This window comes from Oreochromis aureus, linkage group 3 (assembly GCF_013358895.1).
Source record: "Oreochromis aureus strain Israel breed Guangdong linkage group 3, ZZ_aureus, whole genome shotgun sequence".
NCBI classification, from domain to species: domain Eukaryota; kingdom Metazoa; phylum Chordata; class Actinopteri; order Cichliformes; family Cichlidae; genus Oreochromis; species Oreochromis aureus.
Window position 1 is genome coordinate 107485210 of NC_052944.1, and position 71144 is coordinate 107556353.

Below are 71144 nucleotides of genomic sequence, written 5' to 3' on the forward strand. Positions count from 1 at the left end.
CTGTGTTTTGCCAGAAACGCCAGATTAAAGCTCGCCAAACTATTTCAACAACCACCAAACAGTAAATGAGCGCAGGTACACAGATTCCACACAAAGATGTAAACACAAACCCAACGCATCAGAATCAGCTTTCTCTTTCTCGGCTTTCTCACCCAACAGCACGTAGACGGACACACCGTCGGAGCTCACTGATTCTGATGCGTCGGGTCCGCGCTGTCTTTGTGCGCTGATTCTGAGCTGCAGGTTTTGTCTCTCCAACCAAAATTCGCCGAGCCAGCAGCAAAAGAAGCAGCAAACTGCGCTTCACATTTGATCAATGTCGTCATGAATTCCCGCTGACTTTTGCTGTTTTGCTTCCACCACGATAAAAATCACACTTCATGCACAGCTCTCGCTCTCTCTCTCTCTCTGTACTTCAAGAACAGTTTCCCGTCTCAAATCTCTGTTTTCTGCATTATTCATTGGCTTATTACCCACCAGTCTACCATTGTTTACAGGGTTCATACGGGTGCTTGAAATCCGGGAAAGTGCTTGAATTCTAATGTCCTCTTTTCAAGGTTTGGAAAGTGCTTGAATTTCAGATGTGGTGCTTAAAAGTACTTGAAAATGTAACTGTATTTCATTCACAATAAATAGCTATCTGATTGAATTGTTTTCTTATCAGATAGAGAAATAAAATGAGTTGCAAAAAGCAAAAGCAAAATTTCCCCGCCTGGACTGCCTTGCGTTTGTTTCAATATGTGACCCCGCCCCTCCCTCGGACAGTCGGGGATGAGTGCGCTAACATACCTGTAGGTTGCTGTTTTAATGCTTTTAATGTTTTTAATGATGGAAAACAACAATGGCTGAGTTTGCGCTCTCCGGTCGCATGATAGGTAAGTCCTAGTAAATAATTTTCCAGTACGCGTACGTTACACATGCTATTTTTTAAAAAAAAAATATGATTATTATTTTGCTAGCTGTCAAACTCGCTGGAGAAATGACTGAAATGCACTGAGTGTGATGCAGTATGGCAGCGCTATTACGGAATATGCTGTGAACTTAGCTAACATTACTTAGGAGTAATATGAGTTAATTTACTCAAGTGAAAGCTTTAAACATTTGCCCGATACATAACTAGCTAACTTAAGGCTTTCTGATTAACCCTCTGGGGTCGACGGACCCAGAGTCTCCATTTCAACTTGGGTCGAACGTGCGGACTTCAAACTATAGACCAGTTTTTAAATTGTGTTGATGGGTCACGTAAAACCGATGTTTTTGGGGGTATATTCTGAATAAAACAGTGGCGTTTACGTAAGAAATGGTAAAAACTGCGTTTTGGAGAGCGCTAGCAAACACGCTTTGCTTGTGAGTGAAAAAAGAAAAAAACACTCCTTGCCTATTGGTGGAAAAATGTACCATGTCGACCAATCAAAAAATGATACGGCAACATGTGATATTTGGTTGTTTGGGAAGAGAGGGAAGAGAGAGCGATAAAGAGAGAGAGAGTTTTGATACGTGAGAGATTTGTGACGTTTACCGTGTTTGGAGTCTCAAGTTAGTGTGTTGCCTTGTGTAGTTAGTGTGTAGTGTAGTCGTCGTTGTGGTTTGTGTGTCAGTTCTACTAGTGAACGTTACAGTTGCTGCAAAAAAGCCACCAAAGGCAGATTGCAGTGTAAACGCTGAGTGACACACCTGCTGTCAGACCTGCAGGTTTATCCCTGTGCTGTTCTCATCTGTGTTATAGTGGACACAAGCTATTTTTTGGAGTTGCATAAATAATTTGTGTGCCTTCTTATTTGATGCAGCACAGCTGATTGTTCTGTAAATAGTTTTGAATGGTTATATAAAAAACGTCTGAGCCTTGGCTGCATTTTTAGGTACTACCGTATTTTCACGACCATAAGGCGCACTTAAAAGTCTTAGATTGTCTTCAAAAAGTACGGCGCGCCCTATAGTACAGTGCGCCCTGTGTGTTGTAATGAGGACGTAGTAGAGAACACCATGAGAACGCTAAAGGGTGAAGTGTGGACGTTGACTGTAGCGGTATATACGTATATACAACGATGTCCTGCATAACGCACATACCTGTACTTTTATACAGGTATGTGCGTTATGCAGGACATCGTTGTTTTAACAACCCTGAAAATGGCAAAGAGACACGCTTATGAAGCACAGTTTAAACTGAAGACCATCAGCTACGCGGAGGAACATGGAAATCGAGCAGCGGCGAGAGAATTTAAGATTAACGAATCGATGGTTCGCAAATGGAGGAAGCTAGAAAACAAGCTCCGGCAGGTCAAGAAAACGCAGCTGAGTTTCCGCGGACATAAGGCGAGGTGGCCCGAGTTGAAGGAAAGACTCGAGCGGTGGATCATCGAGCAAAGAACGAGCGGGAGAAGCCATTCGGCTAAAAGCAGTTTCACTAGCTGAAGAGATGAACATTGAACATTTCCAAGGAGGCCCTTCTTGGTGCTTTCGTTTTATGAAACGGTGCCATTTTTCCATCCGGACCAGGACTACGGTAGCGCAGCAACTTCCAGGGGATTATAATGAAAAACCGGCATCATTTCAGAGGAGCCGCACGGCACGGAAAGTGACTCTGACAGTGAAGAAAGTTAACCTGGCATGTTTGATGGAGATTTAGCGCAGCTGTTCAAATCAGACACAGAGGATGAGGACTTCGATGGGTTTGATTGATGATAAAAATGTGAGTACCAAACTCAGTTTTGCTCCTGCTTTATTTTTAAATACGCATACTTGTATGCTTGTGTGTTGTTGATGATGACGATTACTGGTAATAGAAATGTGAGTACGGTACCAAACTCAGGTTTGCTCCCGCTTTATTTTTAAATACGCATATGGTACTTGTATGCGCCCTATAATCCAGTGCGCCTTATGTGTGTGTTAAATACAGTAATGGCACACATAACTGAGACTGCGCCTTTTAGTACAGTGCGTCTTATGGTCGTGAAAATACGGTATATAACTTTGTTGTTTGCAAAACTTGTTCATATTTTTTAAAAATGTCCGATTTCTATTTGCATTTCAAGTTATGAAAATGATTCCTTAAACATGCTTGTGGTTTTTACAGTCAAAAATATCACTTTCTACTTGTATTTTAAATTTTGTCTGAATTTAGATAAATTGTGCTGACACATTATGTCAAAATGAGATAATAACAGATTGGCAAGATAAACAGTTTTTAATGGTGAAATATAGAGGCCAAATCAAAAGTAGGCAAAAACGGCCAATTATACCCTGGACACCAGAGGGTTAGAGGCTAGAAGCACAGTTGTCACCAAGTACTGTTTATATTTGTGTGAATGGCTGCAGCTTTTTTGAGTGTTAACTTGGTGCCTTTGGGTGAAATAATGGTAATATGAGTGATCCATATGGTCACAAAGAATAGCCACTTGTTTCTGTGCTACCAGGGTTCCCCGGCTTTCATTCAAAATGTGTTTATCGCCACCTACACATTAAACTACTTAAACAGTCAGTGCTGTTCTCCATGCCTGTCTGACTTGATGTTATTAGCACAAACACTTTAAAGGTGATCATTTAGGACTTCAGGAATAATACAGACAGCAATGTAGTTAGCAATAAAACAGTTTTATTGGGAAATAACTTAAAAAAACAAACATCTGTCTCCTATTTTTTTGTCACACAGGAAAGAAGCATCAATATCTAGACTTATTTCTTTATTTTTCGTTTTTCTTTTTTCAACAGGAGAAGAATATCTCTAACAAGTTGATTTGTTCACATTTGCACATCTTAATTTTTAAGTGAAATGTGCATTTTGAGTTTATACACTAAGTATATAAGGTGACCGTTCCTTTTGCAGTATTTTTGTGTGGTGCGTTTTTCTATGTCCTAACAAAAGGGGAGCTAAGGTGTCTTTTCACATGGTCTTACTGAGGTGATGCAAATTGAAACATGCATTCTCTTTTTTTTTTGGGCGGGGCGGTGCGGCGGGGGGGTACTGGAAAAGCTTAAAAACGGATCTTGAAAGTGCTTAAAAAGTGCTTGAATTTGACCCTGAAAAAAGCGTATGAACTCTGTGTTTACAGCGCTGTCGGCCGCTGTCTTTTTCTTTTCTTTTTTGTTCACTTAAATGTCTTTGGACAAGAAAGCCTAATTTCTGCTGTTCAATACTGAAGAAATTTAAACTTTTTAAAATTACGCAAAATTACAGAATATTCCAGAATATTTTTAAGGTTATCTGCTATAAAAAGCCAGACCAGGAAAATCTCCTTCATGTTTTTCTGTGTTTTATTCTCAGTTACTTTCACACAAAGGCATCTGCTGTGATGTTCACAATTCTGATGAAGTCTCACATGTATCAGTACTGATAAATGATCAGAATTATAATATTTCTGACTGTCTGAGGCTAAATTGAATCGAATCAGGACTTTGAGAACTGGAATCGAATGGATTATAGAAATCAGTGATGATGCCCAGCACCGGTGCAACCATGGCTAAAAGTCTAGAGTCCTGTTCTACATAAATGGACGAGTTAGAAAGACTCCTTAGTCCCAGCAGTGTCTGATTAAACTGATTCTCTGTTGAGGAGACGACGCTGTTTTTTCATCGTGGTCACATCTGGAGGTCAAAGGTCAAAGCAGCGCTGCTGAAGGTCAAAGGTTAAATGAACCCTGAGTCTCCTGATGAGATCATGTTCTGTAGATGATGAGATGTTCACAGTGAGGAACATGACTCTACAGTCTGCCTCTCTAATCTGCTCTTTCTATGCCAGCCAATTAAAAAGGAGCTCATTTTATCAACAATTCCTCAGTTTAAACATTTGACATGTTTTCTCTCTTCTGTTATGAGTTAAATATGTTCAGTTGTTATTTACATATTTATGCGTCCAGAGTTTTTGTACATTTGGGTGGATTCAGTCCTGTTGGTCTCTCTGGCTCAGGTCCTGGAGCCGTCGTTGTCTCTGGACAAACCTGGATCTGAGTGAATCATCTGACCTGTGAACTCTGACCCTCGTATGAAGAAGCAGCAAGCACAGCAGCTGGATGCACAGCAGCTGGATCCACAGGTTTGATCTGGTAGCTTTCCTGACCCGGCCCACCCAGGAGCTGTGACTCCTCCCAGTCTCAGCGGTCAGGTGGATGCTGTGTAAACAGCACTGCACACTGACATGAACAGGGGAAATGTTTGTGTCTGTATCTGCTGAATACACTCAGTGATGGAGCCTCAGAGGTCACACAGGTCAGATCTACAGTCAACCTTTAGGGATCTCCTTACCTGGATCACTGAGCGTGCATCAGGACATTTTTACATGGAAACGTATGATTTTGGTTCAACACACAGCTGTGTTTATTTAGCAGTGACCATGCTATTGGGTAAGAGAATATCCTGAAGTATCAGTGGGAGAGTTTACAGGTTTATCTTCATCGTCCAGACCTCAGTAACAAATTTAAAGACGATGAAGTTAGTTTTTCACCTCGTACGCTGAGGTAAACTTACTGACTGATAAAAACACTTTAAAAACACATCAGAGCTCCACAGTGTCACGATCTGCAACGACAGATCATGTGGAGAGAAGAGGAGGAGCCAAATGTAGACAACTGAGCCGAGAATGAGGTTGAACAGAAAGAGTCATTTATTGAGGCTGGAAATGTTGACATACATAAAATTAGAAACCAAGACTAGACTCACTGACTAAACTGGGAAAACTAAAGCAAAAAACAAGGAAAACTGGAACATGACATGAGAGACACAGAGGAAAACAGACACAATATAAGCACACATGGGTAATTAGGGAGAGTGGACCTGACGACACACAGGAAGCAAAGCTACATACACTGAACACAGGACGTGACACTGTCAAAGTAAAACAGGAAACACTAATTCACACAACATGACACAGGAGAGAAGAACTAGACGAACTTGGAAGACAACAGGAGGAGACGCACGTGATGGACTGGAGAGAATGTACAGGAGGCACAGCGATAAACTCAAACCTAACTAATCCACACTGACAGTAAACACTAGAACTTTTCTCCAATACAGCAAAAGAAGAATCAAGATACAGAAATACTGCAGATGCTGGTACCCTGACACACAGTCTGCAGCTCAGAAGGCATGCTCAGTGGTGACATCAGCAGTGACATCATCACCATCTTCAGCCAGTCCCTGACCTCCTCCATCACGCTGGCTCATCTCCATGGAGACAGCCGGTTTGTTCGGTGTGTTCCTGCTGCAGCAGATGGACAGCAGCAGACCAGTGGAGATGCAGTACGGACAGAAGACCACTAGATGGCAGAAGAGTCTGAGCACAGACTCACAGGGAGGAGGAGAAGCTGCAAAAGGAGGACACAGAGGAGGAGTTAGGAGGATACAGAGGAGGAGGATATGGAGGAGGCCTCCAAAAGTTGATTCTTTTCATCTGGACGTAGCGTTTTGTGGGAGAAACGTTTCGTCACTCATCCAAGTGACTTCTTCAGTCTCAGCTGACTGCAGGTTTCCCCAAATCTTATAAACAGTACATTTGCATAGTGACTGAAACCAGCCCACTGAAGGAACAATGGGCTGGGAGGCCATAGACGAGAAGTCAGAAGGTCTTTATTACTCAAATTACATCATGAAGTACTTTGAATCCTGCATACTGTAGACATAGAGCTGCCTGTTATAACCTCACAGAGCCTTGGGCATCTTGCTGTAAGTAAATTTGCACTGAAGGCCAGCCTAGTATCTGCAGCTCTGACCTTTGACCCTCAGGTGTACATGTTTGTGGGTCAGATCTGACCCAAACCTGTGGGTGTTGCAGGCCAAGGTTACATTGTTAGAACTGTGGTTTTATGGTGTTTTGTAGTTCCTCGTGTGGAAGCCAGGTTTATTCTTAGTGTTCGAGGACCTTTGAGTGAGTGTGGACACACCAAGAGACTGAATTCCCCTCAGAGTTTCATAAACTTTGAAAAATGTGTTACAATAAAAAAAGAATTAAAAAACTCCTACAGTCAGAAATAAATGTTAAAAAGCTGTTCAAAGATAAAACAGCAGCTCAAGCAGGAAAAACTAAACAGAAGCTGAAACTTTATTTATCAGCTGTAAACAGTCAGTCAGATAAAGGAGAGAAGAAGAAGAAGAGGCTGACCGAGGATTGTTAGACATGATGATGGAGCAGCGACCACAGAGCACCTACATCACCTCAGAGTTCCTGTTACCTTCAACTCACCTGCAGAAACGGTCAGAGCAGACAGCAGCAGCACACACACACCTGTAACAGGACAGAGGTCACTAAAGGTCACCAAAGGTCAGAGGTCATGATGAGGACAGACAGGTGTAGGAACATCAGCTCACCTGCAGCAGTCAGCAGAAACAGGCCTGAAACTGAAGAACACACTGATCAGAGATCAAATGGTCACATGACCAAAGAGAAGCATTCAGACTGCAGTGATTGGTTACTGTTCCCACACATCAATAACCCACAGCGCCCTCCAGTGGTGGAAACACAGATAATACATGTGGAGAAACATGAAGGAGACTCACAGCAGAGGCAGACGCTCCGTCTCAGACAGCCGTCACCTCCACAGCTCCACAGGTCTGCTCCCCGACCTCCTACATCACACAGACAAACATCAGCACAGGAGGAAACAACTCACTGAACATCATTAAACATTAGGAAACATCATCACTTGGACAGGATCGTCAGTATTTCTGAGCTCAGACAGAAAAGTTTCATGAAATCCTTAATTTGAATCTGCTGCTCTGTGACTGGACAGATGAAGATGTGACTCCAGCTGAACCATCATCTATGTGAAACCAGATAAATGTCAACTAAAGCTGACCACGACCACTAGAAACACCTTCACCTCCAGGAGTGAAGTCTGACTGTCACTCTCAGAGAGCCTCAGGTTAAAGGGGTTACCTGGTTAGTCCAGGTGAGACATACCTCTCTGTTTCCTCCACAGAACCACACCTCCAACCAGGACCAGGACCAGGACTACAGGGAGGACCAGGAGATAAAGCAGAAGGGAGGAGGAAGAGTGTGGAGAGGAAGAGGAGGGAGGGAAAGTAGTGAGAAGAAGAGGAGAGGTTGTGGTGGGAGGAGAATCTACAGGAGAGAGATCTGCAGGAGAGATGATGAAAGATGATGAAGATGGTTCAGTCAGTTCAGTATCAGGTCAGCAGGCTGGTTTGTATCTATAAACAGGAAGTGATGTCAGTGTCCTGACCTCTGACCCTCAGTCTGCTCTGAGGAGAACGTGGATGAATATCAGTATGACACGAGTAGAGACCTTCATCAGACCGCTGGACTTTAGAGAGATTCCACTTTCCTTCAGGTCCAGATCCAAGTGTAACATTATCTCTGATGAAGTAAGATTTTCGTCTTTCTCCCTCTTTGGGTGTACAGTACAAAGTGACATCACTTCCTGTCATGACAGGAAGTGCAGGAATCTCCAGGATCACACCTCCTTCTGTCCAGCAGAGACACAAACAGAGTGACACAGAGACAGACAGAAACAGAGACACAGCTGGAACATCTGTCTGTACCTGAGACACTGATGGAGACTTCATCACTCTGCTGTCCAGATGAGCTTACACACAGGAAATTTCCACCAGTGGAGAGACCGAGAGCACAGAAGGAACTGTTAATCCTCATAAACTCTGAACCAGCTGCTCCACAGTCCTCAGTGCGTCCTCCTCTGGTCCTCTTCACTGTCCATCCATCAGCTGTCTGTCCATCATCAACACAACTCAGATACACTGAAGAAGATCCTCTGAAGAACTGCTGAAGGTTTGGACTGACAGACAGAGACACTGGAGGACACACACACACACACACACACACACACAGACACAGACACACACACACACACACAGAGTAAATGTGTTTGTGTTCTTGTTGGAGTCTCACTGATTGTTTTCACATCATCAACTCACCTGCAGAAACAGTCGGTGCAGACAGCAGCAGCACACACACACCTGCAACAGGAGGTCAGAGGTCACTAGAGGTCAGAGGTCACAAACAGGCAGACCACAGTCCGGACCCAGACCCTGTCAGATCCAAACCGATATCATGACCAGCAGCTTTTACAGCTGATACTAGAAATGAACATTAAAAATAATTCTAACAACAGCTGATCAAACGTGCTGGTGTTGTTTATTGCGACATCAGCTGGTTTCCTCTTTCTTGCGCGAAGTGGGCGATAAACAAACAAGGGAGAAAAGCTGATCATTGATCAGTTTCATGATTGAAGTAGAAACAGGAGAGGAGAGAATGAGAGAAGAGGCAGCTGTGTGCAGCGTACAGTGTTGGGAAGGTTACTTTTTAAATGTATTCCACTGCAGATTACAGAATACATGCCCCAAAATGTATTCTGTAACGTATTCCGTTACGTTACTCAATGAGAGTAACGTATTCTGAATACTTTGGATTACTTAATACAGTGGTTCCCAAACTTTTTTTGCCAGGCCCCCTTTTTACAAGAAAAATGTTCGCGCCCCCACCACCACCTAACACCCCGCACAAACACATCCTCCAAACACACACACCCATATTTTGCTCCATTGCGGTTTATTTCACACCTCAAACATTTAGTAAACAATTAAGCAAATACAAGTAAACGGCAATAAATTACAGGTAGTAATAAAATATACTACTAACTCTTTTACGCTACGTCCACACCTACACGGGTATTTTTGAAAACGCAGCTGTTTCTATGCGTTTGGGCTTTTCGTCAACACGTAAACGGCGTTGCGATTCACCGAAAACAGAGATTATTTAAAACTCCTTTTTTTGCGTTTACGTGTGGACGAGGATTACAGAGTTCGTCATGCAACGTCAAAGGTATGTGCCTCTTTTCACGTCACATTATTGTTTACATGAGATGAATTGCAGAATGGCAGATAGAGACTAAATACTGTTACTGTTAATCTGACTATCTTCAGGTTTTACACGCAGTTACTGTCCCTCCATTTAGAAAGGCAGAGGCGTCACGGTGTAATTATTTTACGTGTAGTTGTTTTTTTCCTGTGTAATAATATTCAACATTGCTATCAATACATTTTTCAAAAAATGTCTCTCTGTGCAAAATGGGTTCAAAAACAAAAACAGCTGTGGGATACTGTTTGTCCGTGATTTGAACAGGGGGAACAAATCGTGGCAGGATCAGCCTGATATTATTTGTATCCCACTGTAACTTTACTGCATAAAGAGCTAACATCTCCAAAATGTCAGGAGTAGTTAGTTATTACAACAAGTGTTTGTGAACTAAAAATCAAGAATGTGGGATACTGTTTGTCCGTGATTTGGAGAGCCCAGCGCTGCTCCCGACGCAGGGAAACTAATTTTGCAGGGGAGACCTACCTTGGTACTTGTGCAGGTGAAGCCAAAGGGAAGATATGCTTCACCATATTTTCTAGTCTTTGGCTTAGAATGAAGTTGGTTTGGAAACATATTTGGCGATGCTTCATCTCCTGCTTTGCGTTTGTGTGGGAGCCCCGTCAAAAACCTGTCCACAGTGTCCAAGCGCTCTTTTTTTTTCTTTTCATACCGCGCCCCCCCTAGGGGGCGGGCCCCACACTTTGGGAACCTCTGACTTAATATATTATCATGCTGTTTACAGCTACGTGAATGTACTATTGCTGTGATTTATTACTGTTACTGAAGGTCCGCGGCTCCGAACAGTAGTAAAGGGACCTCTGGCTAATACGGTGGGTTCCGTGTCGGGCTGGTAGCCGAAAAATAGCTTTACTTTGTTGTCTGGGTCCACTTTGCTTGCCAGAGACAGAGAGAGGCGTTGAAAGGCTGCTCCAACGGAACTTATTTTTTCCGGAGGAAAACACGAACACAGTGTACAGTTGAGTCTTAATAGCTTACTTACAGCTGGGCTCCTCAGGCACTCTTCTTGGCTGCAGTGGTTATTATTATATTTACATGCTTCCATCTCCCGTTTTTGCTCCGTGACAGCTCGGACTTTTCCTTTCTCTCCCTCCCTCGCTCACAGACACATAACGTGTATGGCAGTCCATTCTCCCTGCAGCATGGACTACACTGCCCATCAGGCTACATTCTTTAGAGCCATGCCTGTAGCATTCTGCCTATTAGCTTAGCACAACAACAACAACAAAAAAGCGCTCTCTCACCCAGGAAACACGCAGAGAGAGAGAGCGTCACCCTGTAACCATGGCAACCGTAACGCTGCCGCCTGGAACAACAGAACATAGCTGTCAAACAAACCCAAACAGTCCTGACCCGCCACAATATGAAACAGGAAAGTACCGCCGTGTAATCCATTTATTTCAACAAAGTAACTGTATTCTGAATACCACCTTTTTAAACGGTAACTGTAACGGAATACAGTTACTCATATTTTGTATTCTGAATACGTAACGGCGGTACATGTATTCCGTTACTCCCCAACACTGGCAGCGTAAAGACAGAATAAATGCAGCTTTGTGTCTTTTTCATTGTAGCTGAAGCTGTGTTCCTTTTCACCTCAGTACAAAACGCGTAATATTTTCTCTGAATATCAGACGATTCTGTTTTTTAGGGGACGGTTGGCAACTCTAATAATTAACCGTATGAACAAAATAAAGTTCAACATCAGTAACATAGCACCCACCCAGCTGTCTAGAAACTCCGTCATGCTAGCTAGCACGCAGTACGAAAAAGTCAGCATAACGAAAATAAACTCCACCTAAACTTGGTTTATATCTGACCCAGATAGACTGCAGGTCATTAACTTCTTACCTGAAGTTCAGTTCACCTGACACGCGGATGGGTGGCCGCTTCGGGTCTCTGCTCTTGCCTCCACTTTCCCTCATCCACCTGCTGGCCTCCACCACTTGATAATGTTACTGAATCTGTGGAAGCTCCGCGATAGCCACCACACGAAGTAACGAATAACGAGCCTATCTAAATCCCAGTAACGAGTAACGCGTTCCTGGTTTTGGCATAATAACTAGTTACCGTGCTCGTTACCACAATAATAACGTAGTTACTGTAACGCGTTACTTAATAACGCGTTAGTCCCAACACTGTTGTTTTCTCACTGGTTTCCAGTCGAGTGGAAGTCAGCAGGAAGTCACATGTAGTTAGTAGGATTAGCATAGGTTAGGTTTCATGTATGTGTTGTAGGTTGGCATTTAAAAAGCTAGAATGCTTCTGTTTGCTCTCTATGTAACCCACGCATATGAGTACGTGCAGCATGTCGATAAGGGGAACAAGCAGCCTTGAGAAGAACAGATTCTACCGACAACATCCTGGGAGGGCTGCACTCCCATCATATAACCACACATTACATAACCATGCTTGCACAATTACACTTTGTAACCATATATAGTAATTTCTCTTAGGTAATACAGCAACAAGCTTTATGAATATTCATGTGTGTAAACAATAAAAATGACCAGCAGGGGGAAAGCAAGTTCAAGTGGGTTGGAGACAACTGCTTCCCTCTCGCGAGTGAAAACCTGACCTCTGTGTGAGCTCGTTCCTGAGTGAGTTTCTGTTTATCCAGCAGTATCAGGGGTAAAACTCTGACAGCATCATATTCAGAACAGGGTGCTCTCTATGGCCTGTGCTGAGATGCTATTTCCTGAGGAGTTTGTACTTTTTCACATATTTACCTGAATATTCCTATTTTCCCTTAAAGGAAATCACCTCCAGGAAGGCTGTAGTCTTGTCTGTGAAACGGTGACGTTTGTTCTAAAGGCCAATCACATACATAACAGTGGCATAGTCAGGCTACCACACTGAATTTAGTCAAAGGGATGTTTTTCAATGAAACTAGTTTATGGTTTAATCACCAGGCGTTGTGTTTTACACCTTTTCATGTACACAGTGTCCTAGACCACTGAAATCAGTATTTTAAAATGCTTTTCCTGCTTGTTTAACCATAATTATTAGCGTGTAGTCACTCTGGTGTACTGGAGAATTATTAATGTGTATAAAAGTCCTATGTTTTTATTTAAATTCATGACCTGATGGCATTGTTTTTGTAAACTGTTATTAAACGACGGTAAACATTAAGTAGCCTGAACTCAATTTTCATCAGTTTGTTATTAGAGCTCAGGTTAGGTAAGTTACCTGTACTTTTTATTCAAAGAGCTGATCAACTCAGTTTCTTTGAGTTGTCTTAAATTAGAAAAACTAAGTAAGCTGGAAATTTAGACTGTATGGTTTGAAAATGCCACGTCACTACCGTCCTCCTGCTCTCACAGATCAGTCCGCGTGTTCATGGTGCCGCCATTTTTTTCTGGAATATGTTGAGCAAACCTGGAGAAGCTTCAGCTCAAGAGATTATTGTTGTCACTGCTGTGGATCTTTACCTGATACACTGACTCAGTGAGTAAATGTTTACTCTTATTCAAACTGTTTTTGTGCCTTCTCTCAGTTTAGCACCAGGTTTATAAACTTGCTAGCTAGCTAGTGTTAGCCTAGCATTGCTGCTGCCTCTGGGCTCATGTTACTTAAAAATTAACCCACAGCTTTAAAAACATTATATAAAATCTCTCAGTGAAGTTTTCTGTTGATTGTTTGAAACAGAAACGTGAGCAGATACCAGATAAGAGCCCAGCTGTTAGTGTGATAGATTGGCTGTGTCCAAATTCATGGGCTGCATCCTCCTGAGGCCGCATTTGTAGACCGATTACGTCACAGCGACGCGCCGAAGGCTGTCCAAATTCGTGGACTCCTCCGAATGCAGCCGACAAATCCGTCCTCCTTTTCCCCGAATTTGAAGGATGGGTCGGGTGTGTCCTTCGTGGCCCACCATATCCCAGAATTCATAGCGCGGCCCAGCCAAACTCCAGTTTCCGGCAATGGCGGCCGCTACTAAGTTTTAAAATTATTTTTGTTAATCTTTCTGGGTCACAAAATAAACTTTAAACGTATTTTCAGGCGAGAATGTAGCTGTGTAAACTTCAAATATCTGCTCGGTTTATCAAGGTATCGCATATTTGCAAAAGTGCTTCGACGTTTTCGGAGACGTCTGTTACCCACCAGCTCGATAGCTAGCCGAGAGCTCGAGGGTAACTGAAGCCGCCGAGAACGGCACAACTCCCGGCACATCATTTTCAGATCACCGCGGACTTTTGGTACTCAGGTTAAACGTAATATATAAGTACCTGAGACAACCTAAAAATGATATTGTTTGGCTTTTTTCAGTGTTTTATTTGTTCGTGAGTAAATCGGTTTGGCTGAGATTAAAGTTATTAGACTAGATTAGATAAAATAAAACTTTATTAATCCCCCGGGTGGGTTCCTCCTTGGTTTTCACACAGCTGAATAAACGTCAAACAGAAAACCGATTAAACAGAAGTGTGAGATGGTCGAGAATTTACGCCAGTGTCCTGTTATATTTTAGATAGCAAGGAGCAGACGGCTGAGTTTATTAAACTCCACCGAGACAGCGGTGACGTTAATCTGAAGGATAGACCGTCCAATTTCACAGCCGTTTACTTCCGGCCTACCCGACCTTCTGAGGACCCGGCCCACGTAGACCGCGAAGGCTGGGTCCTCAGGAGGATGCAGCCCATGAATTTGGACACAGCTATTGATTATTTGTTGAAGTTCATAATGGAGTAAACAGTTGTTAAATTGAGTTGTTAAAAGTTACTCAATTTATTATTCAATTTGTTTCAAATATGTAAATGTATAAACAAGGGTAAAAGAAGTCCCATCAAAGAGATGTAATGTAACACAAAACAGTTAAAAGAGTTCATGACTTTGTTTAACCGGATAACAATCCTTAATGTGACTATAACCTGTGTAAAATTCAATCTGTGATCTACTTGTCGAGCCTGGGGAATAATCCATGTGATTTAGTGATCATGATTGATTCGTTATGTCTGCCGTTGCCGGAAGGGGGAGCTCTGGCCACGATGCCTCATTCGCAATGAAGCTGCTGAAAGAGAAGCATCGTGTCTGAGCGTTGTCATTGACTTATCCCCTTTACAGGTAATAATTGAGTGATTCTGCTTTTGAACTTTATAAATATGTATGTTGAGCTGCACTGACCGTGTTTCCAAATGTACCAAGAGGATACTAGGAATATTTTGATGATCTGTGTTAACTGTGTTGTTAGGATAAGCTATAAGCAGCTAGCTAAGCTAAGCGCTCTGTTGGTGGCTAGCATGAAGCATTATCGTGCCAGACTGTGTATGAAACATACAGCATTGTGTGCATTTTGCATTTGGTCTGGACAAAGAACATGTTTATTTTGTGTGAAGGGACAAATGCCTATTAGTATTTTTATATGAATATTTTGTTTATTTTCTGTACATTTAAGTTTAATGATCTAAGTTTGTTTATTGATTCATAAGCTGTTTTTGTAAATTCTTACATTCAATTTAATCTGTAACTTAAAGGAAAGAAAACAGTCTTGAGATATATTCTCTTACAACTAACAGAGACTGTACATCGTTGTTAGGATGTTTAATACTTTTGTATGTGTGTTTATATTTCTGAATCATTCGCAATGAAGCTGCTGAAAGAGAAGCATCATGTCTGAGCGTTGTCATTGACTTATCCCCTTTTCAGCCCCTTTTCAGGGTGTAACATTTTGGCGGAACCGCTGGGATGAATGTGATGAGGGCCCACTGTCCCAGATAGACGCCCCAGTCATCATTCAACCCCTCACATCAAATACCACGGTGGGAGATACAGTGTGCTGGTTTCGACAGTTATGCAGAGGGACCTGCATGCAACCTGAGGTTAACTGCTGGTGCCAGGGAAGCTGCACTGAGTCTTCTGCAAAGAGGTCTTACATCACACTGATCTTTTCCACAAACCACAGACTGAAATGGAGTCTTCAGGGCTAGAGGACCTGAAGTTAGAAGTTGCTGGTACATTGTATACAGTGACAAGAGACATTTTGATCGAAGTTTGTGATTTCCTAAATATTGCTGGTTCAAAACTTGAAAAGGTATCGGGTAAAAGTCGTACCTTTCTCATTTCCTATATAATACAGCACTTAGAAAGAGAGGAGCTGGGTGAGCTTGAAGATGAGGGTATGTCAGAGCTACTGATTTTGAAAGAAAAAATTTTTGAGTTGCAACAGGCTGCTCAGAATGGTACATCGGGACACAAAACCCCAGATGCTAACCAGACAGATGAGGTGCAGGAACAGGTTGGTGAGGCCTCAGAAGAAGAAAAGCTGATAAAGGAAATAGAGACGCTTCAGTTGGCTCTTGCATTATCACGACAGAACAAGGCAAAGCAACCTAGTAAATGGTAAATGGCCTGTATTTATATAGCGACAGCCAAACTGTCAATGAGTGTGGGGGACAATAGTGCTAAACAAACCACTCCACCTTTTCTGACATTACCGTGGGGCAGAGAATTCAAAATATCAGGTCAGATTGGTGAGCCCGGCCAAAAGGATAAACTAACTTTCTCCAGCCTAGCTCACCAGATTGAACAAGGCATCAGCAAAGGAGTCCCTGAAATAGAAATAGCTGATGCAGTAATCAGGGCAATAGCACCTGGCTTACAATTGCGCAGCTACCTGGAGGGCAAAACCAACCTTACGTTGCCTACCCTGAGGAGGATTCTAAGGTCCCACTACCAAGAACGAGGTGCAACAGAACTTTACAAACAACTCACGTCAGAGGTCCAAAGCATTAAAGAAACCCCACAAACTTTCTTGATCCGTGCCCTAGACTTAAGACAGAAAATTCTGTTTGCATCACAAGAAGCTGAATCTGGCTTAAGATATGATCCTGTGCTTGTACAGAGCATGTTCCTTCATACAGTTCTGACAGGCCTGCAAAATGATAACATTAAAAGTGACCTCCAGCCCTACCTACAGGAAACCACAACCAGTGATGAGCTCCTCCTTGAGAAACTCAATGTTGCCTGTGCCAGTGAAGCAGAGAGACAAAATAAAAAGAAGTTACACTCCCAGCAGCGGCCAACCACTGTGCATTCACTTCTGTCTGACACCACTGCAGATAAAAAAGGAAAAAACCTGAAACCTGAATCCATCAGCAAAGCTCAGCCTGACCTACTAAATGAACTTAAAGAAATACGTTCTGATATGGCATTATTGAAAAATCTTGGTGCTGAAGTTGCACAAATCAAAGAAATAATTCAACAGCCTAGTCCAGCACAAACACAGTATTCTGCCTCACTTGCAGCACCAGAATGTGTTCCCTCTTCTCATCTCGAGCATCTGCCACACAACTGCTGGCCTCCTGTGGGACCTGGACGGAGAGGTGATACAGCTCAGTATCAACAGAGGTTTGCACCACAACGTCAGTATCCTGCTGTAAACCGAGCACGCCTAAGGAGATGCTTTGGCTGCCAGCAAAGTGGGACTGAGTACTGCAACCATTGCTATCGATGTGGTAGCAGTGAACACTTTCTCGCAGGTTGCAGGGCGAAACTAACTAGACCAGACAAAGATCAAGCTTTAAACGGATGGTGGTTGCCCCCACGGGACAGGGAGTAACCAATAATAGTGTAACGTCCCAACAGCTTTGCTCGTACTGTCGTGTTCCGGGAAAACTCAAAAGACTCAGAAGGTGTGCAGCTTGTAAAAAAAGCACTTATTGTTCTAAGATGTGCCAAGCCGAGCACTGGCCCAGACATAGAAAACAATGCAACAAACACTCTCAGCCTCAGGTAAATCAGCACATGTACCCAAAGGCAAGTGTTATTCACCCCAAAAGGGTGGACGGCCAGTCCCATCTTGTTGCTCTTGTCGGGAAACAGTGTATAGTTGACTGTTATATACAAGGCCACCAAACTCAAGCCTTATGGGATAGAGGGTCCCAAGTGTGTATTGTTGATGAAAAGTGGAAAAAGAAGTACTTACCACATGAGAAATTAAGAGATGTTTCTGAGTTACTTGATGCACCTGACGATTTAAAAATCTCAGCTGCTAATGGTCAAAACATCCCTTACAAGGGTTTCATTGAAGTCACTTTTGGTCTAGCTGCTGAGGGAGCAAACCCTAAAGAACTTGTAGTCCCCATGTTAGTGATGAAAGGCGGAAGTCTTTCGCAGCCCATTCTAGGCTTTAATGTCATTGAGCAAATACTGAAAACTAGTACTATAGAGCAAATGGATGCTGCAAGAACTGAGCAGTTGCACGAGGCATTAAGAGGGGCTTTCCCTTGCCTTAAAAGAGGAAATGTCACAACCTTTATTGATTTAGTGACTGCTGAACAATCACATGATTTTGTTGAGAGAACAACAAAAGAGAAAGTCATTGTACCCAAACACACTTCTGTTCAGATTGACTGTAAGGTGCAGACCCGCCTGCTGAAGAAAGACACTACACTTCTCTTTGAGCCTGACATAAACTCTCAGTGGGCTGAAGGCCTGGAGTTTTGTGAGACACTGGTAGAACTCAGGAGGGGGGTCCCCCCCTATATTGTTGTTGATGTGCAAAATCCCACTGATCATGATATTGAGCTGTCAGGAAAAACTGTTGTGGGCACCTTAGAGCAAATTCAAGCTGTGTACCCAGTGACGGTTTTAGAGAAATCTGACCTTACCCACCTGAGTGAATCCGAAAGAGAGGTGGTGCAAAAGATGCTCTGTGAGGAATGCTCTTCCTTTTCCAAATCAGATGATGATATTGGTTGTATCGACAAGTTGAAACTGAAGATATCATTGAAGGATATGGATCCTGTAGCACGCACTTACCTGTCAGTACCAAAGCCGCTATACAAAGAGATGAAAGAGTATCTGCACAACCTTATTGCACAAGGATGGGTCAAGAAATCCAACTCATCTTATGCCTCGCCCGTTGTCTGTGTGAGAAAGAAGGACGGCAGCTTACGTCTTTGTATAGATTACAGAGAACTAAACAAAAAGACTCACCCAGACAGACAACCAATCCCTCGAGTGCAGGACATTCTCGACAGTCTTGGCGGCAACTCATGGTTTTCGTTGTTAGACCAAGGCAAGGCCTACCATCAGGGCTTTATGGATGAAGGCAGCCGACCTTTAACTGCTTTTGTGACACCATGGGGCCTGTACGAATGGATAAGGATTCCATTCGGGCTGATGAATGCACCCGCAGCCTTCCAACGCTGCATGGAAGAGTGTCTGGAAGAGGTGCGAGACAACATCTGTGTACCCTACCTTGATGACACCCTAGTGTACAGTCATTCATTTGATGATCATGTCAGTCATGTCAGAAAAGTGCTCCAGCTACTGAGGAAGTATGGGATCAAGCTTAAACCTAGCAAATGTGAATTATTCAAACATGAGGTTCGCTATCTAGGGAGAATTGTTTCAGCTGAAGGTAGCAAAATTGATCCAGCTGACACCAATGCAGTAAGAGCCTTGAAGGACAGAAGACCAAGCAATGTGGGAGAGCTGCGAACTGTCTTGGGCTTGTTAAGTTACTATAGGCAGTACATACGGGACTTCTCCCGTATTGCAGGTCCACTGTATAGCTTGTTGAAAGGCACAACAGAAGATAACAATGTACCCCAAAACCAGACAAACACAAAACAAGTCACAAGAAACCGTAAAGGGGTTCCATCACACAAGTCAATTGTGTGGACTGAAGAGCATCAGCGCATATTGGAACGACTAATAGACTGCCTAGTTGAGCCACCAGTCCTCGGGTTTCCAGATTTTTCTAAACCATTCATCCTCCATACCGATGCCTCAGCCCAAGGCCTCGGAGCAGTTCTATACCAACTACAGGATAATAAACTCCGTGTGATTGCTTATGGCTCCCGGACATTGACTGCAGCTGAACGAAACTATCATCTCCACTCAGGAAAACTGGAGTTTCTCGCACTGAAGTGGGCCGTCACAGAGAAATTCAGAGATTATCTTTATTATGCGCCTACTTTCACTGTGTTCACTGACAATAACCCCCTCACCTACATCCTGTCAAGTCCCAAGCTAAATGCAACTGGATGTAGATGAGTGGCAGAGCTTGCAGACTTCCATTTCACCATCCGATATCACCCAGGTAGAGAGAATGTGGATGCTGACAGTCTTTCAAGAATGCCTGTTGAGATAGAGGAAATGATGGAACAGTGTATAGAGGAAGTGGGTTCAGATTGTGTGGCAGCAATAACCCAAGTTGTGGAGACTCCAGATTTCAACTCACCAATGGTTTGCCCCATACTCACCCGTCTCCAGTGTACATCAGTGGGTGAAGAACCACACAATCAATTTTCAGTTACAGAGATCAAACAAGCACAGCAAGACGATGAAAATATTGGCCCAATAATGCAGTGCAAAGTGAGGAATGAAAAGCCAACAAGGCATGAATTTAATACACTAAGTGCCCAAAGCAAGCTCTTTGTGGACTACAGCTCAGCCTTTAATACTATCATCCCGGACATCCTCATCAACAAACTGGTCAATCTTGGCCTCCCTCCTCTCACATGTGCCTGGATAAAGGATTTCCTCACAAACCGGCCCCAGACTGTGAGACTCGGCCCTCATCTCTCCTCCACTCGCACACTGAGCTGGCTCCCCACAGGGCTGTGTGCTGAGCCCCCTCCTGTATTCTCTCTACACCCACGACTGCAGTCCGGCCCACAACAACACTCTCATCATCAAGTTTGCTGATGACACCACGGTAGTCGGACTCATCTCGAAGGGAGACGAGGCAGAGTACAGAGAGGAAGTCCTGAAGCTGGCAGCATGGTGTTCAGAAAACAACCTGGCACTGAACACCAAGAAAACCAAAGAGCTCATTGTTGACTTCAGGAGACACAGCACTGACTTGGCCCCCCTCTACATCAACGGGAGTGTGTGGAGAGGGTCCACACCTTCCGGTTCCTTGGTGTCCTCATCTCTGCTGACATCTCCTGGACGGAAAACATCTCAGCGGTCATCAAGAAGGCCCAACAGCGGCTGCACTTCCTGAGAGTCCTCAGGAAGTACAAGCTGAACTCCAACCTGCTGCTGACCTTCTACCGCTCGTCCATTGAGAGCCTGCTAACCTACTGCATCACGGTATGGTACGGCAGCTGCACCAAGGCAGATAGAGTGAGGCTTCAGAGTGTGGTCAAGACAGCACAAAAGATCATCGGCTGCCCTCTCCCTCCCTGATGGACATTTATTCCTCCCGCTGCCTCAGCAGAGCAGCAAACATCATCAAGGACAGCTCCCACCCTGGTTTCAACATGTTCAGCCTGCTTCCCTCAGGGAAGCGCTACAGGTGCATCAACACTAAAACCCACAGACTCAAAAACAGTTTCTTCCCCAAAGCGATAACCACCCTGAACTCACACATGCACCGATAACACAGCCCCCCACCTCCCACTTCCTCTATGGACCACCACTATTTATACCAATTCTATGTGCAATAACTGTATATACATAAACACTATTTATACCAATTCCATGTGCAATAACTCAACTGTACATACATAACACTATTTATTACATATTGTTTACGGTTTGTAAATTGTACATTTTATATACATATACATCTTCTTCCCTATGTTAATACTGTCCATATGTATATAGTGCTGCAGAACTGTACCCCCAACATGTTTACACTGAGTAGGAGATGCTCTGTATCTCATTGTACAGCTGTATAATGACAATAAAGGCATTCTATTCTATTCTATTCTATTCTATTCTATTCTAAGTGTCTCCTGCGTGAATGGGAAAGACTTCATATTGATGAAGATGGTATTCTAAACGTCAACGAAGAGACAGCTTGTGTTGCCTGAAAAGTACAAAGAAACTGTACTGAGAGAGTTGCATGATGAAATGGGTCATCGGGGCACTGATCGAACAACATCATTGATCAGAGATCGATTCTTTTGGCCTTACATGCAACGAGACATTGAACATTATGTGACAAAGACCTGCACTTGCCTGAAACAAAAGATACCATGTAAAGAAGCAAGGGCACCGCTCACCAGTATTGTTACCACACAGCCATTTTAACTGGTGTCAATAGATTTTCTCCACTTGGACAAGTGTAAGGGTGGTTACGAGTATATTTTGGTGATTGTTGACCACTTTACTCGTTTTGCACAGGCTTATGCCACCACCTCCAAGTCTGGCAAAACGGTTGCTGATCGCATCTTTAATGACTACGCCTTGAAGTTTGGACTGCCAGCACGGATACACCATGACCAAGGTGGTGAATTTGAGAACCAGCTCTTTGCCCAGCTGAAAAAGAACTGTGGCATATTGGGATCCCGAACTACCCCATATCACCCACAAGGGAATGGACAAGTTGAACGGTTCAACCGGACGTTACTACAAATGTTGAGGACACTTACTGATAGGCAGAAGACAAGTTGGAAAGAGTCCTTGAACAAGCTTATCTACGCCTATAACTGTACAAGAAGTGAGGTAACTGGGTTTTCTCCTTTCTACCTTCTTTTTGGAAGGTCCCCAAGGTTACCTATTGATCTGCTATTTGGTCTCACCTCTGAGACAGGGAAAACAGACCACCGAACCTACATGGAGAAATGGACACGAGAAATGCAAGAGGCATATGACATAGTACGGGAGAAAGCAAAAAAGTCAGCAGACAGGAGTAAAAAACATTATGATGGGAAAGTGAGAAGCTCTGTGTTATATCCTAGCGATCGTGTTCTTGTCCGAAATCTGACCCCTAAAGGAGGAACGGGGAAGCTTCGTAATCACTGGGAACAGGGCATCAATGTTGTCATCCGTCAAGTTGCAGAAGGCCTCCCTGTGTATGAGGTGAAACCAGAGCAAGGGAGGGGAAGGTCAAGAATCATGCACCGCAACCTGCTGCTGCCATGTGATTACTTACCCCTGGAAAGGCCACCAGAAGTATCACCAAAGCAAAAGAAAAGAAGGGTGAGGGAAAAAGACGCAGAACAGGTGGACCAGGAAGTGGAAGATGACGAGGAGGAATGGGGGTACTATTATGGGCCCGCAACACAGCCTCAAGTGCCCAGTACAGAGAGGGTCACAGAGCATGGTGATGGCCAGGAGAAACCAGAGGTCAGTGGTACTGGACCACTGGGTGAAGAAAGGCTCATGTTGTACACAGAGGAGCCTGAGACACAGGATGAAAACAGGCCACAGGAAGAAGACCATCGAGAGGAAGATGGACAAGTAGTTGGAGAGGTAATGGATGACACTCTAGCATCTCCACGCCCATGTTTGCCTGAACGCAACAGAGAAGGGACCTATAGTTTGCCACGGAGGGAGAGACGAGCCCCTAAGGTTTTCACCTATGATCAGCTGGGTACTCCAACATGCTACAGTACAGTGTGTACAAAGGAAATGCCCTACAAGTATCAGCCCATACAACACAGAGACATTCAACCAATAACCATGTGGCCTAATTCCTCCCAAATTTGTCAGCCACTGTTCATGCAAAGATACTGAACAACGAACAGATTTAAGACTCAGTACAAAAGAGGGAACTAAGATTAAAAATGGATTTTGTGACATTTTGTTAACTTTTAGTTCATAAGAGTTGTGATGTCGGGATGACATCTAATTTTGTGAGGGAGTGTGTGATAGATTGATTATTTGTTGAAGTTCATAATGGAGTAAACAGTTGTTAAATTGAGTTGTTAAAAGTTACTCAATTTATTATTCAATTTGTTTCAAATATGTAAATGTATAAACAAGGGTAAAAGAAGTCCCATCAAAGAGATGTAATGTAACACAAAACAGTTAAAAGAGTTCATGACTTTGTTTAACCGGATAACAATCCTTAATGTGACTATAACCTGTGTAAAATTCAATCTGTGATCTACTTGTCGAGCCTGGGGAATAATCCATGTGATTTAGTGATCATGATTGATTCGTTATGTCTGCCGTTGCCGGAAGGGGGAGCTCTGGCCACGATGCCTCATTCGCAATGAAGCTGCTGAAAGAGAAGCATCGTGTCTGAGCGTTGTCATTGACTTATCCCCTTTACAGGTAATAATTGAGCGATTCTGCTTTTGAACTTTATAAATATGTATGTTGAGCTGTACTGACCGTGTTTCCAAATGTACCAAGAGGATACTAGGAATATTTAGATGATCTGTGTTAACTGTGTTGTTAGGATAAGCTATAAGCAGCTAGCTAAGCTAAGCGCTCTGTTGGTGGCTAGCATGAAGCATTATCGTGCCAGACTGTGTATGAAACATACAGCTTTGTGTGCATTTTGCATTTGGTCTGGACAAAGAACATGTTTATTTTGTGTGAAGGGACAAATGCCTATTAGTATTTTTATATGAATATTTTGTTTATTTTCTGTATATTTAAGTTTAATGATCTAAGTTTGTTTATTGATTCATAAGCTGTTTTTGTAAATTCTTACATTCAATTTAATCTGTAACTTAAAGGAAAGAAAACAGTCTTGAGATATATTCTCTTACAACTAACAGAGACTGTACATCGTTGTTAGGATGTTTAATACTTTTGTATGTGTGTTTATATTTCTGAATCATTCGCAATGAAGCTGCTGAAAGAGAAGCATCGTGTCTGAGCGTTGTCATTGTCTTATCCCCTTTTCAGCCCCTTTTCAGGGTGTAACATTAGGGGCGGGGCTTGTTTTCAACCCACTTTTATAACATATGAACTTCATCTTCTTAACCTCTGTATTTATTTTAATTCTTTGTGGCAGCTTTTCACATTACATCAAACTCTTACACGTCTAGAAAAGGAGCTGTTGGACAGAAAGACATCAGCTGAGTGGGAAGTATTTTGGTTACAGTTTACTTCCCACAATATATTAGTAACTGTCACATTTATATTAATCTGAACTTTAATCATACTTTAGATCAAACTGTTTTAGTTGCTGTTTCCTTTATGCTTTGGTTTCCTGTCTTCTGTTATTAGACCTGAGATGTGACTGCTCTGTGCTGTTGCTGATGACTCCAGTTAATCCTACAAGACACGCTGTGTAAGTAAATACAAACAACAACAGTTTGGTCTGCATTTATTCAAAGATCACAGACTTAGTTTAGAGGGTCCACACTGTCTGCACTGTATATAGTGAAGTCTGCAAGTTTTTGAACAGTGAAATTTGTTTTGTTCCCAAATTATTCTGCAGATCATCAGAATAAGTTATTGGCCATGTTTGCAGAGCCCTTCTTAAAAATATGCTTTCATGACATTATCGTGTGTCGGGTGGTGGTCAGAGCTATCAGTGAATGTCACCTCTCTGGTGGGGGTGGAGCCTGAGATTGAGAGTCTGAATTGAGGTCTGTTCTATAGCAAATGCAGAAAAACATGTTTTAATAAAGCAAATAAGTTGTTGTTCTAAAGAATCTGATTGTTTGCTTGCAGGACACCAGCAGAGATGAGTCCTCCGTCACAGATGGTTGGTCAGTGACCTGCAGGTCGAAGGTCATTGCATCTCCAGCCCACATCCACTGCCACTGTACTGAAGGGAAGTTAAAGACTTTCTTCTGCACTTACATTTGGATCACCTCGATCCATGACAGTCATTCAGGCAGTGATGCCTGGACTGGAAACAAGCGTCCTTAAAATATTACAACATACCAGCTTCTGTTGTTAATTATTCTCTTTGAATCACATTTGCATTCAGTGTTATATTAATATAAGTTACTACAAGTTGTTTTTTAATGTAGCGGAACTTGACATGTTTGTCAGTGGGTGAACAATCAGTGTTACACAGTCATCAAGTTATTCTTAGAACTGTACACTTAATGAATAAGTTGTCCTAATATAATCATCTTAAGCTTTACTCTGTTTTTTTGAGGCAACAAGTTTTATTAGTTTTTTAGTTCTAGGAGCTAATTAGATTTCACAGTGTGGATTTAGTGTCTGTGTCTGTCCTGCATCACAGTTTCCCACATTCCCGGCTGTGTGTAGCAGAGGTTCCATTCAGTTTAATGCTGATGAATAAATGAGCAGCAGCTCTGAGTTTGACTCACCGAGGAGCAGAGAGACACACGGAGTCTTCATCGTGTCTGGATGACGAGTGAACATCAGTCTGAGCAGCAGCGAGACGCCTTCAGCTTCATCACTTCCCCTTTAACAAGTTTAACACATGAAGTGTTTCACTGGCTGAACTCCCCGCCCTCGTCATATGGGAAATAATACTTAACCTGACAGTTAAAGTTTCTACGTCACCTTTGGACTTTTTTTTTTTTTTCAGGGTGCCAGCTTTTTCATATCTAGCTCAGTTATTTTAAATCGTGTTAATCTTTCCAGTTTAACACCAACCCAACCACTGTGTGGTTGGTGAGGGCGGGGCTTACCAACCACTGTGTGGTTGGTGAGGGCGGGGCTTACTTTACTGTGTCGCAGGCTGTAGTTATCATGTTCCAAGCTACAGTTCATCATGCTACCCTATCATCTGTCCCACCTGCTGCTACAGGTGCTAATAGCATTTCTATCTATACATCCATCGATTTTGTTAACCATTTATCCAATTCAGGGCTGCACAAGCAGCTGCAGCCTACAAGCAGATCTGTAGAGGTTGGCGGTCACCTTCACAAGCTTCACTCTTGCTGTTTCTTTGCAGAAATTTGCCTCCACATTTCCAGTGATGTGATTGGCTCAGGTTGAAGAAGACTTTAACATGCTAACAGTTAACTTGCTAACAGTAAAAAAATATAGCAGCAGTGAACTCTGTTTGTCTTGTTTCTGTTTGTGGTCAGCAGCATGAGCTTCATCCAGGTTCTGCTGATATTTCATAGATAGATAAATATTTGTTTACATAATTTATGAAATACATCCATATTTGTCTTCATCCATTAAATGCTAAAAGAGCAGCTGAAGAAAAGCTGTAACATTGAAAGCTCACCAATTCTAATGTCATTTTGTTTTGAAATGTTGGATATTAAAAGACATAGAAACGTATCTGAAACATCTAATAAGTGACCCTGCTCTGTAAAGAAGAAAAGGAGGAAGTCCACAACATAAATAGACCCAGGTTACTGAGAAAGGAAACAACACAGAGGTGAGTGATGATGTTAGTGACTCATTTTGTTCACTTCTACATTCTCATATATTATTTCTGTTTCTGTGCTGTGATGAGCTCTGAAACCTGATTGAAACTCTTCAAATAAGCCATTCCTCTGCAGATGATCTGTTAGCTGTTTGACAACTACTCTTTCAAGGATGTTTGATATGAAAGGAAGGTTGGAGATTGGCCTGTAATTAGCTAAGACTGCTGGGTCTAGAGATGCTTTTTAAGTAAAGGTTTAACTACAGCCAGCTTGAAGGCCTGTGGTACATAGCTGATTATTAGAGATAGGTTGATCATATTTAAGATCGAAGAATTAATTAATGTCAGGACTTCTTTGAGCAGTTTTGTAGGAATGGGGTCTAAAAGACACGTTGATGGTTTGGAGGAAGTAATTATTGAAGTTAACTCAGAAAGATCAATTGGAGAAAAAGAGTCTAAATGAATATCAATGGTACTAAAAGTAGCTGTAGATCAGGGGTGTCCAAACCTTTTTCACTGAGGGCAACATACATAAAAATAAAGGAGGGGCGGGGCCACTTACTAGAAATTAGGTATGTACGTAGCTCATTCTCAGAACAGCAGCCTCAAAAAAAAAAAAAAAAAAAAAAAAAAAAAAAAAGAACAGCAGCCTCAGATTTCGTCTTTAGACAGAAGATTTACACCACAGAGAAAAAACAATAAAGGGGAAAATGGGACGGGTACATTTCAAGCTTGTTATTTAAGTTATTAGGCTTAGCAACACACCTATTAATGTTCGTTTGAAACTGTTATCAACATTAACAGACTGAACTGGACTTAATAACAGGAGTCCATAATTTTAGTAAATTATTCTGGTGAGTATCAGCTGCGCTGGGTATGTAAATCAGGCCATCCAGCCGCGGTGCTGATCGTACGCCACTCGTACCAAAAATCCGGACAAATGTCACTTGATCAATGAGCAATGAGCAAATCTGCATCAGATGAGATCAGCTGACTTTGCGTGTGCGTGCGCTGTGCACAGCGGTGTGTACTCTGTGTGTTAACAAGAAAAACGCCTATAAGAAAGTGGTGCGCAAAAGCGAGAGAGCGGTGTTCCTCCCAGCTGTAGTAGGTCTCGACCTCCCGTTAGCTTCGAGATGGTGGGTGTCAGATCTCCGAAAACGTCGGAGCACTTTTGCAAATATGTGATGTCTTATAAACCGAGCAGATATTTGATGTTTACACAGCTACATTCATGCCTCAAAATATCTTAAAAGTTTATTTTGTGACCCAGAAAGAGTAATATTACAACTAAGTAGCTGCCGCCATTGTTGGAATTCAACTTTTGCGAGATCTCGAGTTTGTTTTGCGAGATCTCACAAAAGTTCATCATAATTTTTTTTCTCCCATGTCCCCTGCGGGGCTCCGTAAAAGCGCTCGTGCTCTCGTCCACTCCCCGCAAAAACATTAGCAGCTGTGCGGCATCTGTGGCATCGGTGCTCTCATCAAATGCGACGGAGTAAAAAGCAAAAGCACAGCTTTATCAGACAGTTGCAGTTTAATGTTGGCTGACGAGTCTTCAGTGCGTCGCACAACTGTATTTCTGGACATGCTGACGTTGTTGAAGTCCTGCACTTTTTCCAGGCACATTACTTCGGTGACTTTAACGAGGCCGTGTGTTATGAGGTCTTCATCTGAAAAAGGCTTGCCATGTCTTGCGATGAGTTGGGCGACCTCATAACTGCTATTGGAGCCTTTTCCTGGACCTTTTGAGCATGAAAAAAATACTGTTGCTGACAATTCAGGTTAGCTACCCTTTGCTTTAATTTCTGCTCTACCTACGCAGAATTATACTGTTTTACAATATTTAATTGGGAACATTATTAAAATACTTGCCAACATAAGGACCACAAAAGTCCCAAATAGCTTGTGCAATGACATGACACGTTAAACTAGTTGTTACTACAACACTAACCAATATTATTCTCTGTTCAGGTTTCTGAAGACTATGGGATGAACTGGAACGAGCATCACATTCACCATGGAGGAACTTCATCAGTACCTGACATTCAGCTGGCCCGTGAGCTGTCAGATGAAGAAACTAATACGAATAAACTAATAATAAGAATAATTAAATCTGAGACTTTGTTTCACTGTACGATGTAACAGTGATGGCAATATAACTGTTGTTGTTCAGCAGAACAGTGTCCAGGATGTTGGCTGTTATATTGTTTTACATTTCAAAATAAAAGTTGGGCTGATTTAAACACCATTACAAAAAGTGTTGTTAATTATTTTTAATCATATTTTTTATTATTATTTATCATATTCAGGTTGTAATGAATAAGTTGTCCTAACAGTCATCTTAAGTAAGCTTTACTAAGTTTTGTTGAGGCATTTTTTTTTTTTTTTTTGAGTCCTGGGAACTAATGAGGTTGTACAGCGTACTCAAAATGAGTAAGTTGCCCTAACTTAATCATCTTAAGTAAATTTTACTCAATTTTTTGAGGCAATGAGTTTTCATAGAGTTCTGTGAACTAATTAGATTTTACAGTGTAGGAAGGATCTCAAAACTGGATTATAGATGGCAGACAGTTGGCGTCGTAAACCACCGCCTCTGTTCAAAGATGGTCGCTCACAGTGGACATAAATGGCCTCTTTCACTCCTCTTTCAAACCATCTGTCCTCTCTGTCCAAAATGTGAACATTGGCATCCTCGAAAGAGTGACCTTTGACCTTTAGATGCAGATGGACTGCTGAGTCTTGTCCTGTGGAGGTGGCTCTTCTATGTTGTGCCATGCGCTTGTCAAGTGGCTGTTTGGTCTCTCCAATGTAGAGGTCTGGGCATTCCTCGCTGCACTGTACAGCAAACACCACGTTGTTAAGTTTGTGTTTTGGAGTTTTGTCTTTTGAGATGAACCAGTTTGTGTCTGAGTGTGTTGCTGGGTCTGAAGTACACTGGGATGTCGTGCTTGGAGAAAACTCTCCTGAGTTTCTCTGATACACCGGCTACATAGGGGATGACAATGTTGTTGCGTCTGTCTTTCTTATCCTCCCTCGCTGGTGTCTGATCTTCTTTTCTGTGCATCTTTGCTGACTCTATAAACGCCCAATTAGGATAACCGCATGTTTTGAGTGCTTCCTTTACATGTGTGTGTTCCTTCTTTTTTCCCTCAGGCTTAGAGGGAACATGTTCTGCCCGGTGGTGTAGGGTCCTAATTACCCCAAGTTTGTGTTCCAGAGGGTGATGTGAGTCAAAGAGGAGGTACTGGTCCGTGTGTGTGGGCTTCTGGTAAACATCAGTGTTGAGGTTGCCATTCTCTTCAATGTGCACAGCGCAGTCCAGGAAAGGCAAACAGTTATCCTTTGTGTCTTCCCTGGTGAACTTGATGTTTTTATCCACAGCGTTAATGTGCGCAGTGAAGGATTCCACTTCTTGTGTCTTGATTTTGACCCAGGTGTCGTCTACATATCTGTACCAGTGGCTGGGTACTCTCCCTTTAAAAGAGCCAAGAGCCTTTCTTTCCACTTCCTCCATGTAAAGGTTGGTTACAATAGGTGACACGGGGGAGCCCATGGCACAGCCATGTTTTTGTCTGTAGAAGCCTTCGTTGTATTTGAAGTATGTTGTGGTAAGGCAGAGGTATAACAGTGTGCAGATCTGATCAAGGGTGAAGTTGGTCCTGTCTCATAGTCGTTCTGACAGTCTCCACTGCCTCCATTGTGGGTATGCATGTGAAGAGAGAGACACCATGGTTTCATCTGGATCCAGGATAAGTTTCTGGACCTTGTCGGTGAAGTCGGTGGAGTTCTTGGTTTGAAAGAGGAGTGAAAGAAGCCATTTACGCCCACTGTGAGCGACCATCTTTGAACAGAGGCGGGCGTTTACGACACCAACTGTCTGCCATCTATAATCCAGTTTTGAGATCCCTTCCCAGATGCCTTAACGCCCACTCACATCCTGGGCCATCTGACCTCAGGAAATCACATGATAGGGTGGGGCCAGGTTTCGCAATGAGCTCACCCGAAACCCTGGCTGATTGTGACCCACACCCACTTTCACACCTTGGCTCATGTGATTAGGTAGAGGATCATCAGGGGGTCCTTTGTCCCTCTTTGGGGGGGATACTCCCACTGGGTTTAAATTTGGGACTCTCCACCATTTGACCTTAGAACTGAAGAAGCTTCAAGCAACTCAAAGAAGTCCAGACGCTTTTCTTTCCAAGCTCCTTAGACTACTTTGAGTATTAGTGTTTCTGTTTTCATTCTTCTGCAAACATGTAAGACTTTAAAGGATCCATATACATGTATTAAAAAAGGACCTGTGTTTAATAAAAGTTTCTTTAAAAGAATCCCAGATGTGTCTGAATCTGTGTTTGTTACATCTAACAGCCTGTGTCAGTCAGTCCCTGTGAGGTCCTGATGTGTCTCAGACAGAGTCCTGTAGTCCTGGGTGATTTGATAATGGAGCTGCTGGTTGGTTCTTTGCTGTCCTAAACAAATCAGAGTTAGTAAATGGACAGTCAGTGACTTCCTGACCCACTCACAATCAGCAGCTGATGCTTTTCCCAGTGTAACTTTAGTATGTTTAATGGAGGTATGCATGGCTGTATCTTCATACTGTGAATAATTTAAGACTAAGTTTAGTGCCAGAGGGCCGTGCTCATGGATGAGTCCTCATTTTATAGTTATTGTTTTATTTTTAGCCCAGGCTCTTCAGAAATATCAGACCATTGCTAATTCTTGCTCCTGCCTCCTCAGATCTTTGACCTCTGTGATGAAGCTTATGTATAGGTTCAATGAGGGCATCTGTAATCACTCATCTGCTGCTTTCTGTTCTTTACATCACAACCACTTTCTGACACTGCCATCCTCAGTGCTGACATCATAGCTCTAATCCAATCATCTTCTTACCTGCCTTTGTTGAGCCAATCAGCCCCCATCCTGCATGCATTAAATCTGCTCTCCATGATTCTCCCTCTCAGAGTCCCATTGAAGCCTTCATCTTCTTATGGGTGATCGTGGCTCAAGAGTTGGCAGTCCATCTTGTAATCAGAAGGTTGCTGGTTCGAGCCCCGGCTTGGACGGTCTCGGTTGTTGTGTCCTTGGGCAAGACACTTCACCTACGGCCAGAGGGGCCAATGGCACGATATGGCAGCCTTGCTTCTGGCAGTGGCTACAACTGTAGCTTGCCTCCACCAATGAATGAATGAATAGTGGAATTGTAAAGCACTTTGAGGGTCTTGAAAAGCTCTATATAAATGCAATCCATTATTATTATTCTTCACTGCCAGTTTCTTGTATGTGTTATTGTAGGGTCTGCCTTACAATATAAAGCCCTTTGAGGTGCCATCATTGTTCATCAGAGTCTAACAGCATTAATACATGTTCTAGGTTCTGTTCCTCTGAAACAACTCCGTAGACCTCAGACTCTCTGCCTGCCCTCTTATCACAGTTCTCATGGCTCTGTGCATTCGTTCCTCCACTTTTTGCACCTTCTGACATTTTAATGAAGATTTTGACCTTATTCTCAGTGAACTGTGCTGCGCCTGCTTCCTTTGGTTTACCTGTCCTCAGTGTCATTTGTAGCTACACTGTAGGAAAAGATAAGTGCATAAAATAGATTATTTCTATCATTGTTGTCAAACTCATTATTCAGGTTAAAGCATGTATAATGTGCTTTGTTAGTACACCGTGTACTTCATAATGTGTACTTCAGAGTGTACTCAGCACACAGCGTGTGGTACATAGTATGGTCTGACAGCACAGTCAGTCTGACAGCAGAGTAGGGGGAGGGTTTGTTGTATGTTTTTAAGAAGAAAAGATTTGATGTCAGAAACATGAACCGTGGTCTGACCTCACAGCCAGCAGCTGCATCAGTGCCACAGAGTGCAGTGTGTGGGCTCAGTTCACAGGAGGAGGAGGAGGCGTGTTTCACTCCTTTCTGTTTTTAATGATATTCTTCTTTTGAAGTATTTTTAACCTTCACACAGACTGTGAGTGTTACAGCTTCTGACCTGCACATCACTTTATTTCTTCCATCCTTCCTTGTGTTCGACACTGTAAGGAGCTTTGAGTGTAAAATTTATCAGCGAGGGGGAGACTTGCGGTGGAATCGAAACTTTTCTTTTTGCGCCATCTTGTTCAGAGAAACGGGGTTTGTGTCTGAGAGCTAGTGGTGGGCGGATCGATCCAAATATCGATAGTATTGATACCAAGTCGGCATCGGTATCAGATCGATACTAGCCTGGTGAGATCGATTCTTTACTTTGAGTTCTGCTTGTTTACAATGCTGTGCTTTCAGTATCAGTGAAGAGCAGGCACACTTTGCTCCCTCTCCCCCACTCTTATGTTTCGGTGTTGCGCTGTCACGTCACGTGACTTAGACACTTTGGGTTATTTAAAGTTGTTTACATATTAATTATATTTTTACCAGTTGTTTTTGTTGTTGAGAATTTTAATTGTAATTTTTGTACTATAGTTTATCAACAGTATTTGCTTTAATTTGTTTACTGGTTTGCGTGCACTTAGGATTTTTCAAAAAAAAAAAAAAAAAAAAGATCGCCAGATCCGATGGCATTTTCATGCTTTGCAGCATCATTTATTCTTACAGTAATCACACGGTTGCTGTAACAGTACATTCAACGGCTGCAGCTCTCCCGCTGCCAGCCGTACACATCACCACCACCAAAACTGCAGCGGCATCGCAGAACACGCCCCGCCATATATCCCCATCGCCCGCTTCAGGCAGGGGAGTCATCCCGCCGAACCTACCTACTCCCCACTCCGCGAGCAGGCGAGGGAATTGGCCCGGACCATCGGCGCCCCATGCCCCGGGCCAGCGGCGGGAAGTGTCCACTCTGGCGGTCGCCCGCGCCTCCAGCGGAAGCCCCGGAGCCGCTGTGGCAAGCAGCGGGCATGGAAGTGAGCCGGGGCTCACAGGCAGCTGGGCAGACGGCCGCCACGCAGGACCATGCAGCGTGTCGGCGTCTGCACCCTCGGGTGTGGCACAATCGACCTCCGTCTCCAGCTTTGCAGGTCTCGCTGGCGTGCCAGCCTCCGGCTCACCCCGAGCCGCGCGCTGTCCACCCTTACAGTAATCACATGGGTGCTGTGACAGTACATTCAAGGGCTGCAGTCTCCCGCTGCCAGCTGTACACATCAACACCAAAAACAACAAAAGCACAAGCAGCGCACAGGTTTTAAGCCAGCGAGGCATGATTGTAGATGCCGTGAAGGTGAGTCTATCTCACCTATAGCGGCATCGCAGACCACGACCCGCAACAATAATAAAGCATTTTTAATTTAATTGTAAATAAATTATTTCTCTTAATTATGTCCTAGGTTTTAACTATTTAATAATAAAAGGAAGACATCACAAAAACACTTAAGGTCATGAAAATTAATAGCAATTTAGCAATTCAATGAGGCATCCACCTTATTTATTGAAAAGTATCGGGATCGGTATTGGTATCGGCGATCCTGGCCCGTATTTACTTGGTATCGGATCGATACCAAAGTATGCAGTATCGCACACCACTACTGAGAGCAGTCGGTGGTTTCAGCTGTCGGTGGTTACGATCATCCAGGTGGTGATGATGATCGTGCTGCTGTAACTCAGTAAGAAACACACACACACACACTGTCAAGGCAATACACCAGACAATTACATCCACGCTCTTTGGTTCTGTCCACCAGTGCAGAAGTTTTGGCGTGAGATATGTGAAGACTTATCAAAGTGTCTGAAATGTAACATTCCAGCCTCCCCTTTAGTGTGCTTGCTGAGCAACTTGGATGAGGTCACTGCAGAAATAAACACAGCCCACATTGTTTTACAGCCCTATGCATTGCCAAAAAACGGTCCTCCTTAACTGGAAAAATAAAAATAATCTTAATTCTAATCAATATAAAAACCATCTAATAGATCACATTAGTCTTGATACAGCCTCTGCCACCACATTTGATCAATCCCTTTGGGCTCCTTTGATCGGCTTCATCACCTAGTAGGGGTGGGGGTCATGGTTTGGTCCTGCCTTCGCTATTGTGGTTGATGTGGAGGTTGGGATGGGCTTAGGGCGCCAGGAGAACCCCTAGAGACGTTATCCCTGGAGGGCTTAACCCGGGGTTGTGGTCATAACCTGGTTAGTGGCTCTGGTCGCTCTTAGAGGGTGTTCTCCTCGTGGCTGCGTGCAGCGGGGCTGGGATGGTCTGTACTGGCGGACGAGGTTACTGGCCTGGTGGCCTGGCTGCCCCTGAGTGGATCCGGGGCAGGCGGGGGCTTGGGGTTGGGGTGCTTCGTCTCCGTGATGGGGCTCTGGCTGGGCCTTGAGGCTTGGTCCTCGTCGGTGTGTCGCCGAGGTTGTGGGCGGGTGGGTGCACGGGGGCTCAGCCCTGGCGCAGGGGGCCTCTGGTGCATCGGCCTAACTGGGGGGCTCTTCAACTGGCAGGGAGGTTGTTCCATCCTTGCAGAAGTCCACTCTGCAGGTGGGGGAGAGACACAGGAGAGGTGGAGAATAAACCTAACCTGGGTGTCTGTTGTCTTGTGTAGTCTGGAGATGATTGAATGTTGGGGTGGGTATAGTTTCCTCTGCGGTGGGGTGGGGTGGGCTTCCCCAGGTCCTGTGGGGCTTAGCGGTGCTGCCATATATATATGTATATATATATATATATATATATATATATATATATATATGTGTGTGTGTGTGTGTGTGTGTGTGTATATGATATAGATGTGTCTGTGTGTATAACTATGTATGTGTGTGTACAACTATGTACATATATATATATATATATATATGTATATATGTATATATATATAAAATGTTTGCATAGTGCACTTTCTATACTGTGCTCTGTCCACTTTTTGCAATGACAATGCAGATTTTCCACTTGTGGGACAAATAAATGCAGATTTGCTGTGTGTGTGTGTGTGTGTGTGTGTGTGTGTGTGTGTGTGTGTGTGTGTGTGTGCGCAACATTGGCATTTGTTTACTTAGATCCAAGGCAGGCCAAACCTCTGTGTTACAACCTACATACAAAAGACAGACATTCACAATATATGGGTACACAAGTCTGTTTTATTTCAAAGTCTTTCAAACTTTGAAACGAACCTTGGTAGGGAACAGCTGTTCCCTACCAAGCATTCTTGCAGCTGGCAACAACGGTCGTGCATTCAGTATAGTTGTGACTTCCGCAAAAATGTGGTCAAAATCTCATGAGTAAGTTGAAGCATTTCTATCAGGCATTTCTGAAAGTTGTAACACAGAGGTTTGGCCTGCCTTGGATCTGAGCAACTCTGAGTGAGCAAATGCAAATGTGCCAGGCCTCAAGGACAACGGGTGGTTTGCACAACAAAAGCTGTAGGAGAAACAAGCTGACGACCTGTGAAAATCTCAGCAGGGGTGCTTAACACCTCGGGACTTGCACCAGAAAATAAAAAAGCCAGTAATTCTAGGGGGTATTGGGTTTAGGGAAGTTACGCAAATTTGCGCAGGATAGTAAACCTAGTGTTAACTTAACCATGAAAATAACAATTCCTGCCTCAGTGTTACCATATCTAAAGTATCACAAAAACCCCCACTAAAATCATCCTAAACCCATTTCAAACTAAACAAATTAAATCCCTCTCTTTTTTGACACATCTCATGTGGCAAAAAACTCAAAATGCTTCCCCCAAGCTTAACAAATTAAAAGGGAAAAAAGGTTAGTCATATCATCTCTCCAAACACTTCAGCCATCCTCCTCTCCGGTATTTCGCTCCGGCCCTGAAAACCTGTGTTTAAGGAATAAAATCAATTTAATCATTATGTCAAATCTTCTCGAACCCCTGTTCCCTTCAAAGTCTGGATCCTTGGAACATCCTGGAAACAAAACCTGTACTTCACATTTCATATTCAACTCCCCCTCTATGATCCAGTCTGTGTCGTGACAAAAATAAACTTAAACAGAACAGTTATTAATCATGTGTTACCTCAGTTAATGGTAACTTGAGTGTCATCAAACAATGTTTCCCTTTTAGCATTTAGCATTCTCCCAACAATATAATGTAATAGCATAATCTATCCCCAGTAAAAAGAAATTTTCTCAAAGCAAACATCAGCAACCCCAAAATCAGCATCCCCAGATTTAAGTCTCCCACTCCTTCTGTTTGTCAACCTTTTATTTATTTCCCCCCTTGGTCCAATCACTCGCATTCACTCACATGCTTTCACACATGATATTTTTTGCTGATACTGCAGCCTTTTGCGCAAATAATGAAATGCTCTACATCAGCAAAATGAGCTCAATCATTTGTTTTATTTCGTTTTCCTTCTTAGGAAAATAGTTCTCTATACTTTTGACTGGATTGAATCGCTGCAATCCTTGTAGACAGAGACTCGCCGCCAATCAGGTCTCCCCCTCAGCCAATTATAATTCTGTAAAGCCCCCCTGATTTTCGTACTTGGTAATTTTGTCAGCGCCGTCAGTTCACTCTCTTTCAGGCCTGCTTAGAACAAAAATGAAAAAGAGAGCTGATTATTAGCTCATCAAAGTACAAAACAAAATCACCTGACAGGTTTTTTCTGAGTGCACTACTACAAAAATTTTGGGCCCCTCTCAGACATATTCATGTCTAATCAAACTCCCTCTCTTGAAATAGAAACAACAGCCTCAAAAATCTAAAACAATCTCAAAGTTCACCCGTTCAGTGCAACCTGGACCTCATCACAAGCTCAAATACCGTTTGCACAACATCTCCCTTCCTCACTCTGCCATGTTTTCATTCAGTGTAAGATATAAACCGATGTCAACAACGTATCATCACTAAATTATAAATTTCCTGTCCAAATCTGCCCCTCTGAACAGACCTGACCACCGTAATCAATTATCGTGTTACTTTACCCTTATATATTTCGCCAAATAATCCTCCACAGTCACCGCTGTCTCTTGAACTGAAAGCCTCCGACACACACACACACACACAGGAAGGAAAATAAGACAGGAAGTGTCTTCGTCACCCGTCACCCCAACTAATTTGCATACTGATTCATCTCAACAAGTCAACTTGCCAAGAGAAATACATGTTTAAACCTTATCACATTATTGAATCATTTTCATTTTCTTTCTATACTAATCATTTACTTTTATCAATCAGTGCAAAAGCACTCCTAACTCACTCTTATAAAACTACTTTAATCACTCTTCTTCTGTTAATTTCCATAACTCACTCCCCTGTCATCTAACTTCTTTGAGTCAACTTCAACCTCAAGCTTTAAGTCTATTTTATTACCCAATCACACCATTCTATCACTCATACAATTAGCAAGCTGATCTTCATTGCGTATGTTTGTGTGTGTTATTTTTGCATATATGGCTTCACAGTCTCACAGACACCTTTCCAATTCTCCAGCTAAACAGTCAGTTTTCTTTTTCCCCGAATTACTAGCCCCAAATTTTAATTTCCCACCTTAAATAAAGCACTCCTGGTCTTCAGCCAGGTGTTAGGGCCTGTTTTCCAGGTTCATGGACACATGATTCTGTGAACAATTCAACCAGAAACTTGCCTCAACTTATCCATTGATGTTAACCTCTAATTTCTTCCGACTGCTTGATCTGGAGAACTGGTCCAGGTCTGCTTTACTCCTGAAAATAACAAAACTAGGACATTTTCATTATTATCACGAGTGCTTAAACGACCCATTTCTCTATCTCTGGTCAGAAATACCAATTATGCCATGCATGTAAGCGTGTTCTTCCTTGCATTTTATGTTAATTGAGTGTAAGCTGCTTCTTCATTGAATTAATTCATTACGTTCTTCGTTGCATTTTTATGTATTCATGTTAATGTACACTAAGTGTAAGCTGTTTCTTCATTGCATCTTAAATTATAATCAGTTCTACTTCATGCATTTTTTCACTGAGCTTTAGATTCAAACTATCTCACTTCTGATTCATTTCACAAATAATTTCACATGTAACAATTTGTGTATGTGTGTTTTCTATTCATTAATATAGTTGTCAGTTATTCTCTTTGATTATTCTTACCTTTTCTAATGTTTACCTCTTTGTTATGCTGTGGTGGACATCCCTAAACAATCATGAGCTCAGGCTGCAATTTCAATCCAATCATATCCTATATTCTCGCAGTCAAACTCGTCCAGCTTCATCTCTCACTGGTCCTTTTTCATTCACAGTGTCCTGTTCGGGCTTCAAAGCTCCAGCAAACACAGTCTGTTTCTTCTCTGATCTTTCAGTATTCTTCTTTGAAGTTAAGTCCCAGTGTGGCAAAATATCACATTCAGTGCCTTCAGTCTTATTTTCATTTGTTCTGTTTTCTTCTCCATTCATCTTTTCAGTCTTCTCTTCCAAGATTACTCCAAGCATGGCAAATATGAGAGTCAGTGCCTTCAAGCAGACACATCACACTGTCCTTCACCAGCATGCATGTTGCATCACGTGCTTTCTTTCATACTGCTGGACTCATCAGTCGTCGTCAGTGTTACTGCTTTCGCTTGCACTGTCTTCTAGCTTCAGTTAATTCTTCAAGTCCACGATGTTCTGTCGGTCTTCATCAGGAAATTGACTGTCCTTTGAACTTCTTCTCAGTTTCGGGACAAAGTGACAGGTGAAGCTGTAGAATTTCAGCCAAAAAGTGGCCTGTTTCTCCCAATTGTTCCTCTATACTTTCTTGCCGGTTACTCAAAGTTCAATGTTGAGAGAAGTCCACCTGTATTGGCACACTAAAGCATACAATTAATATCATACTCATTTCTTTTCTTAAAGGCTTCATTTGCTTCATGTGCCTAGAGTTAACTCATCTGTCTCTCTGTGTTCTTTCTTTACACACTCAGTTACCTTTTATGGGCATGCGTTTCCTGTCCCAGACACACACACACTTCCTCCCACAACAGGCACACAGAGCCATATTTCCTGTTTTCTGCAAACTAATCTAACTCTTTTGTTTTTTCTTTGTATTTATAGTCTATAGACCCTCTTTAATTCTACTAAATCTTGATCTAAAAACAATACACCTTCATTTCACTCACACACTTCTAAATGTTCTAACCTCTTTCAGACGCCATAAATCGTCTCACACATGATATTTTCCTCTCTCAACTTCCATTTTCCACTCACTCAGACAAATCACACAGAGTCACTTAAACCAAATACTGACAGCATTCACACGGTTAAAATACCTCAAAATACACTTTCATACGAGTATTTTGAACATGCCTTTCATAATCAGAAAGAGCAAGTCAAAAGAAAAGAAAAAGAAACTGAAACCTCTCATCATCCTCACGGCTGCTCACCACACACACATAACTGAAAATAAAACACACCACCATTTATTACTCAAGAGAGGTTACTACAGGAAAATATATAGTGGTCTTAGGTACTGTACAATACACTCAATCTATATATATGTCAAAACTCAGTCAATGACTATACATCCACAGTAATGAATTCAAACTCTATTTATACTCTCGTAATACACAAAACCAGCCTCTTAGTTACAGGCATTTAGCAACATTTTCAAACAATAGTTACAAAGCTCCATACACTCGAAACTGAAAGCAACACTCACTATGCGCGTCACCGCTCCTCATTTACATGAACACACACCATCAGTGCACATCCGGCTGTGCATTGCTGACACAGAGACTGATCTTACACAAAATATCCTATTTTATATTATACAGACGTCTTTAATTACAACTGCACAGATTCTAGGCCTTGTAGCTCCTACCAATTTCGATAAATTTAACCATAACGGCTCCAACCGATAAAGTCCCTGACTTTTTTGCGACCAATTCACCAGACCGGCTCCAACCGTTCCGTCCACATTTCTAGCCCTAACTTAATTTACAGGTAGCCAAAAAAGCGCAAAATAGAGGCTCCAACCTCTAGCAATTTTGAAGATTCCCCAGTCCTTCCCGGCTTGTCGTGCCGTACTATCCCATTAGTCGCCGCTAGGTCAAGGATAAACGTCTTTATCCAGGAGGGAGCGTTACCTCCGAGAAAATGCGCTTCTTAACAGACGCCGCTGTCGTTCTAGAAAAATTTAGAGTAATTTGAACCAACAATCTACATCCGAACCAGGATTAAGATTAAGGACAACCCTCAACAGTTTTGGAGTTTCCCCAGTTCCCCTCGAATGTTGCCCGAAACTATCCCTAGTCTCAGCTAGGTGAAGGATAAATTTCTCTATCCAGCAGGGAGCGTCACCTCCGAGAAGCTTCTTAAGGGTTGCATAACCAATGGGGCTCCAACCCACAAAATGACCAAATTCCCTACCACACTAAATTAGCAGCTCCAACTGCTTTAATTCTCTCAACGGCTCCAACCGTTTTAATTATCTCAGTGGCTCCAACCACTTTTAATTCTCTCAGTACTGTACTTTATCACTTTCATTATCCTTATTTCAAAACAGACATTCACCAGTAGTTTTCAGTGAGTAGACTTTCATTTTGTCATGTCCAATTCTGGCACACTTTGGAAAATTCAACAGGTATGTGCCTTACCTTTGTATAAGCCGGCTTGTCTCTCACTTTCGACCACTGACTCGTATCTGCCCGTCCAATCACCACCCGGATCTCTCCGTCTACACCTCCAGAATTCCCCTCTCTCACCGGACGATGCCCCCAAATGTTAAGGTTCAAAAATATTGAGGAGGAATCCAAAAATAACCACAGATCCGGTCGTGTGCAATTAGACGGCATTTTAATGAATTACACATGTGTGAGTCCGAACGCTGTGCAGATTCAGCGTCGAACTAACTTACAATAGTCAGACAAAGGCTTTATAGGGTTGGCAGTCTTCCTGTTGTCAGGCAGACTCAAACAAAGCATACGTCACTCCAAAACCACAAACATTCAGTTAACTTTGAACACCGTTTTAAACAGAACATCATCTTCGCGTCGAAGCCAGGTGCTTCCTCTCACCATCCTTGGACGCTCGCCTCCGCTGTCGCTTATCTCTGGGACATCTGGTGTACTTCCTGGAACAGACTCACACGTACGCACCCCCACTTTGCAACCATAAACTCTTACCTACTCAAAGGAGTCTATCTAATATGTGTGTGTATGTGTCAGCTTCTGCTGCCCTATATTTCACCTCTCAGCTCCCCAGCTAAACCTTGTAACCTTTCCACTAGACAGAAGGCCAGCACAACTGAAACTAGGTGTGTGTGTGTGTGTGTATGCCTGTCTGTGCGTGCACAGATGCTCTCTGCACCTTAGTTGACCTCAACTTAGGCAACCAGGCTAAGGCCATCCTGTGTGTACTGATCTTGGCTTATATGTAAAATGTATAAAACAACTGTTTCAATCTAACACAACTACTTAAAGCTTAATCAACGATTAATCAAAGATAAATGCATAAAAGACACCCTACCCTTAACTTGCACTTAGACTCTGCTTTCGGTTTCACTTTTGCAAAGCCTGCAACTTCAAAAGCCTATAACTTCCTGTCTCATTTTGGAGTTACTCTACGTGGGGGCCTTTTCTTTCACCATGCCGTCTGCATACAAACAATTAAGATTATAAATTCAACTCAACAGTTTAAAGTGGTTATAACTGCCCCTGTAATAAAGACTAATATAATACCAATATATTTGAACATCTGAATGCAACATCACTATTAATAATGAAATGGTAATGATGATTATACTAATAGCAGCAAATAATAGCAGTAAAATATTTCTCCTCTTGACACAGTGCAGTGAATCCTGCTTGTGCCGTGATATTCAGGACTGCAAACCGAGCAGCATCACTGACTTTCAGCTTGTTGTGTTTGTGGATATATGACTGACTTTAATTATCCATAAAATCATCACATTCTCTGTAAGATTAAGGTCAACTATATATATATTTAGAAGTAAAGGCTTTAAAACCAAGCTGACGCTGAAAGTACAAACATCACTAATGTCACATAACTTTCCCGACATGTGGCCAACAGTAATTTTAATGTTCTTAAACATTTGCACATAAATTAGTGACATCATATTCAGTACTTACTTTTGACAGTTCACTCTTCGGCCGCTCCCTTCTGCCGTATTTTGCGGCAAAATTATCCACACCCACCGCCGCGCTATGGATTGTGGGATATATGGGACCACGAAGGCGTGCACGGACCACGCTTGATATTTGGGGAAATCGACGGCGCATTTGGAGTATGCATTTGAAGTACACTTTGAATTGGGACAGCCGTCGTCGCGTGGCGGTGACGTAATCGCACTTGAAATGCGTACTTCAAGCGTGCAGACCCTGAATTGGGACACAGCCCTTGACTTTAAGTGACTTACAGGTTCCTTTGAAAAATATTTTCTTATATCCAGGTTCTTCCTTGTTGCTGCCATCCTCCTCTCCTCCTTGCAGCGCAGGCTTGCCGCTGCTAAAACTAAACAGAGCTCCCTGAAAGGCACAGCCAATCACATTGGCCATATTTGTCATATGAGGGAGGACTCCAGTAGAGAACGTAATTTAACTCTTTCTGCACCACTGGGTTAATGCGACGCTGACAGATCGTTTTTTTCTTTCTATCGGTTTTGTTTTTGTTTTTACTCAAAGAGATCAAATTATTGGTGGGGACAATTCAATAATCACTGGATATTGGTGGGGACATGTCCCTTCCGTCCATACCAAATCTATGCCCTTGACTACTGTTAAAGTGAATTGTTAAATGTTGTCATTTTTATGCTTACCATCTCTGCATTGTTTTAACTCTGTGATGAAAGGAATTCCTTTGTCCCCCTCCCCAGCCTCTCGAGGTTCTGGGGGGGCTGTAGTGTTCATCGACACAGTTGTGTTTGTTGGGGAGAAAACTTACAAACATACAGTGCAGCACTTCAGAGTCACACTGCCAGCGACCAGAGATTTATGTCAATCTGACAAGCTGAAAGCATTCTGTATGGGACAGGAGACACGGGACAAGACTGATTGACAGTGGTCTATAGCCAATCAGGACGCAGAACACAATGCGCTGTAAAAAACAAAAAAAAGCAGCACGCACTCTGGGAAAAGCTGCATGTGTGATATGTAAACACAACTTGTCCAGTTTCACATGCAAAAAAAAAAATATTGGACAAGCTCATGTGGTTGCAATTCTACTCGGTGAATAGATATTTGTCCTTCCAAATTTTTTCTCTTTGTCACCTGCTGGGAAAACATTGTGTCATTTGAGACACCATGAATAAACGGGGGGGAAGGGTCCCAAATAGGAATGTATACCATATCAAACTTTGATACGGTTCCAAAAAGTTGCGTCTTTAAAAAGAAGTTTAGGTGAAACAAAGGAACGTGACAGCAAAGTGACGCGCCGCTGCTGGGAAAAGGATGACAATGACACAGTGTGACACAGGAATGTAGGTTAGCTCTAAAGTCAGCGAGTGTCAGCTGAGATTTTAGTTTGGCAAATCGGAGCGTGTCTGCTCCAACCAGCTCGGCATGGAACAGTTGGGGTTGAAAGCCGACAGCTCGCTGATTCTGATGTTTCGGCGTGTCCGCCCTTTGTGTTTACGGCCTTTTTGCACTAGATTCAAAAGCTGCAGGTTTTATCTCTCTCCAAACAATATTGACTGAACCAGCAGCAAAAGAAGATCCAAACTATGCTTCACATAAACATCATCATGAATTCACTCTGACTTTTACTGTTTTGCTTCCACCACGATAAAATCACACTTCATGCACAGCTCTCTCTCTCTCTCTCTGTACTTCAAGAACAGTTTCCCGTCTAAAAATCTGTTTTCTGCATTATTCGCTTGCTTGTTACGCACAAGTCTACCGTTGTTTACAGCGCTGTCGGCCGCTGTTTTTTTCCCTTTTACTTACTTCCGAAAAGAAAACCTCATTTCTGCTTTTCAATAGGCTTCTGAACAAATTTAAACTTTTTAAAATTATGCAAAATGCAAAACGCTTAGCCGTGTCTCTAATAAAACCGCTGTAACATCAGAGGTAATGTTCATATGTTGATTAATGGTTTTCTTTCGTTTTTGATGTACTGCAGAATATTTTTTATAAAATCTCAGGCCAGGAAAATCACCTTCATGTTTTTCTGTGTTTTATCTTCAGCTACTTTGACACAAAGGCATCTGCTGTGACGCTCACACCTTTGATAAAGTCTTGCGAGTGTCAGCTTTCTTTTTATAGATACAAATATATGTATGTAAATGTACTGATCTGAATTATAATATTTCTGACTGTCTGAGGCAAAATTTCCCAGATTCAAATCGAATCGAATTGAATCGAATCATGGATCGAATTGATTCTAGAAAGTGACGATACCCAGCCCTAGTAGGGGCCAAAATAGATTTTTTTGCATGACTCACATTTTTCACCATGGTGACCTCCCAGCACATTGTTCATTCAGTGGGCTGGTTTCAGTCATTGTGCCAATGTACTATTTATAAGGTTGGTGTCGTGTTCAAAGTTTTTCAGAGGGAATTTCAGGAGAAAGGTCTGTCATTTAAAAAGATTTAATTTGCTTTGGGAGTTGAAATTACAAGTTTACACAGCGCTGTGGACCTCTGTGTGAACCAGCAGCACGTTCACAAAAAGGATAACCCTCAAACGGGCTGTACAACATTACATAGTGAGACAAAAACATAGATTAGCGTAGCTATCTTCCTTCCACACAGACGTGGCAGTCTTGCTGTCTGCTGCGAATCCTCCTCGTACCTCCGCCTTTCAGCTTTTCCCTCTTAATTGAGGTGGGGTCCTGTGGTCGAGTCAGTGCTCAATCAGCTGTTGTCCCCATTCAGTCGGTCAGATCCTGGGTCTTCCAGACCGTCAGCCTGCCTCCTGATGGGAACGCACAAAACGAACACAGGCATTTTATCTTATAAACGCAGTTCAGTTTATTTTGATCATTAAAGCTTAAACACAAAAAATAGCTATATACATTTAGCCTTTCCTACCTCTAAGCACCTGGGGGCAATTTATGTCTTGGTTCAGCCATGAATCCAGCTCACCTGATTCATCACCGAGCCCAGCCGACACTGGCATCTGATAGGGTGAACATAATCAACCTGGACAAAATTTTATTGGGTGTTATTTCAAAATATTATAGATTCGAACCTCCAACCCCTATGGGGTTTGTTAAATTATATTGATCTAGGACTCCTTTCTGTATTAAAATTGTCTAATGTGGATCGTCTATTTCAATTTTCTGGACTGCTTTATTTTACCTCTGACCTATATCTGTTACTGGCAGTCCCAAATACCCAAGCAGGTACTTGGGCAGGAAATTAACAGTTTGTAGGAACTCTGACCTTGATGTCAAAATTTTAGGAATGTGACCATAAGTGACATTTATGGTGTTATCACCACCCCCACTTTTGGTGATATTCCTCCCTCGAACATTTGCATTTACCCTCCTTTGGCGTGAAAACTGGTGGTGTGGTCAAGTGGGTGCTACAGGAAACAAGAGCTCAGGACAGAACAGTTATCAGTCACGTGCTTCTTACAAAATTTACACATATTTTAATTTCATACTGATCCTCTGAGTGGAATGGGACATTTTAATTTCAATTTATCAAAGTGAAACACAGTGGGGGGTTTTTTTCTTTATTTTGCTTTTGTTCTTCTGCAGTACCACATCCTAGCATATGCCCCTGCTGGTCTACTCCTCTGTTAGAGCATTCATTTGTCTTTGATGCCCTCCTTTCCTCTCTTGTTGCCAGGTCTGCTGCTTCAACTCCTTTTGTCAGCCATGTCTGGATCCTTTGATGTCCTTGTATTTCATCACTGCCACTTCCCTGGGCAGCTTGTATCAGTTCTTCCACTTGACCTTTGTTTACTGGAGTATTGGTTGTAGAAAACTCCATTTCCATTGTGATCCACATGACATGAATTGCTGAGTCTGTATAGATGTTTTACTCCTTCTTCCTCCTGAAAGTTGTATTGCTTTTGGTGAGAGCCAAAAATTCTGCCATCTGAGCTAAGGCAGATCATGTGATGTTTCCTTGTACCGATGTTTCCATATCTTTCCGTCATGGCTCTGACTCACCATAGCAAGTTTTCTCAAGATCTGGATGTACCAGTGGCTCAGTTTGTAGATCTGATGTCAATAATTGCTTCTTTTGCAGTCATGTTGTTGATGTTTCCTTGATGTCATTCCTTCAGCCATGTTGATTACTTGAGTGCCATGGGTGATATGCAGCTGTATAAGCATGCTGTAGATCTTTATCTTTCTTGCTGGTGTCAAAGTGGATGCATTTGAGCTTGAAAAATGCCTCCAGTTGATGGTTTATGTTGTTTTATTAGTATCTTTGGTGGCTTTTGATGGGCTTTCTCTTTGATGTTTTTTGCTGATTTTTCTTGTCAATTTTCCATGTTGTCCAATCTTCTTCTTTCTCCCTCCTTTTTCTGAAAAAAGTACAGCATTTACAATTCTGTCTTTTTCAGAAACATCGATGAAAATCCGTTTTGTAGTCTGGTGAGGTAGGCCACTGCTTGTGCCAATGCCTGTTTGGTCTCAAAACGCCACTCCTTCTTTCTGAGTCCAAGTCAGTTCAGCTGTAGAGTGTCTCTTGGCAGTGGTTAAAATGTTCAGTGATTAAATTATTGCTTCGGCATCAGCCATTAAGTACATCTTCTCACCCTCGATTGTGCAGGTCTCCATTGGCTCTGTTATAGGTGTTGTAATCGAACATACACATATTCCATATGCCCCATCAGCATGGATTTTGGTCCAGATCTTGTGGACTACCGCTCCGTCTAGGCTGGAGCATTTTTCTGTAGTTTGGTGCTGGACCTTTAGTCCAGATATTGGTCTCTGGGCCCTCATCTGCTGTGGATGTTGGTTTGGGCACTCACTTCTCCAATGTCCTCTCATTCCACAGGCAAAGCAAAGGACTCTGTCCAATTGAGGCCTTCTTTGTTGTCTTTCATACACTTCTGGCTGGTGTTCCCCTCTAAAGCGTCCTCTTCCAGCATTCCACACTGATGCAGATCTTGGGCCTGGACTGGTTGTTGTCTTCGTAGCTGTGGTTCATGCTCAGGCTGTGTTTGTGTAGCCAACGCAGCAACCACAGCTTGTTGTATTTCTGCTTTTAAGTCAGCAAACACAGCCTCCATTTGTTTGGCTTCAACTTTGTTGTTGTTGATCTCCGAATCCTTTGCTTCCTTCTAATGCTTAAGAAGCCTTTGGTTCGTTGTTTTGCCTTTCGCTCTTATTTCTCTCTGTCTCCTGACATGATGTTCTCTCCACAATTAATCCGTCATAACACTCAATCCAACCACTCCATCAAGAGAATCTTGCACAGATCTTAGCAGACCCAAGTGTACGGTTGCCTCACTCCTCTCATGTTGCGTTCCTGTGTGATGTCCCCAGGTCTTGGCTACTCGTTCCAGATGTTCAGTCAAAGACTCATTGGCTTCCAACTTCAATCCTTTAAGTGCCCTTAGTTCTTTCATTCCTGAGTACAGGGTCTCATATATTCCCACAGGGCGTTTTATAAGGTATCAAAGTGATCACTATTACAGGTTTCAGATCCAATCCAAATTCCTTCCAGGACTCTCCATGCCCTGTGTACTCCTGTTCGGAAAAGCAAGGCACGAATTTCTCCAATGGCAAGTGTCTGTCCTGCTGTGTTGTTTTCAAAAGTCGAAATCCATGCTGATGCTCCAGCAGATAAAGGTGGAAATGTTTTCACCAGTGCTTCTATATGTTTGAGAAAGACTGGTTCTTCTTTTGTTATCATGTGAACTGGCGTAGCAAGTTGTTGATGTTGTTTTCTTGCCTCCAGTCTGGTCTGGTAGACACAGCTGCCTCTGCTGATAGATGCAGAGTATTTCTCGATAATCAGTTTCATCCTCTGTGTCATTTTCATCCTTGAGGTTCCTTGATGTTGCTGATGAAACATGTGTTTCATGCACTATTTCAGCATTCAGCAAGCCAGTCTTTGTCTTTTTTTATTTGTTTGGTCTGGTTTAATTTTTCCTTGGACTGATGACATCTCTCAGTTTTCCTGGCCTGTGTCTTACTGATTCTCAGGATCTGAGTCACTCATCCTCTCCTTTCTTCTAGTTTGCTGTTCTCCTCCTGGAATCTCCTGAGTTGTTATTGGAGGAATTGGTGTGGAATCTCTCTGTAGCTTGTCTGTTGGAAGGCAGCGGTTTTGGAGGGGATTATAGGAAGAACAGGGGGAATCTCCTTCAGACCAGGGCCCCAGCATCCAAGTGCTTTTGTTGCCTGACATCTGTACCGTTTGAGTTTGCTCGGCTAGATCCTCCCTGGTGGTCATGTTCGACCAATCTCTCGATACCTTCTCACATTCACACTACTTCTCAAGTTTTTTTTTGTTTTGATTTTTCAGTATAAGTGACAAAAATCTGTCAGTGGCTCAGCAAATGGAGCCCAGACACAGCTTTTCCCACCGTTTCCAGCTCCCCCACTGAGCCAACAACCCAGCAAAAAAGAAGACAACAGCTGCTCACGCTCACTCAGCTCACACATACACACATGTGCATCTTTTATAAGGAGAGGGGAAAAGTACAGCGAGCTCTCTCACTCCCACACACACAATTACACACATATGATTGCACAATCCTTTTCAGTCTGACCCACACATCTTACAAAAAACATACAAACCCCATATTTCCATATTTCTCCTGTATTGGCTTCCCTTCATTGGCGCTGTATACTTAAAGTTGAGTTATGAGTGAGACAACAGGGACAATAGGGAAGTGGAAGCAGCATCCATCACCTCCACCTTTAATTCTGTAGCATGTTACAGTGTATCACAGTGAGGAGATGATAAAGTTAACATGGGTGAATGGGTTGCACATATTTCCCTATAATTAAACAGAATATGTGTGTTTTACCTGGACCTGTGGTGTCTGGTGCTGTGTCCTGCAGCAGACTGACATCGTCCCTGCTTCAGTAAAACTCTCACATCATCTGAGGCTGAATAAATGTCAGCAACTCACATTCGGTCTGTTTGGTCCACCTGAGACAGCAGTGAGGGGGTCACATGATCAGGTTTTCATGTTCATGTTCTGGTTTCTTCTCAGTCAACAAAGTAGAGGCAGTGGAGGTGCCAGAGGGGGAGGGGTCTGTCCTGCTGCCCTTTAAATTCCCAGCTGACCTTCTTCAGGCTGTCACAGTGGAGTGGACACAACAACATGAAGGTCCACGTGTACGAGAGTGGAAAACATCAGCTGGGTAAACAGCACCAGGGTTACAGAGGTCACACAGAGATGAACAAAGACGCACTGAAAACTGGAGACCTCAGCCTGACTCTGAAAGACCTCCACCTCACTGACAGTGGAGTCTACACCAGCACCATCTACAACAAGGATGGACACATGCTGCTACAGAAATCAGTGACTCTCAGTGTCAGAGGTGAGTTAAGAAGTCACAGGTCTCAGTGTGTATTTGCTAAATTATGCAATCAGACTAATAAATCATTTCATGTATGAAGAGATGTGATAACTGTCATATAAAGACTGAACTCCACCAACAGAAGCTCCATCCCTGCACTGCTCTTCTGGACAGAGATCTCCGATGTTGGGATCTGCTGGAGCCACTCGCCTAGCTTGGGAGTCACTGCACTTAGTGCTCCGATTACCACTAGGACCACTTCTCGAGCTCTTCTCTGAGCCCTTGGTATTTCTCCAGCTTCTCGTGTTCATTCTTCCTGATGTTGCTGTCATTGGGAACCGCTACATTGATCACTACGGCCGTCTTCTTCTGTTTGTCTACCACCACTATGTCCGGTTGGTTAGCCACCACCATTTTGTATCTGGAAGTCCCACAGGATCTTAGCTCGGTCATTCTCCACCACTCTAGGGGGCGTCTCCCAATTTGACCTCGGGACTTCCAGGTTATACTCGGCACAGATGTTCCTGTACACTATGGTGGCCACTTGGTTATGGCGTTCCATGTATGCCTTTCCTGCCAGCATTGGAGGGTGACTCATCAGATGTTCCACTCAGGATTCTGTTTTTTCCACTATTCAAACTAAACCACAGCTGAGAGGAAAGAGTCTTACACATGGTCACCTTGTTTGTGTGTCTGATGTAGAAATAAGTTGATGAGCTCTGAGACTCGCTCCTGTTTCCTCCTCTGCAGAAACCTTGATGGGAGCCATGGCAGACATGCTGACACGTCTCAGGAGGAGGAGGACACCAAAATCTGAGGTCAAAGAGGAGCTGAGGTATGTTTGCAGGATCACAGAGGTGTGTGTTTACCTATGAGGTCACCATGGTAACTGCAGCTGGTCCACTTTGAATGAGCTCAGTGAGTGAGGATGTGTAGGGTCACATGATCAGAGAAACTCACCTGCCTGTGCAGGTATGAATGTATGAACCTGGTTTAATTCTTGGCTCTGATCCTCATCCTAGTCCCAGCTGATCGATCACAGATCAGAGAACCGATCAGTCTGTTTGTAGGATATTGATCAGCTGGCACAGCTGGGATAGACTCCAGCATCAAACCCACGGACCCATGTGAGTGACTGTCCTCTGTGTCCTCAGGAACATGAACCATGAAGACGTTCCTCTGACTGCTGAAGAAACAGTCTAAGGAGGAGGAGGAGCTGGTGATGAAGAGCAGCCTGTGTGTATATACAGTATCTCTTGTGTATTCAGCCCTGAGGAAGATGAAGGTGCAGCTTTGCTTCAGCCTTCCTCTGCTAACAGCTAACAGCTAACTAACCTCAGCCAGATGTTCTGCAGCTGTTTCTCTAACATTAGAAGTTTATAATGATGATGACCCCGAACATGTTTCTGCTGTTCTGATGGATCTCCACGGAGCGTCCTGACTCTGTGTCACATGTTAGCTTCATGTGGGTCAAAGGTCAAAGCTGCTGACTGTCAGGAAGCTTCAGAGAAGATCAGACAAACAGATGAAACACCCCCTCTGACCTCAGAGCTCCAATCAGAGCAGGAAGGACCTGTGATGGAGGCCCTGAGGCCACACCCACACTTCCTGTCAGTCCCTCTGATTGACAGCTGCCTCTATCAGTATCATATATATCCATATAATCACCCTGAGGTCACTGATGTTGTGATGTTGGTGCTGTATGAACCACATTAAATGTTTTTACTTATTAACATGACGTCTCGTGTCTCTCTGTCACATATATATAATGATGTGTAAACCTCTAAACTGAATAAATAAATTGTTTTCGTGGTTATTTATCCCGAATATTGTCTCAGTATGTCTGATACAAAAGAGAAAGTGGAAACTATCAGGACAGAGTTTTGGTATGATTGTGTAACTGTTAAGGCTGTGTGTCGTCACTGATTTGTAGAATCGATTTGATCAACAATTCGATTCAATTCGGGGAAATTTTGCCTCAGACAGTCAGAAATATTATAATTCAGATCATGCATCAGTACATTTCCATATTTTTGGCAGGAGGACCTGGCGTCCACATATGTGGAAATCACATTTTGGGTTATTTAGACCAAAATACTCAATTTTGCTCTACATGGGCCTGATATCCACTTTCGAGGACATTATACTGCTACTGTTCTATCAAAATTTTAAACAAATATCCTCATATGTGGCTCTTATTTTTCTTAAAAACAAAAATAAGGTAAAAAAAAAAATCTGGTAATTCTTTGTTTTTACATTCATCAGGCCCCAATATGCCCAAATATCAAAGACAAATTAAAAATGCATGTCGTGGAACAGTTGAGGTCGCAGGAGGTTAAAAATCTAGAAATTCAAACCCATGTTTGGGGAAAGACCCCGTCGACTCTGTGAGAGCAAACTGTGGTTCGCTGCCCTGTGATGAAGCTACTGTGCTAAGTCAGGTGAGGTAGACCGGACAGCTCGGTCTTGCTGCCGAGATGTGGCATCCTGGGTGGGGAACAGGAAGCGTGGGTGAAAAGATCCGGAAACTACCACCTACACCCGTTGCTCAGGATCCCAATTGGGGCTAGAGGTGAGCCTGCAGGCCGGAGGAACAGACCAGTGGAAAAGGAAAAGTGCCAGCAAGAGGGCTGGACCTGGTTGGAGCCCTCCGATGATAGGCCATGTTTCCCACTTGATCACAGCACGGTGGCGCTGTGGTTAGCACTGTTGCCTCACAGCAAGAAGGTCCTGAGTTTGATTCAACCATCAGTCCGGGTCTCTCTCTGTGGAGTTTGCATGTTCTCCCCGCGTCTGCCTGGGTTCTCTCTGGTACTACTGCTTCCTCCCATAGTTCAGACACATGCAGTCAGTGGGGTTAGGCTGCTCAGCAGGTAGTCTGCAAATGTGTGTGTGTGTGTAAAGTACTCAGAGTGGAGAAGCGCTGTATGAGATACATTTACTGAGTGGAAAGGTCAAAGGTCACAGCTCTATGAGAGAGCAGAAGAGTTAATCCAAGTCCAGCAGGAGGTCTGAGCCCTTACCTGTAGGAGAGCTTGGGAGCTAAAGGATGGATGGTTCTTACACAGTGTTCTTCTACTCTGAGCACTCAACTCACACAACTGGCCTCATTCACACACTAATAAAAGCTCTGACTGGAGCAACTGGTCTGGGGTCTGGGACATCCATGAGGAGGTGAGTGAAGGTGGACAGGTGAGTCGGTGTTTCTCCAACTCCTACTTAAAGGCAAACAACAGTAAACAGAGGAGCTGAGACCATGACGGCCGTTACAACAAGGCGTTAAAGCGCCTGCAGGTGGGCTGCTCTCAGAGTTTCATCAGCTTCTCTGAGTCAGCATCTGTCATCGTGTCAGCCTGCTTCATTTAGAGCCTCCTGTCGTGTTGGAGGCGGAACTTACATTTATCAGATTAACACCTGAACATGGTCAACATCTCTGATCCAACCCCAGCCTTGTGTGGCCGAAGGATACTGTTTCCATGGTGACCTGATAAACCTCTGTCAGAGAGACAATAAAACACTGACCTCTACTGTGTGTGTGTGTGTGTGTGTCCTCACAGCAGAGGAGACAGTGTCTGATCTAAGCCTTCATTGTTGTTGTGTTTGTCTTCATCTGTTCACTGAGCTCACTGTTCAGGACATTCCTGATGTGTCTTAATGTCACGCTAGCAGTGACAGGAAGTGAACTATACCCTGCTTGTCAAAATAAAAGCTATTTTTAATCAGAGAGCAGCATCGAGTCTGTGAAACCTCTGGACTATTGATCAGTTTAGTTAATCGGTCACATGCTGTTTGTGAACTGTACTAGGACTCATTGTTGGTTCACTTTTTCTAATCTTTGGATTTATATCAAAGTTGATGAAAATGTTTATCACTCCTAGTTTGAGTTTGGACTTCCATTCATTAGAATAACCTCGGTCTGTCCACTCTGAGCTCTTTAGGAACCCCAACAACAAGCCCAATAATCCAGATGGACGGTTTCAGCTGTTAACTGGAGGAATTCCATCCAAACATCTGCTCTGACTAAATTCTTCCTCACCTACAGACTGTGTTCCTCATGGCTTTTAACTTGGAAATGAATGCAGTCATTGGTCTGCGTGCTGCTCTGTTCAGAGAGCTAAATGGCTGTTGACATTGTTTGATCAGAGCGTGTTAGCCGTTACTATGGTGACCATAAAGGTGAGAAAAAGGCAGAAACAGGAAGTGTTTGTGTCCAATCCTGAAGCCTGTCACCATTCTCCTCTCACAGCTTCACTGAGAAGCTGCAGTTTTACAGGAAACACTGGATCTTTGTTTCATACTGACTGTGTTTAGTACAATACTGCTGACAGCACCACCCACTCACTCCAACACTACTGACCACACAGTCTCCAGTCTGTAGTGTGGACTCTCCTTAAGATCACACAGCTGCTTCACATTTGGATCCTGCAGGTTGTTTCCTCTCAGGTCCAGCTCTCTCAGATGGGAGGGGTTGGACTTCAGTGCTGCTGCTAGATAATCACAGCTGATCTTTGACAAACCACAGTTCCTCATTCTATATAAAGAATGAAAGATGTAAGTTTATCAGACAAAGTGAGTGCTTGAAATCATTCAGTGTTTCATAATTTGTTCAGAGCTGAAGAAGGTTCAGAATGTTTAAGTTTAGAAAATGTAAAGTCCAAACAGCTGAAGCCAACAGGAAGCAGCTTCAAACAAACAGAACAAGAGAAAAAAAATGAATTTTTCACATTAATAAAGTCAAACATTTATCATAAAAACATGAAAAAGATTTGAAAATGTCCTGTTTTTCCTTCAAGGAACCACATGGCTTCACTTTTAAAGGTGAAGTGTGAAAGAAATTGACATATTTGAAGTCCAACAAAACCTTTTTCCAGTCACATTATTAAAGCAGACAAACTACAAGCTCGTTTTAATTCCAACAAGTCAAGAAGTCAACAAAGCCTTTATCTGTCACATGCAAGTTACTCTGGAGCATAAAGGGATCAAGATGTCATCCATGGTGCGTCTAACGAGCCCATTCTGAGAAGCCACAGCTCGCTCCATGGTTCCAATCAACATAGCAGGCAGCCTTGTGGGGATTTGAACAGCTGTTTCCGCTCACTTTATTCTTCGATAAGCCAGGGCCAAGCCAGTACCGATCAACAAGAATCCTGTTATGGGAGGGTGTCGATTGCATTCAGGGACCAGTTGATCAAATCCATAATTCCTCTTTTAGGTTTTAGAGAATGGACCGTAAGTATGGAGGACCACAAGAGCCACACGCATCGAAATAAAGATTTCTGTGCTTAAATAATGAATTGTAGAATAAATTCTGCATTTGTAAATTCATTTTTGAATTCCAATTTACTAAACTGCATTTCAAAAACCTTTTCCCTTTCCTGTTCGCTCAGGGATTAACTTCTGGATTAGCTGCTGGATTAGCTGTTGGATTAACAACTTCATTTTAAAAATCGTGCAGCTATTCATATTAGCCACACCGTGGGATGTAAGGGGCTCTCTGATTGGTTGGTCAGACACAGGCTGTCTACCAGCCTGGATTTTTCTAGCTCATAGCTTCGCCCTGCTAAGAAGCGTGTGTGCTTGTACAAAGGCCGTTCAGCAGTGGCGGCTCCTGAAAAAAATCTCAGGGGGGGCAATTTTTATGATATCGACTAAAATGACCCATTTAATGAGTACATCAAACAACACAATTTTAATTTAAATTTAAAATGAACAACCATATTCTGGCCATTTGTATAGATTTGTAAAATGAACATGAACAGATTTTTTTTTTTTTTTTTTGAATGAATGAAAAATAACTATTGAAAACAACAACTGTAAACTGATTGGGGGGGTGGGCTAAAGAGAGAAAGAGAGAGGGATGGAGAAAGAGAGTAAATATGGTTAAGGGTTCTTATTTGTACAAGAACTTTGCTCGTCTGTCTTTCTGAGTGGCAAATTTCTCGATGACCCTGGTGTTGAAATCAGGAAGTTCTTGTGTGAGTTTTTTCTCTATGGACAGCATAGCCAGAGCGTTGAGCCGATCCTGAGCCATATTGTTTCTCAGGAAAGTTTTATCCTCTTTAAAGTAGAGAAAACACCTCTCCGATTCTGATGTTGTCATTGGTGTGGTGATGAGGATGTTAAGAAGACTTACAGTTTCGGTGAATGTGTCTTGAAGGTTGTTTTCCATCAGAACCTGATAGGCGCCAGCGCACCACTACAACTCTGAAACTCCTCGTTGTCGTAGATCAGGGACAGTTCTGTTTTAAGTCTGGCTTTGTCCAATGAGGATAGGCTTCCACTGTGGTTTGTAGTGCTGCATCTGGAAAATTTTTGCTGTGTTGTTGGAACAAGTCTCCTTGCAACAGAGTGGCGCTGACAAGGTGCTTGGTGAAAGAAAACCTCTCCTTGGCATGGCTCATAATGGTGTCGCACACCTATCCAATAATATATAATTGGTAAGAGTTAGATTCAGTGGTAAGACTTTGGCACATGTCTCATGTTAATCATTATTCTGAAAAAAAAAATCTGTCCATAACAAAACAAAACAGTCATGACCACTATATCAAATGACATCTGACAGCATCGTCATTAGATTTTATCTGATGATCCGATTTAAATCAGACCAAGCAGCTAGTGCTTACCTCCAGTGCCAAATGGTGTTGCCTGTCTTCCCCCAATGTTCTCCGTCTCTTTGTGGGTGGGTCTTGAACAGGTCCCCTGTACTCCTCATCCACAACCAGATTAGGAAGTGCCTCCCTGATCCAATACATAAGTTTCATTAATGGCTTCTGAAAACTGAATAGGGATATATTAACCAAACACAAACCAAACAAAGGTTGTGTTCTAATTACCGGAATTACCGGATTTAATTAATAACCGGACCTGGTTTAATGGCTGGGGAAAACCAGTGCAAGTAAATAAAGGCCCTGGCCATAATTTCAGGAAATAGCCTATGGTATAGGCTACATCAAATCATTACTGGGAATATACTTCATCAAATATACTTAATCAAATATTTTTCATAAAATTACTTCAAAGGCTGATATAAATCAAAATTATCTGAATTCCATTAAACATTTAAGTCACAGAACACAGAATATATGCAGAGAATTTGATAGAATCTATGCATAGATAATTAACATTTATTCTAGGTTACATATTTATGCTTTTATGCCTACCTGATAGCCTGCATGCGGCTGATGAATGTCTGGGTGATCCCTGCGATGGTGACAGAATCGATGTTTCTCTTCTGTAGGTGGTTATACAGCATGTCTACATGTGGCATTATCTTGTGAAACAAGGCCAGGAAAAAACAGAAAGCTTCGTCTTCCAGCATTCTCACGAAACCACCGGCATCTCTCTTTGTAGGGGCATCAAATCCTTCACTGTTACGGATGGTCTGAAAACACCTCACCAGATCGTCTTTATGTTCATACACTGTATTCACAGCACGACTGTTGAAGTTCCAACGGGTTGCCGATGCACTTGGAAGTCGGTGCGCCACCACCTCGTCAAGCACTGCAGTCCTCTTGCTCGATTTAGTAAAAAAAGAAGCGAATCCTGCTATGTCGGAAAAAAAGTGACTGATTTGAGGGATGTGGGAGGTTGCTTGTTGCATTACCAGGTTTAACTGATGGGCATAACAATGTACGTAGTGAGCGTTAGCATAAATGTCCTGTATCTTACGCTGCACTCCTCCAGTGGTACCCCTCATTACAGCGGCCCCATCGTAGGCCTGGGCGATCAACTTTCTCTCTTGTCCCTGGGGGAGGATGAAGCGCAGCCTCTCCGATAAGGCACTGGCTATTGCATCTGCACAAGCATTGGGTAGCTTGATGAATTCAAAAAAACGCTCTTGAATACGGTTTCGTTGGTCAATGTATCTTAGCACCATGACTAACTGACAGTGTGTAGAAATGTCAGTGGTTTCATCAGCTTGAATGGCTAAAAACTTCGCTGCCTTTACTTCTTCCACGATCCTTTCTCTCAGAACTGCCAACATGCAATCCAGGATCTCGTTCTGGACTGTTTTCGAGGTGCCTTTAAATACAGTAGCATTTTCAAGGTGTTGCCTCAAGTCGTGATCAATTGATGCCATCAAGTCGACTAAACCTCTAAAAATCCCTGGATTGTCTGAGGAATCACTTTCATCATGTCCCCGCATTGCTAGCTCAAAAGCACCACAAAACTTAATACAATCGATGATTTTAGATAAAATATGACGGTTTTATCTACCTCTTCGTTGTGCCTTCTTAAAAGCAATCCGATGTCCATCATCTAGCTGCGCCGCTATGCTAGTTTTCCCTAGCACAGCTAGCTTTACACTGTTGTCCATATGAACTCGTGAGCTTTCATGTTTCTTGATTCGTTCGGAGAGGTGCTTTAAGTCGGTTTGTCCAGATTGTGTCCACGTCAAATCACACTTGTCACTTTTGAACAGTATGCACGGAAACAAAAAGTGCATTAGCTGTTCCACAGCCTGTCAGCCACGACTTGCGCTGGAACCAACTCCGACAAAAAGTCCTGTTGTATGCTTTTGACTTCTCCTTCGTTGCCTGGCTTAGTTGAATTTCGGGCTTGTCAGGTCCCAACTCTTTAACTTGCAGTTTTTCTGCCATTGTCCTTCTGGCAAAGGGTAGGTTAGAAGCGATCTAACCGAATTGGGGGAGGCTGTGCCTCAACCGTTAACAATACCGCTGCCATCGTCTCTCTCTGACCTTATAGCTCACTTAGGCTACTGACTGAGGTAAAATTCTAGAACAGCAAATCTTTTTGCGCGTTTTCTGCAGGCGCAATTTTAAGCGCCCCAAACCATTTAATTCAGCGACGCTGATAGGTCAAATATTTATTATTTTCCCCTGGCAACCATTTAATGATAGGCTATTTCGCTGCATATCAAGGGCGCTTTGACGAGCGCCCCAGAAGAAGAAAAACACCGTTTGTTGGTTGAACTTTAATGAGTCAGCTGGTGAAAATGTTAAAATACGCCTGGCTGTATATGGGCACACACATAGTAAAACTATCATTGATGAATTTTTTAAAAATATATATTTTTACTCCTCCACATTTGGGGGGGGCGGAGCCCGAGCGCCCCCTATGGGCCAGCCGCCACTGCCGTTCAGCCTCGGGATTTACACTCGGCTCGACACGGATATGTGAAGAATGAAGGGACCCTGCAGCGAAACAGAGAGCCAACCTCTGACTGAGTGCCTGTTTTCGCAGTCTGACTACCTGTTGAAGGTAACGTGCTAACGTGGCTAACGCTAGCATCACCGCACGTAGCCCCGTTATTTTAAGGTCATTTTAGCTCATGAAAAGTTTACGTCGCAGCTGTACGAGCTCGCTACGTGTTTTGTAAGCTGCTGTGCTCTTCACAAATAAAGCTGGAAGCAGCTCAGACTGTTAGAACCAGCACTGAGACCTGTTACATTTATACAGTGTTAGAGCAATGGCTGCAACCTACAGCCTTTAAACTAGCGATTACAATGCTGACAGTAAACTCGTCAGTCCAGATGTTACCACATCACTCTGTGGTACTGTTAAAACAACTGAGACAGGCTGATTAAAATAACAGCTGTCAGTTCTTTCATTCCTTATATCAAGACTGGAGATCACACTACTGATTTCAGTTCATTTAATATGTGAGTGCACAGATTCATTTTCAACTGGACATAAATGATGATCAAAGGTTGTATATATGATGAATTCATCAAATCCCAGCCTCTAACACAGTGCGCTGAATCTTAGCTTTGAATGTCCAGTATATTCTAATCAGTGCAATGTAAGCATTCACTGAACCTACAGTATCTACACCTGTGTGGCAAATGTGTGGTAAAGATACAGATAATGAAATTTAATTATTAATACAATATACATCATGAGAAACGAAAGCTGAAATTGATTCAGTTTAGTACTTTTCTCTGTATGCTCTGTGATTATAAAGGCCTTAAATTCTGTGATATATACTGTAAATGATTTTCACAGAGGTCTTAAAGTACTTAAATCACTGCTGATAGTCTGGTTGTTTATATTTTCACATGTTTTTGTGTCTGTAGGGCTGTTTGATGACGATTTGGACTCCTCTGGGAGATGAGGACACACCCACATCTGTTCCATACTGCAGCCATGGATGGTGTTACGGCTCTGAGTCAGCTTTGGGCCATCAGACGCACACACTGGAAAACCAGCACCTGGACTTCATGCAGGAGAGACGGCCTCAGGTTGATTCTGTTCATCTGGACGTAGCATTTTTAGTGGGAGAAACATTTCGTCACTCATTCAAGTGACTTCTTCAGTCTCAGCTGACTGCAGGTTTCCCCAATCTTATAACCAGTACATTTGCATAATGACTGAAACCAGCCCACTGAAGGAACAATGGGCTGGGAGGTCAGTTGTAGGTGGATAGAGGGAGGTGAGTAGCTTGAATAAAGCGATATCGATTCATTAAATCCGGGATCGACTTTTAAATATAACTGTGTTTTGCCAGAAATGCCAGATTCTCAGATTAAAGCTCACAAAACTATTTCAACAACCACCAAACATCAAGTGAGAGCAGGTACACGGACTCCACACAAAGACGTAAACACAGACCCAACGCATCAGAATCAGCTTTGTCTTTCTCGGCTTTCTCACCCCACGGCCCGAACACGGGCACGCTGTCGGAACTCAGCGATTCTGATGCGTCGGGTCCACGCTATGTTACCGTCTTTTTTTGCGCTGATTCTGAGCTGCAGGTTTTGTCTCTCCAACCAAATTTCATCGAGCCAGCAGCAAAAGAAGCAGCAAACTGCGCTTCACATTTGATCAATGTCATCATGAATTCCCTCTGACTTTTGCTGTTTTGCTTCCACCACGATAAAAATCACACTTCATGCACAGCTCTCTCTCTCTCTCTCTCTCTCTCTCTCTCTCTGTACTTCAAGAACAGTTTCCCGTCTCAAATCTCTGTTTTCTGCATTATTCATTGGCTTATTACCCACCAGGCTACCGTTGCTTACAGTGCTGTCGGCCGCTGTCTTTTTCTTTTCTTTTTTGTTCACTTAAATGTCTTCAGACAAGAAAGCCTAATTTCTGCTGTTCAATACTGAAGAAATTTAAACTTTTTAAAATTACGCAAAATTACAGAATATTCCAGAATATTTTTAAGGTTATCTGCTATAAAAAGCCAGGCCAGGAAAATCTCCTTCATGTTTTTCTGTGTTTTATTCTCAGTTACTTTGACACAAAGGCATCTGCTGTGATGTTCACAATTCTGATGAAGTCTCACTTGTGTCAGTGCTGATAAATGATCAGAATTATAATATTTCTAACTGTCTGAGGCTAAATTGAATCGAATCAGGACTTTGAGAACCGGAATCAAATGGATTATAGAAATCAGTGATGATGCCCAGCACCGGTGCAACCATGGCAAAAAGTCTGGAGTCCTGTTCTACATAAACGGACGAGTTAGAAAGAGTCCTTAGTCCCAGCAGTGTCTGATTAAACTGATCCTCTGTTGAGGAGACGACGCTGTTTCTCCATCGTGGGCACATCTGGAGGTCAAAGGTCAAAGCAGCGCTGCTGAAGGTCAAAGGTTAACTGAACCCTGAGTCTCCTGATGAGATCATGTTCTGTAGATGAGATGTTCACAGTGAGGAACATGACTCTACAGTCTGCCTCTCTAACATGCTCTTTCTATGCCAGCCAATTAAAAAGGAGCTCATTTTATCAACAATTCCTCAGTTTAAACAGTCCACATGTTTTCTCTCTTCTATTGTGAGTTAAATATGTTCAGTTGTTATTTACATATTTCAGCGTCCAGTGTTTTTGTACAGTTGGGTGGATTCAGTCCTGTTGGTCTCTCTGGCTCAGGTCCTGGAGCCGTCGTTGTCTCTGTCTTCTGTAGTTCTTTGGACAAACCTGGATCTGACCTGTGAACTCTGACCCTTGTAGGAAGAAGCAGGAAGCACAAATGTAGTTAACCTCAATCAAATCTGAATTCACTGCTCCAAAGATCCCACTGAGAGCTCCACAGCAGCTGGATCCACAGGTTTGATCTGGTAGCTTTCCTGACCCGGCCCACCCAGGAGCTGTGACTCCTCCCAATCTCAGCGGTCAGGTGGATGCTGTGTAAACAGCACTGCACACTGACATGAACAGGGGAAATGTTTGTATCTGTATCTGCTGAATACACTCAGTGATGGAGCCTCAGAGGTCACACAGGTCAGATCTGGAGGCAACCTTTAGGGATCTCCATACCTGGATCACTGAGCGTGCATCAGGACATTTTTTAAATTGGAAACATGTATGATTTTGGTTCGACACACAGCTGTGTTTATTAAGCAGTGACCATGCTATTAGGTAAGAGAATATCCTGAAGTATTAGTGGGACAGTTTACAGGTTTATGTTCATCATCCAGACCTCAGTAACAAATTTAAAGACGATGAAGTTAGTTTGTCACCTCGTACGCTGAAGTAAACTTACAGACTGATAAAAACACATCAGAGTTCCACGATCTGCAACGACAGATTATGTGGAGAGAGGAGGAGGAGACAAATATAGACAACTGAGCCGAGAATGAGGTTGAACAGAAAGACAGTCATTTATTGAGGCTGGAATGTTGACATACATAAAATGTGAAACTGAGACTCACTGACTAAACTGGGGAAAATAAAGCAAAAAAACAAGGAAAACTGGACCATGAGATGAGACACAGAGGAAAACAGACAATATAAGCACACAAGGGTAATTAGGGAGAGTGGACCTGACGACACACAGGAAGCAAAACTACAAAAACTGAACACAGGGCGTGACACTGTCAAAGTAAAACAGGAAACATTAATTCACACAACATGACACAGGAGACGGGAGGGAAGAACTAGACGAACTTGGAAGACAACGAGAGGAGACGCACATGATGGACTGGAGAGAATGTACAGGAGGCACAATACAGACAGAGGAGACATGGAATGAAAACATGAAACAAAGGGAGATGAGACACAGGAGACATAACTTAACAGAGGACAGACTTACACAGGAAACAGGGATGAAGCGATAAACTCAAACCTAACTAATCCACACTGACAGTAAACACTGGAACTTTTCTCCAATACAGCAAAAGGGGAACCAAGATACAGAAATACTGCAGATGCTGGTACCCTGACACACAGTCTGCAGCTCAGAAGGCATGCTCAGTGGTGACATCAGCAGTGACATCATCACCATCTTCAGCCAGTCCCTGACCACCTCCATCACGCTGGATCATCTCCATGGAGACGGCCGGTTTGTTCGGTGTCCTCCTGCTCCAACAGATGGACAGCAGCAGACCAGTGGAGATGCAGTACGGAGAGAAGACCACTAGATGGCAGAAGAGCCTCAGCACAGACTCACAGGGAGGAGAAGCTGAAAGAGGAGGATAAAGAGGAGGAGTCAGAAGGTCTTTATTACTCAAATTACATCATGAAGTACTTTGAATCCTGCATACTGTAGACATAGAGCTGCCTGTTATAACCACACAGAGCCTTGGGCATCTTGCTGTAAGTAAATTTGCACTGAAGGCCAGCTTTGTATCTACAGCTCTGACCTTTGACCCTCAGGTGTACATGTTTGTGGGTCAGATCTGACCCAAACCTGTGGGTGTTGCAGGCCAAGGTTACATTGTTAGAACTGTGGTTTTATGGTCTTTTGTAGTTCCTCATGTGGTTTTTTCTTAGTGTTCGAGGCCCTTTGAGTGAGTGTGGACACACCAAGAGACTGAATTCCCCTCAGAGTTTCATAAACTTTGAAAAATTTGTTACAATAAACACTAATTAAAAATTTCTACAGTCAGAAATAAATGTTAAAAAGCTGTTCAAAGAATGATGAAACAGCAGCTCTTAAGGCAAGTAGGAAAAACTAAACAGAAGCTGAAACTTTATTTATCAGCTGTAAACAGTCAGTCAGATAAAGGAGAGAAGAAGAAGAAGAGGCTGACCGAGGATTGTTAGACATGATGATGGAGCAGCGACCACAGAGCACCTACATCACCTCAGAGTTCCTGTTACCTTCAACTCACCTGTGGAAACGGTCAGAGCAGACAGCAGCAGCACACACACACCTGCAACAGGACAGAGGTCACTAAAGGTCACCAAAGGTCAGAGGTCATGATGAGGACAGACAGGTGTAGGAACATCAGCTCACCTGCAGCAGTCAGCAGAAACAGGCCTGAAACTGAAGAACACACTGATCAGAGATCAAATGGTCACATGACCAAAGAGAAGCATTCAGACTGCAGTGATTGGTTACTGTTCCCACACATCAATAACCCACAGCGCCCTCCAGTGGTGGAAACACAGATAATACATGAAACATGAAGGAGACTCACAGCAGAGGCAGACGCTCCGTCTCAGACAGCCGTCACCTCCACAGCTCCACAGGTCTGCTCCCCGACCTCCTACATCACACAGAGAAACATCAGCACAGGAGGAGTAATGGTGCATGTGTAACACTGTTTATGTGGTATTATCCCACTTGCCACAAATGTCAGTGTAATGGGGAAACAGCGCCCCCCCTCTTGGTGTGGCTGGTTAGGGGAGGCTGGCTGCAGTAATCGCTGCCAGTCTGCCGTAGCCATACGAGAGGTGAGTTGTATTGCTCTGCACACAATATAGCTAAGTAGTACAGACACATAAAAGATGTTTGGTTAACTGATGGGTACCGAGTGTAATAAGTGCTTAGTGGACACATGTCCAACACCAGTTTTATGTACTTTTCATTTGTTTATTATTGTGTAAAACTGTATGCTAAAGCGGAATGCTAATGGGATGTTCTGCCGTAGTGTGCTGTGCGGAGTGGTGTGTGGCGAGCCTGTGCACTGATAAAAACACCATTGTTTCCATTCAGGTACATCAATTGTTGTTGCTGTTACTTTATTGTACTTTATAAATTGTAATATTGCTGCAGTAATCGCTGCCAGTCTGCCGTAGCCATACGAGAGTGTGCTGTGCGGAGTGGTGTGTGGCGAGCCTGTGCACTGATAAAAACACCACTGTTTCCATTCAGGAAATAAAGTGGCATCGATCAGAGACTCCTTGTTTTCTTAAAACACAACACAACGCAGAGTCGAGGAGTCTGTTTGGGCCGAACTGTTGCAGCAGGATGAAGCAGAAACCGGTTACACATGTAACGTGGGCGGACTTTTTACGCTAAAAAGAAAGATTCTTTAAAATACAAGGGGGAGCAAGCGAGTCAGATACCACGGGCACAGAGATGCAGCAGGTCTCATCAGAAACACTTTATTTCTAGGCCAGGGAGCACAAATAAAAACACCCTTAAAATGTATGGAATAAAATGTTATCTACTAAAACTAAATAAAACAATTCTAAAACTCATAAAACTACTACATTCATTAAAAGCCCCCTGCTATAATTATGCCACATGTTCATTATGGGTCCATCAGCAGGCCGGGAATTCTTTCTTTAGAGCTGAGTCCACGCCAGCCTCGTCTTCGGCAGACAAGAAAGAGCCTCCCATCTTCTTGTCCTTCCGCTGGCCCATCACTTCCCAGCCTGGCTTGCATTCCGCACCCGAACCCATCATGCGCCCACCGCCACAGCTCCCCTTGCGTCGGTGTCCTGTAAAATAACAAATAGGGGCCAGAACAACGGTCCCAGAAGCGGCCCGGCTCATGGCCATGGCGACCCTCTCCCAATCCAGCGGCACCCAGTAAACAGTAGAGACCCTACTCACAAATGCAGGCAGAGGTAACCCTCTGCCCTGCTGCCAGTCACACGCGTTGTCTCCTACTGTTGCCGTTCAATGAGGTCAGGACTGGGTCGCCGTGTCACGCTGGCCATCTAGCACTAACCTTCCAGTCTGAGGCCTCTCTCAGTGCTCAGCTAGCCCTGCTTTTAAAAGGTCTTTACACAGCTGATAGGCCACCTCTGGACACACCCATGCCTCAGCAGGTGGTACCTATCAGCTAATTTGTCCCAGGTGTAGCCAGTCCACAGTGGATAAAAACCATGTCACATAAAACACTAAAAACCATGCAATAGAAATAGAATAAAACCATGCAAATAAAATGACACTCATAAATAACCACTAAAAATCAGAATAAAAACAATATACAAGATAAATACAAATTTCCACTGTGTGACATGCACATCAAACTCATGTGATGGTTCGTGCTGACAGCGTGATGGTGTTTGTTAGACAGTAGGAAGTGCTGTGAACTTGTTGTTCCTGCAGACTAGAGCAGGACGATATGACCAAAAATATTTAATAATAATAAAGGATTGGATTTATATAGCGCTTTTCAAGGCACCCAAAGCGCTTTACAATGCCATTATTCATTCACACTCACATTCACACACTGGTGGAGGCAAGCTACTGTTGTAACCACAGCTGCCCTTGGGGCAGACTGACAGAGGCGAGGCTGCCATATCGCGCCATCACCAGTAGGCGGTAGGGTAAAGTGTCTTGCCCAAGGACACAACGACCAGGACAGAAAGGCCGGGGATCGAACTGGCGACCTTCCGGTTACAGGTGCGCTTCCCAACCCCCCTGAGCCACGGGCTATGTGGCTATGTTTATCACGATATACATTTGAGAATTTGCGATAACGATATAACTGATGATATAATTGACACTAGACAAAATACTTTACAACTCCACAACTTTATTAGTGCAAAAAAAAGCCATTAATGTATTTTCACTTAAATAAGCAGCTTTTTAAGTGCATTAAAGTTATATAAAAAATTAACAGTGCAAATGCAATTCCTTGCTGACAGTTTAACCAAAAGGCATTTCCAGTGGAAATTGGCCGACATATCCTCAGCATAACCATGTATAATATCCACAAATCTTAAAAAGAGGTAATATTATGTTGAAGCACAGCACGTATCAGTCTGCGAGGTGCCTCCCACGATAGCCGTAATGCTCTGACAATCCACCAAGCGGTGCGGCTTCGTAGCTTAGCAAAGTCGTACTGAAACATTTGACAGATTTTCGAGCGCCGTGTACCACATAAAATAATTTCGAGGTCAGTAAACACAACCAGAATTCATACATAAGGCACACGAGATTATAAGGGGCACTGTCGATTTTCAAAAAATCAAAGGATTGATTTTAAGTGTGCCGTATTTTCCAACGACGTAATAACGACGGCCCGCTAGCATGCGCTACCAAAAGTAGTGCTTTGTTGTGTGTCTGACGGACGAAAGCTAAACCAGTCCCACACCACTGAAGTTGCAGCATTTTTACAAACCAATTCTGGTTCATCCGTTTCATTCAACGATCCACTTTCGCTCTTCTCATTCTGCGTCACCGCCATGTGCTTCTGTAAACAAAGGCACTGCGCATGCGCGCTTTACCCATATTCTATCGCGATATTTCATTTTCCTATCGTTGCCCAACATTACACCGGTATTACCGTGAACGGTATGATATAGCCCAGCCCTACTGCAGATACACGAGTGGAAGGAAACCTGGGACCAGCTGAATGTGTGATGTGTAAGCACAACTCCTCTGTTTTCAAACGCACAAACATTATTGTTCCAACTCATCCTGCAGCAGGTTTTAAAAGAGTTGATGGGAGCGCGGCTGCTCTCGTCAGCTTTAAGCGATAAAGGAACAAGACTTTTACTTCTGCGCAGGTTTATCACCTTTTAGTTTACTGCAGAGGAACAGAACTCCACCCAGAACCAGAACCAGGAGAAGCCCAGAGACCAGACCTGCTACAACTGGGACCAGGAGAGAGGGAGGAGGAGCAGGAGGAGGAGAAGAACAGGGAGGATGAGTAAAAGGAGTTTCTACAGGAGGAGCAACGTTTGTGGAGTTGCATGGAGGAGGAGGACAGTGAGGAGGAGGATGGATGATTTTGGGAGGAACTGCAGGAAAGATGATGAAGATGGTTCAGTCAGTTTATTATCAGGTCACAATGTCAGGTTTTTTTAAACAGGAAATTATGTCAGTGTCCTGACCTCTGACCCTCAGTCTGCTCTGAGGAGAACGTGGATGAATATCAGTAAAACACGAGTAGAGACCTTCATCAGACCGCTGGACTTTAGAGAGAATCCACTTTCCTTCAGGTCCAGATCCAAGTGTAACATCATCTCTGATGAAGTAAGATTTTCGTCTTTCTCCCTCTTTGGGTGTACAGTACAAAGTGGCATCACTTCCTGTCATGACAGGAAGTGCAGGAATCTCCAGGATCACACCTCCTTCTGTCCAGCAGAGACACAAACAGAGTGACACAGAGACAGACAGAAATAGAGACACAGCTGGAACATCTGTCTGTACCTGAGACACTGATGGAGACTTCATCACTCTGCTGTCCAGATGAGCTTACACACAGGAAATTTCCACCAGTGGAGAGACCGAGACCACAGAAGGAACTGTTAAACCTACTAAACTCTGAACCAGCTGCTCCACAGTCCTCAGTGAGGTTTCCTCTGGTCCTCTTCACTGTCCATCCATCAGCTGTCTGTCCATCATCAACACAACTCAGATACACTGGAGAAGATCCTCTGAAGAACTGCTGAAGGTTTGGACTGACAGACAGAGACACTGGAGGACACACACACACACACACACACACACACACACAGATACACACAGATACACAGACACACACACACACACACAGTAAATGTGTTTGTGTTCTTGTTGAAGTCTCACTGATTGTTTTCACTTCCATCAACTCACCTGCAGAAACAGTCGGTGCAGACAGCAGCAGCACACACACACCTGCAACAGGAGGTCAGAGGTCACTAAAGGTCAGAGGTCACAAACAAGCAGACCCTGTCACACACAGATCCAAACCAACAACCAATTCAGATTTTCCAACCTGCAGTCAGCTGATGTGACTAACGTCCAACATCACCAGGCTTTATCTCAGAAAGGACATAAACCACGTTGTTACATCAAATGATCAGACAGAGTTCCCACATGAAGAACAGCATTTTGGGTTTGGTTCAAATTGTGCTCATAAATATTTTACACTTGTAAATCAGACTGCCTAGTAGTGAACTGAGTTTGGTAACCCTGTAAACCAAAATATCTGAAAACTCTGTTTGTGCATCCATAGATCAGAATGCGTGTGTGTAAAAATATGTACACAAGTTACAATGTTTTAGTTTAGGTCCCCTTGGAGGGTCCTAAGGACATTTTGTGTCCTTTGCATTGTTTGAGTTTAAACCATCTTCACTGTGTTGAGTGGAATATACCCAAATTTGTCAAACAATTTTTTTAATGTTTTTTTTTAATTGCGGTGTAAGTTCATTAAATTAGCCTAAAATGGCTAAGCTACGGAAATGCATCCACCTTTATGCCTATGGACAAAAAGTGTCCCATTGAAAACCATTATAAACGCTATTTTTCACCCCAAATTTATAATAACATAAACAAATGCAATTCTGGACTTAAGGATTTTTCTGGGGAGTAGGGGGCTTAAATTTGTAATTTTTTTATTTGAACAGCAGGTGGCGCCATTATATCACATTTAAAACGTGCAGCACTTTTCCGCCCTTTCTGCAATGGCTTATGTGTCACTTTTAATGCTAGGTAACTGCAGGAGTGCTTTAAAAAAATAAATAAAGGTCTTTTTGCCTAAAACACAAACGTGTTTGTGTCTGTTTCTAACTTTAGAAAAAGTATTTCTGTGTCTGAAGTCAGAAGTCTTTTCTATTTTTAGTCCACACTGCAATACAAACAAATCTAATATAAAAGCAAGAACAAAAAACAAATTAGACTTTATTTTTTTTTCAAGCTCAGTTTGTTTATGCAGGTGCACTCCAGCAGAATTTATAAGAATAAGCCGTAACGCGGGAGTAGGCATTTTAGCCATGGCACGCTATTACAACACAGAGGAAGTTGTGGATATCCTAATGCGCTCTGACAGCGAGGATCGCTCCTTGTCACCCGCCGACGATTCCAGTGATGACGTACAGGATTCGTCCGTGCACACTGATCAGCTGGAGTCCTCTTCGAAATCGTCTTCTGGAGATTAGAGCGAAGGGGAGATGCATGATGAAGCAGCGGGATAGACCACGAAAAACAGGAAGATAGTATGGTCTCCCACAAGTACCGAGACGCTGCGCTACCTCCCAGCAGCCATGGGGCTTATTCCAGGACCTACCCACTACACCGCCGCCCGGATAATTGACCCGATCTCCAGCTTCATGTTGTTCCTCACAGATGAGCTCGTGCATCATATTGTTGCCATGACTAACCTCCACGGCAGACGCACAATGAAAGCCTGGCGAGTTTTGGACATGGACAAAATCCGGGCTTATGTGGGGCTCATCGTTTACCGGTCAAAACATGAATCTACCATCAGCCTCTTGAGCGAAAAATCGAACATTTTCCGGGCAAGGATGTCCCACAAAAGGTTTTGTTACATCTCCAGGGCAATGCGATTTGATGACAAGCTCTCCCGACCTAGATGCCACAATGACAAGTTGGCTACATTCCGCCAGGTATGGGACATCTGGACGTCACACCTGATGATGCTGTTCAGCCCCGACCGAGACCTTACTGTAGATGAGCACCTGGTCCCGTTCAAAGGCAGGTGCAGCTTTAGGAAGTACATGCCAAAAAACCAACCAAATATGGCATCAAGATTTGGGCAGCATGTGATGCGAAAACATCGTACGCCTGGCGGCTGCAGGTGTACATGGGGATAGCAGCTGGCGGTCGACCCGAAGTTAACCAGGGGATGAGGGTGGTGCTGCAAATGACCGAGGGGCTACAGGGACACGTTATCACGTGTGATAATTTTTTCACATCATATGCACTGGCGGAGGAACTGCTGAAGAGGAAACTGGCACTTGTGGGCACAATTTGCCAGAATAAGCCTGAAATTCCACCTGTTTTGCACCAGGCAAGAGGGAGCGCAATCTACTCATACACCTTTGCCTTTACAAAAAAGCACACACTCGTCTCCTACATTCCCCGACAAAAATGTGCTCCTGCTCAGCACCAAGCATCGCAGTCCGGAGGTCACCGATGAAGACAAAAGAAAGCCAGTGATCATTGGAGATTACAACCAATACAACGGAGGTGTCGACAACCTGGATAAGGTGGGTGTCATTACGCATCAGTTGCGGACAGTTTATTAATTCATGCTCATATATTCT

At 43.1% G+C, this 71144-nt stretch overlaps 5 protein-coding genes across 7 annotated transcripts in view; 2 read left to right on the forward strand and 3 right to left on the reverse strand.

Annotated features, from left to right (window-relative positions):
• The first annotated feature begins 762 nt into the window (after positions 1–762).
• Positions 763–17418, forward strand: LOC120437849. 2 transcript variants are annotated; one of them, XR_005611445.1, is made up of 2 exons: positions 763–875; positions 4904–5087. XR_005611445.1 is itself a non-coding variant. In XM_039608409.1 (2 exons), exon 2 carries the CDS (start codon positions 16182–16184, stop codon positions 17394–17396), a length of 1215 nt encoding a protein of 404 aa, XP_039464343.1. In that variant the 5' UTR covers positions 770–875; positions 15485–16181; the 3' UTR covers positions 17397–17418. The 2 variants fall into 2 exon arrangements, 1 of the variants encoding a protein (XP_039464343.1); XM_039608409.1 differs by lacking the exon at positions 4904–5087 and adding an exon at positions 15485–17418 and having other exon boundaries at positions 770–875.
• On the reverse strand, positions 5353–26792 carry LOC116329876. Its single transcript, XM_039608410.1, has 9 exons — positions 25768–26792; positions 8881–8922; positions 8491–8757; positions 8172–8414; positions 7889–8065; positions 7486–7554; positions 7297–7320; positions 7172–7213; positions 5353–6296 (listed from the first exon to the last, which is right to left on the reverse strand). The coding sequence occupies exons 1-9, from the start codon at positions 25820–25822 to the stop codon at positions 6070–6072; spliced, it is 1146 nt and encodes a 381-aa protein (XP_039464344.1). The 5' UTR covers positions 25823–26792; the 3' UTR covers positions 5353–6069.
• Positions 22236–24503, forward strand: LOC120437850. Its single transcript, XM_039608411.1, has 2 exons — positions 22236–23800; positions 24492–24503. Exon 1 carries the CDS (start codon positions 22355–22357, stop codon positions 23255–23257), a length of 903 nt encoding a protein of 300 aa, XP_039464345.1. The 5' UTR covers positions 22236–22354; the 3' UTR covers positions 23258–23800; positions 24492–24503.
• Positions 26793–56293: 29501 nt separating the features above from the next.
• Positions 56294–58269, reverse strand: LOC120434942 (zinc finger MYM-type protein 1-like). The gene is made up of 3 exons (XM_039603617.1): positions 57227–58269; positions 56690–56804; positions 56294–56482 (listed from the first exon to the last, which is right to left on the reverse strand). The coding sequence occupies exons 1-3, from the start codon at positions 58210–58212 to the stop codon at positions 56294–56296; spliced, it is 1290 nt and encodes a 429-aa protein (XP_039459551.1). The 5' UTR covers positions 58213–58269.
• Positions 58270–62605: 4336 nt separating this feature from the next.
• The window catches only part of LOC116321233, an 11060-nt gene continuing 2521 nt past the window's right edge, over positions 62606–71144 (reverse strand). Inside the window, exons 2-9 of one of the 2 annotated variants that reach the window (XM_039608416.1) lie at positions 68713–68754; positions 68308–68574; positions 67989–68228; positions 67671–67895; positions 64391–64459; positions 64207–64236; positions 64082–64123; positions 62606–63429 (exon numbers count right to left, since the gene is read on the reverse strand). In XM_039608416.1, coding sequence (XP_039464350.1) covers positions 63206–63429; positions 64082–64123; positions 64207–64236; positions 64391–64459; positions 67671–67895; positions 67989–68228; positions 68308–68574; positions 68713–68754 — 1139 coding nt within the window. In that variant the 3' untranslated portion in view covers positions 62606–63205. Of the gene's footprint in view, positions 63430–64081; positions 64124–64206; positions 64237–64390; positions 64460–67670; positions 67896–67988; positions 68232–68307; positions 68575–68712; positions 68755–71144 lie in introns of both variants that reach the window. The other variant, XM_039608415.1, reaches the window with a different exon arrangement.

What these genes read in the sequence shown, in the direction of transcription:
- LOC120437849 (XM_039608409.1), top strand. Translation starts at nt 16,182, where the DNA reads ATGGCCTGTATTTATATAGCGACAGCCAAACTGTCAATGAGTGTGGGG.
- LOC116329876 (XM_039608410.1), bottom strand. Translation starts at nt 25,822, where the DNA reads ATGTTCACTCGTCATCCAGACACGATGAAGACTCCGTGTGTCTCTCTG. An exon ending in GTGTGTCTCTCTGCTCCTCG is followed by an intron (nt 8,923 to 25,767) that starts GTGAGTCAAACT and finishes CTCCTGTTGCAG; the next exon opens with GTGTGTGTGTGCTGCTGCTG. An exon ending in TCTGTGGAGGAAACAGAGAG is followed by an intron (nt 7,555 to 7,888) that starts GTATGTCTCACC and finishes TGTGTGATGTAG; the next exon opens with GAGGTCGGGGAGCAGACCTG.
- LOC120434942 (XM_039603617.1), bottom strand. Translation starts at nt 58,212, where the DNA reads ATGCGGGGACATGATGAAAGTGATTCCTCAGACAATCCAGGGATTTTT. An exon ending in AGCCGCATGCAGGCTATCAG is followed by an intron (nt 56,805 to 57,226) that starts GTAGGCATAAAA and finishes GTATTGGATCAG; the next exon opens with GGAGGCACTTCCTAATCTGG. An exon ending in AACACCATTTGGCACTGGAG is followed by an intron (nt 56,483 to 56,689) that starts GTAAGCACTAGC and finishes ATTATTGGATAG; the next exon opens with GTGTGCGACACCATTATGAG.
- LOC120437850 (XM_039608411.1), top strand. Translation starts at nt 22,355, where the DNA reads ATGGAGAAATGGACACGAGAAATGCAAGAGGCATATGACATAGTACGG.